We start from the raw sequence: 67,949 nt of genomic DNA on the forward strand, positions 1-67,949 counted from the left end.
ACATAACTTTGGTGTACTGCAGCTTTAAATTTCTCTAGCTCTGCTGTCTGCCAGGATGCATTGCAGAGCTCATGCAGCATGCTGAAAGGGGGGGGATCCCCACTCTCTCTCTGCACACTTTCTAAGGGAACAATCGTTTGTTTTTTGTTGTTTCCTGTGATCTAAAATAAATGTTCAGCTTGAAAATATGGAGACTACAAAGATCTGCCAGGTACATCTTGTCAGGTGCTGATCCCTGCCTCTGCATGTGCTTTGAGATTGTAGGGTCTAGGATGATGGGGCCCAGCGTGGTTGACCTCTGGGCACTTATACAGTAGAAATGTTTATTAATAATTAATGTGCTGTACACCAAGGATAGATGAGTCCAATTTCCTGGCACCAAATCCTTTTAAAAGATACAGGAAGATGAGGACTTGCCCTACCATGCAACTCTGAGACATCCTCAAGAGCAAGCTAGGCCTGCAGCAGAACTCTCAGCTGGCAGCTGACACAGCTATAAGCCCCCTGGTTCCATACCAGTGTCACAGCCAGGGGTGAGGTGAAAGCGACAAAGGAAACACACTCACCACTCCTATAGAGCATGTCTTGCTCTAGTCTATGGTGTGAGTATATCCTGGGCAGGGCTGGCAGGTTCCCTAGCCAGGAACCTGATTGTTGCCTTAAGCACCAATCTTTGAGCAGCACAAAACCATCAGGGGCAAACTCTATAATCCTTAGTCAAGCAAAGTGCCCAGTGCCTTGATTAGGAGTTTTGCTATATAAGGAAGGTGCACTTTGGCCCACAACAATTAATTACACGGCTGCAATAAACAAGGAGCTGTTTACTGGTGCTTTCGGGCCTGGTCTCCTATAATCCCTTCTGCTGGCCCCGCTCTCTGTAAATAACCATCTTGTCCTGAAACAAGCTTTAGATTTCTTTTAAATAGCAGGCTGGTCCCTCACTGTGGCTGAAAGCAAAACTGCAATAGAGTAAGGGATTTATTCCCCGCCCGCCCCTTGGATATGCCAAGATATGCCAGTGTTAATCAGGAGTAACCCACAAATGTCGACAGAGCTGGTGTGATAACATTGGTATAACAGATCAGGAATCTGGCCCAGTGAGACAAAAGACCTAGCTTTGCTCCTGAGCCATGTGCTAAGGGGAGGTGAGGATTTCATTGGCACCCATGGCAGCATGAGGCACCCAGCACAGCTGTTGTTGGGCCTCATGCCTGCCCCTTGTCACACATCTTCAGTGTCCCTGCTAGCAGCCATGAAATGATGATGGACGTTTGCATCTTAGGTGATCTCTTGTATGGTGCTTATGAGTCACAGGAGATGAAGCAGAAACAGAAGGGGTCCAAAGATGCCACAGAAATAAACAGTGTCCTGAAAGACACATCAGCCCCTTTGTATCATTCCAACTGCACACAGGGGTTTAGCTTGTTCTATCCCACCTCCTTCAAGCCCCTCCCACCCCGCCCCACCTGCAGAGAAGACATGTTGGGGTGTGACGGGAACACTGCTGCCATCTGACCATCTGGTGCAGTGGCCCCTTGGGGGCTTCTGCAGGGGGGTGCTGCAATCAGGTGTAGTGGAATCAGTCCGCATTAGCAGCTGTCCCTGCCCACTCACAGCCATGCAAGGAGTGAGTGCTGCAGGCAGCTTGCCCAGCAGCACCTCCCCTGTCTGCCAATGGGGGCCTGGAGCAGAAGTGGGGCAGTGAATTAGGCCCCTTAACTGTAAGTTACAGTCTTTTCTGAAAAAGAAAAGGAGTACTTGTGGCACCTTAGAGACTAACCAATTTATTTGAGCATAAGCTTTCGTGAGCTACAGCTCACTTCATCAAGTGAGCTGTAGCTCACGAAAGCTTATGCTCAAATAAATTGGTTAGTCTCTAAGGTGCCACAAGTACTCCTTTTCTTTTTGCGAATACAGACTAACACGACTGTTACTCTGAAACCAATCTTTTCTGAGAGGCTCAACCGCAAATGCTGATCTATGCACCCTGGAGCTTGGGAAGCTCAGGCCTTGATCCAGACCCAACATGCATGGCCTCAGGCATATTATTTCCCTGAGAGGGCCAGGTGTTCTCAGAATATCTCTCCTGCCCTGGCAAGATAAATAATGTGTCAAAGCAGCAAATGATCACCAGAGGGCAGGGCAGGAGGCAGCTGCACAGGGAAAGGGACTCACTACAGGCCAGAAACAGGAAGAGAGGTTATTTTCTCTTCTCAGAAATCGAAACTTACCAGCCAGAACCTGCTGAAGCAATTACTCAGCAGAGGAGTGTCCAGATCCCACAGATACAGTTCTGATAGAGGCAGGGCCTCATGGACTATGGCTCTCTTGTCCCAGGGGAGCCCAGGCAGCCTGCAGACACAGGTGAGCTTATTGCGATGGCCGGATCTTCTTCCTGAGGGACTGGCTCGGGTGTTTAGTGATTGAGGCATTCTGATACATGCAAAAGGAAAATGAGGAGCAGCAAGATGTGTAGAAGCCCAGGAGATGCCTGAGGATCTCCCACCTCCCCATGGCAGGTGGTGCTGTGTCCAGCGCACATGGGAGATTAGCATGATGACAGTGACCATGCAGCAGGGGAAGTGCCTGGGCAAAGGGGGAATAGGGCATCAAAGGGGGAACGGGAAGTGAGAGACAACTGGCAGTGGGGAGGGTCTCACAGCTCGGTGGAATCTCCTGCTTGCCACTGAGGGTGGCTGCCAGTTACCTAGCTCCGCCTGGGACTTTTATGGGCTGCTTCTTCAGCATGCCCTTCTGGAGAGGCAGGGTGGCCTAGTGGTTTGAGTGCTAGCCTGTGTATCAGGAGACTTGAGTTCTATTCCGGGTCTCTATTCCTGGGGTTTCTCACAGGTTCCCCATGTGACCTTGGCAAGTCACTCAGGCCCAGATCCTCAAACGTAGGGAGGTGCCTAACTCCCATTGATTCTAGGGGGAGTTCAGAGCCTATTTGAGGATCTGTGCCACAGTTTTCCATCTGTAGAATGGGCATAACTGATCCCCACCTCACCATTGTAAGTGTGAGTGCCTCAATGGTTGTGAAGAATTGTGATAACAGGAGTGCAATAAGTACCTTAGAGAGATGGAACAAGGCTGAGTAGATGCATCTACAATGGGGGAGGGAGCTTCAGCCCAGAGTCACTAAGCAGTACTCCCTCTTAGCCCTGCCAGAAGAGAGACAGCTTGGGAGGGCAGGGGGTGAGAGAGAAGTGGGGGAGAGACAGATGTAGGGGTGAGAGGGGTTTCTTGTGATGATACCCAGCTGAGAAAGTGAAAGGTGCTTTTCCTCTGTTTCCTCCATGCCATGACCCCTATGCTGAGGCTGGGATGGGGGTGGCATGGGGTCACACCCCTAATAGCATGTGACTTGCTCTGTGTCACCAGAGCAGCAATGGGAAAGCACTCTTAATGGGGTTCAGGACCTGGCCCATCAAGTTGCCTGCATACAGCATGTGTTGCCTCCCTTGCTGGGCTGCAGAACAGAGCTGTACAGCATTAGTAACCCTGGGCCTCAATCTCTCTCCTTTCCAAAGGCAATGGAGGAAGAATTCCAGTTCCTGCTCTGCCAGGGATGCCGGAAAGAACCCAGAAATCCTAAGCTCCTGTCCTGCCTTCACACCCTGTGCTCCAACTGCCTGGAAGAGAACAAGCCTGTTGGCCAGTGCCCCGTCTGCCATGCTCCCATCCCACAAGCCAGTGGGATCCCAGACCAGGACAACCTGCTCTTCGCCAATCTGCAGGCCAAGCTGAGCACCTACCAGAAGATCATCAAAGGCAGTGATCTGGTCTGTGACAACTGTGGGCAAGAGGGAGAGTTCTGGTGCTCTGACTGTGAGGAGTTCCTTTGTGTCAAGTGCTTTGAGACCCATCAGAGATATCTAAAGCGAGAGAGCCATGAGGCCAAGGCAGTGAGGGATCTCAAGGTGGGATCTGCCAGGGAGTTCCTTGGTGGTTCCAGGAAGCTCAGTAACTTGTCCTGTCCCAATCCAACCCATGCGAACCAGATGCTGAGGTAATGTTCACAACCTGATCTGTTTTCCATGCAGTTGCACCCAGAGTCTCTTTCCAGGTCCAGCTTTCTTTTTCACATGTGGGCAAACCACCAAAACAGTTCCTCAGCCCAGCCTGGGCTCCAGCTCCCAGCCCCATGCCTCGTTCAGTTCTTCCTGCTTCAGGGCCTGTTGCAGGATTCTTCTGTCCGCTCTTAGCTGAACACCATCTCTCAGGGCTCTTGCCCTGGAGGCTCCCGTTCCCCAGCAGGTTCCTACTGCCTCCCCTCCAGGGAACTCACTCTGCTACTACTCCCCCTTCCCTCCTGACAGCCTGGCTCTTCACAGCCCCAGCTGCTGCCCTGCCCTCTTAGCTGGCCAAGCTGGGAGTACCTGTTCTAGCACAGGGGCACTGGATCTGCATCATTTAAAGGGGCCCACCACCCTGTGGCAGGCGCTGTTGTGTGATAAATCATATTGGGCCAGCTGGCATCAGTGGGCCTCATCTCTTTAACTGCAGTGATTTACCCCAGCTGTGATCTGGCCCATTTTCTTTAGCAGGCAGATGCAGATTGGCAAAGAGGAAGCTGGAGGGAGGAATGAGAATGTCAGCGCAGAGCTGTTCAGTCAGTCATAGGAGGGAGAGGTGGCTGGGAATCAGGCAGGCTCTGTCCTAGTCAAGGATATTGCTGGAGGAGTGCATTGTGGGAAGAGAAGGGTTGCTCTGCCTGGGGAATGATCTGAACTCCCCAGCAGGGAGCAGTATAAGGAGGGAAGAAATGAAGGCCTATAACTGAACAGTTAATTGAAACCCAGCACAGCCAGACATCCCAAGTCACTCACTGCCAGGTGTAATGGCTCTACTCTTCGATATCGTTGGCCACTTTCCCATACTCCCCTTAGGCAAAGGAGGACTGGCTATGGGAAGGGTGTGATAAGGCCACCAGCAGAATGGGGTAAGAGTCCTCTAAATGACTGTTCTGAATTGTATTTTCATCAATAGCATCTACTGCAGAGAGTGCCAAAAACCGATCTGCTGCATCTGTGCTCTGCTGGACAGCCGGCACATGGGCAAGCACTGTGATATCAAGGTGGAAATCCAGCAGAGGCAGCAGGAGTTGGGGAGCATGAGTGAAGAGCTGAAGAAGAAGGAGGAAATCTTCCAAGATGCCTATAGTAACCTGAAGAGCAAAGCTGACCACCTGGACCAAGTGACGACTGAAACCCAGGAGCTGATCCGAAAGAGAGTCAAGCAGATGGTTCAGCTGATCGGAGAGAAGGAGCAGGAGCTGCTGGAGATGGCAGAGAGGCAGCACCACCTGGGGAACAAGGAGCTGGAGGGGAAGCTGCAGCAGACAGAAGCCGTGCTCAAAAGGATGGGGGCCAGTGAGCAGCTAGTGGAGAAGATGCATCTCTACGCGTCAGACCAGGAGGTGATGGACCTGCACCCCTTCATCAAGGGGTCACTGGAGGAGCTCAGGAAGCTGCAGCCCCTGGCTGTGGGAGTCAGTGTCCAGGCTGGAGGCTTCGCCAAGTGTAAAGCCAGACTCCAGGCTCTGTTTGAAAGAGTGACGGGGGACAGAGGTAAGACGCTTTCACAAACTTGACTTGATCCTGCTTTGAGCAGAGGGTTGAACTAGATGACCTCCTGAGGTCCCTTCCAACCCTGATATTCTATGATTCTATGACACGTCTCTGAGGTGGTGGTTGTAGACATGGTACCATCATTATCTCTGGCTGCCGCCAGCATGGAATGGAGTGGGGCTGGTGAACCTTTCACTTGTGACTGCATAATGGAGCTTTTGATTGCTCTTTTAGTGTTGCAAGTTGGGTCAGTCTGAAGAGTGAGGATGGAGAATATTGCCTCAGGGGTGGTGTGTGTACAGGTGAGACAAAATAGAAGATGAGCATCAATTCTAGAGCCTGTCTGGGAAATGCCCTGGCCTGTGTTATGCAGGTGACCAGACTAGATGGTCATCATGGTCTCTTCTGGCCTATAAATTAGTAATCACTAGGGCTGGCAATTAATCACAGTTAACTCACATGATTAACGCAGAAAAAATTAATTGTGATTTAAAAAAATTAATCTTGATTAATTGCACTGTTAAACAGTAGAATACCAATTTAAATTTATTGAATATTTTTGCATGTTTTTCTACATTTTCAAATATATTCATTTCTTTTACAATACAGAATACAGTGTACGGTGCTCACTTTATATTATTTTTATTACAAATATTTTCACTGTAAAAATGATAAAAGAAATAGTATTTTTTCAGCTCACCTCATATAAGTACTGTAATGCAATATCTTTATCGTGAAGTGTAATTTACAAATGTAGATTTTTCTTTTGTTACATAACTGCACTCAAAAGCAAAACAATGTAAAACTTTAGAGCCTACAAGTCCACTCAGTCCTAATTCTTGTTCAGCAAATCGCTAAGACAAACAAGTTTGTTTACATTTATGAGAGATACTGCTGCCTGCTTCTGATTTACAATGTCACCTGAAAATGAGAACAGGCTTTCGCATGGCACTTTTGTAGCCGGTGTTGCAAGGTATTTACGTTCCAAATATGCTAAACATTCATATGCCCCTTCATGCTTCGGTCACCATTCCAGAGGACATGCTTCCATTCTGATGATGCTTGTGAAAAAAAATGAGTTAATTAAATTTGTGACTGAACTCCTTGGGGGAAAATTATATGTCTCCTATTCCGTTTTACCCCCATTCTGCCATATATTTCATGTTGTAGCAATCTCGGATGATGACCCAGCACATGTTCATTTTAAGAACACTTTCACTGCACATTTGACAAAATGCAAAGAAGGTACCAATGTGAGATTTCTAAAAATAGCTATAGCACTCGACCCAAGGTTTAAGAATCTGAAGGGCCATCTAAAATCGGAGAGGGATGAGGTGTGGAGCATGCTTTTGGGGGGAGGGATAGCTCAGTGGTTTGAGCATTGGCCTGCTAAACCCAGGGTTGTGAGTTCAATCCCTGAGGGGCCCATTTAGGGATCTGGGGCAAAAATTGGGGATTGGTTCTGCTATGAGCAGGGGGTTGGACTAGATGACCTCCTGAGGTCCCTTCCAACTCTGATATTCTATGATTCTGTAAGTCTTAAAAGAACAACACTCAGATGTGGAACCTACAGAACCCAAAATACCAAAAAAGAAAAATCAGCCTTCTGCTGGTGGCATCTGACTTAGATGATGAAAATGAACATGCATTGTTCCACTCTGATTTGGATCATTATTGAGCAGAACCCATTATCAGCATGGACGCATGGCCTCTGGAATGGTGTTGAAGCATGAAGAGACATATGAATCTTTAGCACACCTGGCACGTAAATATGTTACAATACCAGCTACAACAGTGCCATGCGAACGCCTGTTCTCACTTTCAGGTGACATTGTAAACAAGAAGCGGGCAGCATTATCTCCTGCAAATTGTAACCTAACTTGTTTGTCTGAGTGGACTTGTAGGCTGTAAAGTTTTATTTTTGAATGCAGTTATTTTTGTACATAATTCTACACTTGTAAGTTCAACTTTCATGATAAAGAGATTGCACTACAGTACTTGTAATGGGGGAATTGCAAAATACTATTTCTTTTGTTTTTTTACAGTGCAAATATTTGTAATAAAAATAAATATAAAGTGAGCACTATACACTTTGTATTCTGTGTTGTAATTGAAATCAATATATTTGAAAATGTAGAAAACATCCAAAATACTTAAATAAATGGTATTCTATTATTGTTTAACTGCGCAATTAATCACGATTAATTTTTTTAATCATGCGGTTAATCACAATTAACTTTTTTAATCGCTTGACAACTTTAGTGATCACCCACAGTTTCCACACACCATCAACGTTATCTAACTTATCTCATGGTCATTCACTAGAGTAGGCTGACTGGTAAAAGAAAGGATTTGCCAATATTTTCTTTAACCCAAACGTCAAGCTGCGTTCACTGGCTGGTGAGGGCACATTATCTGTGAGCATCTGAAAAATAACTGAGTGTTTGACGGCCCTGAACTTCCACTCTAATGAATTGTTATCTGAAAAACAGTGCTGGAAAGAGGGAAGTTCCTTACTTGGTATACTCAGTTATCCAATCAGGGAGTGAAAAGGCTTAGGTGACAAATCATACGGCAAGAATCATGAACGGTGACTAGTCAAAGTGAAACAGTGGTGAACAATCCGTGATCTGAAATGTGTTTGTCCAGACTCTTTGGTGAGTATTGATGAGTAGCAAAGACACTGCTGGTTTTGTAATGACTTGCTAAGCAAAAATAAGGGCTAAGGCCAGAATTTCCAGGCATGAGAGCTCTCCTTTGGCTGCATTGAATGTGATACCAGTTTTCAAGACATCCGTCTGGCTGTATAAGGGCTTCTGAAAATACACACTGAGCACTGCCCATTAGGGTTGGGTCTTGGCCTCCCTCCAGGGGAGTGTGTGTAAGCCACTGGTAGGTGGGTGTGACAAAGCCTCTATCTATGTCCAGTGCACAGGAGATATGTCTGTTACAGCTGCAGTTAGTGAACTTATGCTTTTAGCTCTGGTGGTTCCTGGTTCAATCCCAGTTTGTTTGTCAAGATAACAGCAGTCACAAGTGCTCAAAAAGGGGCAGTCTGGTCAGGAAGTGGTAGCCACCTGGGGAATGGGCAGCAGCAGGGATGCTACTGGACATAGCCATCTCACCATATGATGACAGAGTGTACTGGGGGGGAGAGACCCACCCGCTTTGTTGGGCAGGAAGGGAGGCAGATAGGGATGAAACATAGGTAGGCAGACAGCACAGTGGGGGACCCTGGTGTAAAGGAACAACTGGGCTTGATTACATGCACTGTCATGTATCACGCTCCGCATGGGAGCCATGCACTGCTGTCTCAACCCCCATGAGCAGCAGCATCAACAATTAGACACTGGCCTCGGAGTCTGAAAGAAGCAGCATAGCCATGCAGCAGATGGCACTAGTTCTGAGGCAGACATGCAGCATCACTGCAACAAATGTGGCATGTGTGATGGTTCATTGTGGGCTAGCTGGTCGGGGGCACAGGGGCTCAATGTCCATGCCCAGGATGCGGCTTTGCTGTAGGGCATGCTTTGAGACACCATGATGGGCATTGGGAGATTGGGCACTGCTGGCATAGCCTGCAACTCTGTTCATCCTTCCTCTTGGGGGTCCGGGGCACAGAGCTGGGGGCAGGCATTTCAAGGAGGTCCTCAGAAGACCTCTGCTGTTACCATCTGGAAGGAGACTCCCCCAGATGGCTGGGGTTTCCAGGTAGGAATCTCCACCCCATCTACTCTCCTCCCCCGTCCACAGTGCTACCACCTGTGCAAGCAGGCGCCCATGAAACCTACAATCCGCTCTATTGAATTGGTCACTGGTCCCATGGAGCAGGCGGCCCTTCAGCTCCTGATTCACCCTCCTATGTCCCCCTCCCACAGGTACCTCTGCTCCGCAACGGGCCCCCCCGTCAGAGGACGAGAGCACTGTGACGCTCAGCCTTGAGCCTCTGCATCCTCCAGAGGCTTCCCACCAGCAGAGACACCTCCCTGCCAATGACAATGAAGGGTTGCTCTCCCATGAGGACCCCACGTGTCCCCCCAGCTCCCAGGCTGAGCCCCACCTATGTGAGGATGGAGGAGGAGATGTCTGTCCAGCTAACCAAGGTGATGGCTACTGACCACTCCACTAGCCCAGGTGCAAAGGAAGGGGGAGGAGGAGACCACCTCCAGGCAACTCACAAGTGCTGAGGTGGAAATCCCGAGTGTCTGTGGGGGGATATGGGGCCCTCTGGCCTCAGATCATGGGGATTTAGTGGCCCGGCCCAGGGCCAGTGTGAGCCAAGCAGGCAGCAGCATCCTGAAAGGACAGAAAAGCACAAACAGGCACCTGCTGTCTATGTTGCGTGGGATCACATCCATCTCCCGCTCCCTCCACACCCTCATCTCGGCCTTGATTCCCTTTCTGCAGGATACCACTAGCTGGTGGCAAGCCATGCAGCAGCCTCCTTCAGCCCCTCCCGGCTCAGGGAGCCCACCCCTCCCTGAGACCATGGGCTTATTCGTGCCATCACTGCCCTCGGACCTGCTGGACCTGTTCCTTCCTGACACCCCAGAGGGCAATGTCTCCCTGCTTCCAGCAGCACCCATTGTCCATTGCTCCAGCAGCCACTCCATCTTCCCTCCTCCCCAGGCATCTACCTCCTCCACCAAACTACCTGTGCAACCCCAGCCTGTTTGCTCCTGCAAACAGGCAGGAGAGAGGGCTGGGACAGGAGAGGGGGCCTGGACAGGAACCGGCACATCGATGGATCATGGCAGAGGCAAGTGACACAAGCGCGGATGCCAGGGCCTGACTACAGCAGTTTCCAAAAAGAAGAAGTATTAATGTTCCTCTTGCTAGTCCTCTCGATTTCCTGGTGCTTTGATAATTGCCAGAGTTGGAAGCTGCATGCTTTCTTTCCCTTTATGTCCCTGAAAAGCGTGTGTCACTGAGGAGAAAGGATGGCCTTGTGTATAAGGAAGACTAAGGTGACCTGGGCTCAGTTCTCTCCGGGCAAGCCTGGGCAGTGTACCCAATCTCTCTGTGCCTCAATTCCCCCTCAGTACACAGGGGATAACAGCACTGCCTTTGTCAGTCGTTTGGGGCAGGAGCATTCTGTAGGGGCTCCTACCACCATGTGTTTGTACAGCACCTAGCATCATGGGGCCTCTGCATAACACTAGTACTAACAATGACATCATCTCAGTGTTCTTCTGGAATCAGCTTCCATGCCAGTATCCAAGTTACGACGGAGCGGGAGCAAGACCTCTCCCTACATTACTGCAGGAATCAGAATCGTCATCTCATCAAAAAGCCGTGAGGGAAATAACTGTTCCTGACCCTAGGAGAGAGGTGGCAGCCAAGGCCTAGCACATACAGCCACCAGCCCCTGGGGCAGGAGTGACAGATGGACACAGCAAGTCAACCCCCAAACCCAGTGGGCAGCCTCGTCCTGGTGGATCCTCTAGTCAGGCTGGAAGCTGTTCAGATCAGGACTGTTTCTCATTATGTGTCTGCACAGCACACAGCAACTACCCCGACAGGTTCCTGTGGCTCTGCCTGTCTGTCGCCCTTGTATAGTCTGGAAGGCCATTGAAGTCCTGCTGGATTGAATTGTAGGTGTGTCTCTGCGTCCATCAATAGGTTTTAAAGCTGGGGGACCCTTATGGTCATCTAGTCGGACCTGCCTGTATAACACAGCCCAGAGAACCTGTTAGGGAAAAAGGGTTTCCCACCCCCGTCTAGGGTTGGGAGGGTAGCCTTCCCTGGACTTCTGTATTAGCCAAACAAACACAAAGTCAGGACTCTTAGATAAAATGAGGCACTTTCATAGAATCATAGAATCATAGAATATCAGGGTTGGAAGGGACCCCAGAAGGTCATCTAGTCCAACCCCCTGCTCAAAGCAGGACCAATTCCCAGTTAAATCATCCCAGCCAGGGCTTTGTCAAGCCTGACCTTAAAAACCTCTAAGGAAGGAGATTCTACCACCTCCCTAGGTAACGCATTCCAGTGTTTCACCACCCTCTTAGTGAAAAAGTTTTTCCTAATATCCAATCTAAACCTCCCCCACTGCAACTTGAGACCATTACTCCTCGTTCTGTCATCTGCTACCATTGAGAACAGTCTAGAGCCATCCTCTTTGGAACCCCCTTTCAGGTAGTTGAAAGCAGCTATCAAATCCCCCCTCATTCTTCTCTTCTGCAGGCTAAACAATCCCAGCTCCCTCAGCCTCTCCTCATAACTCATGTGTTCCAGTCCCCTAATCATTTTTGTTGCCCTTCGCTGGACTCTCTCCAATTTATCCACATCCTTCTTGAAGTGTGGGGCCCAAAACTGGACACAGTACTCCAGATGAGGCCTCACCAATGTCGAATAGAGGGGAACGATCACATCCCTCGATCTGCTCGCTATGCCCCTACTTATACATCCCAAAATGCCATTGGCCTTCTTGGCAACAAGGGCACACTGCTGACTCATATCCAGCTTCTCGTCCACTGTCACCCCTAGGTCCTTTTCTGCAGAACTGCTGCCTAGCCATTCGGTCCCTAGTCTGTAGCTGTGCATTGGGTTCTTCCGTCCTAAGTGCAGGACCCTGCACTTATCCTTATTGAACCTCATCAGATTCCTTTTGGCCCAATCTTCCAATTGGTCTAGGTCCTTCTGTATCCTATCCCTCCCCTCCAGCGTATCTACCACTCCTCCCAGTTTAGTATCATCTGCAAATTTGCTGAGAGTGCAATCCACACCATCCTCCAGATCATTTATGAAGATATTGAATAAAACCGGCCCCAGGACCGACCCTTGGGGCACTCCACTTGATACCGGCTGCCAACTAGACATGGAGCCATTGATCACTACCCGTTGAGCCCGACAATTTAGCCAGCTTTCTACCCACCTTATAGTGCATTCATCCAGCCCATACTTCCTTAACTTGCTGACAAGAATACTATGGGAGACCGTGTCAAAAGCTTTGCTAAAGTCAAGAAACAATACATCCACTGCTTTCCCTTCATCCACAGAACCAGTAATCTCATCATAAAAGGCGATTATGCTTTAATGCTAGCTGAAGGGCTCACCAATTCCTACACAGAGGAATATGGTGAAGCCCAGAACAAAGAACAAGGTAGAGCTTTTAGAGCTTGGTTCAACATACTTTGTGATATCTCTTCCAGTTCAAACCGGTCAACCCCTGTTGGTCTGAGTCCTGAGGTATGAACATGGAGGCCCATCTGTATAAGGAATTCTTTCCCCAAACGGGGAGTACAGGTTACACATAGTTCAAATTCTTTCTACCCATAAACATAGGGAAAGGACAGATAAGCATAGAAAAAAGACAGAAGCCTAGCTTTACATGATTATAGGGTTGTTTTCTGGTTCTTTTCTTTATCAAACCCACCCGGGATCCTGCAGCCAGCCCATAGCTTATGGTTGAGCTGGAGTGTATGTTTTAGACAGACATCCATCCAGTCTCAGTGTAAAGACTTCATGGGGTGAGAATCCACCGTCTCCCTTGGTAAGTTCTTCCAATGGTCAGTTACCCTCCCTGTTAAAATCTGCCCCTTATCTCTAGGCTGGGTTTATGCACCATCAGCTTCTGGCCACTGAACTTTTGGGTTCCCCTTCACCCTCCACTCCTCCTCCTCTCCTTCTTTGTGTTCCTCAGCAGCCTCTTATGGCCTTGAGAGAGGGGCCATACGGCTCCTTCACCTCAGGGCCCTCACTGCCTGATGGGGAATTTCCCCCTTCCCTTACACCTAGCCCCACCTATTCCTCTCTCATGAGTTCCCTAGTACATGCTCGCCTGCTGTCTCCCTTTGTGTGTGAGTGCATGAGGGTTTGTGTTCTCTCTGCCTGCCTGTCCCGGGTCCCGTGTGCAGCCCTGATCCTGCAGTGTGTTAGCTGGGCCTTGTGAGCGGTGAGTAGGCTGCTCTGCCAGTGTGCACTGGCTGCTTGGTCCAGGGAGTGGCTATGTGAGGCAAGTGGATTAAGTGGTGCCAGGTGACTCAGTCAAAGTGGCAGCACATGTTCAGGCATGTAGGACACTTGCTAGGGCTTTTGAATAATGGCAGCTGATATGCCATGGCCATTCACCCTGTGCAGCTTCAGTGTACCATGAATTTGTGTCCTGCCCTTGGCAGCTTTCTGAGAATGGGTTGTGCACATTAGTTGCTCTCTGCCTGCATTCTGTAGGGGCTCCTACCAGCAATTTTGGGAGGCAGCTTTGCCTAGTAGATAGAACACTGGACTAGATTCAAGAGACCTGAGCTCTATTTCTGGCCCTACCCCTGGCCTGCTGGGTGATCTTAAGCAAATCACATTGCCACTCCGTGCCTCAGTTTCTCCATCTTTAAAACAGGGAGAATGACACTTCTTTTGCAAAGCTCTTTGAGATGTACTACTGAAAAATGCTATATTAAAGCTAGGTTTTGTTATTAGCCAGCACTGCTGTTCCCATGCATACCGATGGTGGTTTGGCCTGTTACTTAACTCATTCTTTTTTGTTCTTTCTAGAAGCTGCCCCAGCTAGATCCATAGATAATTCCAGCAAGGTAAGACAGTTTTGTGCTTGTTCTGTCAGAATTGGGGATCAGCACATGCAGCATTCCCTGTACCTGTGGCAGGAATCCAAGCTCAGTTTTCAGGATCATTGGCTGGAATGGAGGGCTGATTGATATACATGTTCCTCTTGCCCTGTGTTGTTTTTAATACAGCAATTTTAATCTAAGGTCCTATTGTTCCCTCAATTCCATCCCTTTCATAGAATCATAGAATATCAGGGTTGGAAGGGACGTCAGGAGATCATCAAGTCCAACCCCCTGCTCAAAGCAGGACCAATCCCCAATTTTTGCCCCAGATCCCTAAATGGCCCCCTCAAGGATTGAATTCACAACCCTGGGTTTAGCAGGGCAATGCTCATACCACTGAGCTATCCCTCCTTTTCTCCTGCCTCAAGGTTCGATCACACATCCAAATTGGTGGACACGTGAGCCAATAAAAATAATAATCCCTAGCTCTTCTTTTCAGGGGGTTGGTTGGATGAACCAGGCTGACAGCGCCATCCAATGGTGACACTCCAGGATATAACACCCAACAGTAGGGGTCCTAGGCACTGCTTCGCCTCATGGTGTTATTGCCCCGTGGTGAGATACCAAGGGGCCACTTCACTTTGCGGAGATATTGCCTGTGGTGGGAATCCAAGGGTCCACTTCTCCTCGTGGCATTCTTGCCCCATGGTGAGAGTCCAAAGGGGCGCTTCGCCTCCCAGAATTATCGCCCCATGGTGAGATTCCAAGTGGCTGCTCTGGCTCACGGCGTTATCGCCCCATGGATGGGAGTGCAATGGGGAGCGTTGCCTCACGGCGTTATCGCCTGGTGGTGAGAGTCCAAGGGGCCGCTTCCCCTCGCGGCGTTACCGCCCCGAGGCTGGGAGTCCAAGGGGCCGCTTCCCCTCGCGGCGTTACCGCCCCGAGGCTGGGAGACCAAGGGGCCGCTTCCCCTCGCGGCGTTACCGCCCCGAGGCTGGGAGACCAAGGGGCCGCTTCCCCTCGCGGCGTTACCGCCCCGAGGCTGGGAGACCAAGGGGCCGCTTCCCCTCGCGGCGTTACCGCCCCGAGGCTGGGAGACCAAGGGGCCGCTTCCCCTCGCGGCGTTACCGCCCCGAGGCTGGGAGACCAAGGGGCCGCTTCCCCTCGCGGCGTTACCGCCCCGAGGCTGGGAGACCAAGGGGCCGCTTCCCCTCGCGGCGTTACCGCCCCGAGGCTGGGAGACCAAGGGGCCGCTTCCCCTCGCGGCGTTACCGCCCCGAGGCTGGGAGACCAAGGGGCCGCTTCCCCTCGCGGCGTTACCGCCCCGAGGCTGGGAGACCAAGGGGCCGCTTCCCCTCGCGGCGTTACCGCCCCGAGGCTGGGAGACCAAGGGGCCGCTTCCCCTCGCGGCGTTACCGCCCCGAGGCTGGGAGACCAAGGGGCCGCTTCGCCTCGCGGCGTTACCGCCCCGAGGCTGGGAGACCAAGGGGCCGCTTCGCCTCGTGGCGTTACCGCCCCGAGGCTGGGAGACCAAGGGGCCGCTTCGCCTCGAGGCGTTACCGCCCCGAGGCTGGGAGTCCAAGGGGCCGCTTCGCCTCGAGGCGTTACCGCCCCGAGGCTGGGAGACCAAGGGGCCGCTTCGCCTCGTGGCGTTACCGCCCCGAGGCTGGGAGACCAAGGGGCCGCTTCGCCTCGTGGCGTTACCGCCCCGAGGCTGGGAGACCAAGGGGCCGCTTCGCCTCGTGGCGTTACCGCCCCGAGGCTGGGAGACCAAGGGGCCGCTTCGCCTCGTGGCGTTACCGCCCCGAGGCTGGGAGACCAAGGGGCCGCTTCGCCTCGTGGCGTTACCGCCCCGAGGCTGGGAGACCAAGGGGCCGCTTCGCCTCGTGGCGTTACCGCCCCGAGGCTGGGAGACCAAGGGGCCGCTTCGCCTCGTGGCGTTACCGCCCCGAGGCTGGGAGACCAAGGGGCCGCTTCGCCTCGTGGCGTTACCGCCCCGAGGCTGGGAGACCAAGGGGCCGCTTCGCCTCGTGGCGTTACCGCCCCGAGGCTGGGAGACCAAGGGGCCGCTTCGCCTCGTGGCGTTACCGCCCCGTGGCTGGGAGACCAAGGGGCCGCTTCGCCTCGTGGCGTTACCGCCCCGAGGCTGGGAGACCAAGGGGCCGCTTCCCCTCGTGGCGTTACCGCCCCGAGGCTGGGAGACCAAGGGGCCGCTTCGCCTCGTGGCGTTACCGCCCCGAGGCTGGGAGACCAAGGGGCCGCTTCGCCTCGTGGCGTTACCGCCCCGAGGCTGGGAGACCAAGGGGCCGCTTCGCCTCGTGGCGTTACCGCCCCGTGGCTGGGAGACCAAGGGGCCGCTTCGCCTCGTGGCGTTACCGCCCCGTGGCTGGGAGACCAAGGGTCCAGTATATCTTACGGCTTTATCACCCTGTGGTGAGAGTGCAAGAACTCATTTTTCCTCGTGGCGTTATCACCCTGTGGTGACCGTCATAGGGGCCACTTTGCCCTTTGGTGAGAGTCTAAGGGGCCGCTTTGCCTCGTGGCATTATCGCCCTGTGGTGAGAGTTGGGAGGGTAGGGGAACCAGGGCCTACCCTACTCCTCCATGTTCTGACCCTTTTAAAACCAGGTAGCCTAGCACAGAGCTCAGGCCCAATATCTCCACACTCATACCCTGGGTCACTTCCTGCCCTCATCTTATTTCCTCCAGCATCATCTTTGGGGTCGGAGGTGGGGTATCTCTCGTGATTGCACTGGTCCATCTGGAGCAGCTCCTCCACTGGTAACAGGAAGTCATCCCCTTTAGTTCCCATGGCCGACTGACTAGGAGGCTCGGACCCGGCGGCTGGGAGTCCTGGCGGCTTCCTGGGAGGAGACTGCAGCACACAACTGCTCTCCTCCTCAGTAAGCCAAGACTGTGTTGTGCTGCTCCCTTTTGAACATTCTCTCTACTGGGAGCATGCCCAACAAGGGCGAGGGGGCATGGCCTCTTGGGCCCAAAACAGATTGTTAACCCTCGCCTTGCCAGCGTGGGGTTGATACACCCTGTCAGACTTATCTAGCACTTTTCATCAGTAGGTCTCAAAGGAGATCAGTAGCATTATCGCCAGTGGGACTGCTGATGTGAGTAAGAACTCACCAACATTAGGAAGGGCTGCAGAGCCTAGCCTTCACTGTACTTCTTGCCCTTCCCATGCCACCCCTAACCCTGCCACCTTACATGATAGGGTATCGGAAAGACATTGAACCTTGAGGCATCAAAACACAGGCCATGTAAATATTCCAGATTCTAATGTTAGCAAATGCTCGGGATGTACAGGTGTATATAAACAGTTCCCTAACTGATACTTGGCAAGGGGATTTTGTTGTGTCTTTGTCTCTTTACTCAATATAGGTAATATAAAGGAAGCACATGGGTACAGTGGCTCCAAATGAGCATGTTTACTAGACATCTCTTACATGCACAGCCTCCCTATGTATATAGACCGCTGTTTTTACAGGGTCTTGGTGGCTTCAGAAGCACAGAAGAAAGTAAGGGTCACTAACGGGCTCACAAACTATTTAAGGGGATGGGGGAATGGGAAATGTATTTGGGGTGCTGGGAGAATGAAGTGACTTGCTGAGAACAGAGACAGAGTGAGTAAGCAAATGTAAGTTCTCCTTATGTCATTTCCTGATGTGAGGGTTTAAATTGCCAACTTCAGTTTTAATTAACAAAGTTATTTGCACTGAATTACCTTGGTTTTTTTTCCCCCAAAGAGAAAAAAATAATGATACTGTCACTGACTATGACTTGGGTGCTGCTCCCTTCTCCATCCGCTGGCGGGTGGAGGCAGAAGGAGCCACCCATTTTCCATGTTTCTGGGGTCATCTCCAAGAACTGAGAACATCCACTGCTGTCTGTCCATCCATCCATCACCCATTGTTATGATATGTCAGGGCCTTTCCTATTATGTGTCCCAAATTGTGTAAAATGCATAGGTCTAGCCTCCACATTAAGGAACCTAGAGCCACACCATCTCCAAAGACTCTTTCAAACATATTCCCAAGCAGAAAACGATGAGCTGTCAAGGATCTGTTTTCATTGTTTAGGCCCCTTCGTTGTTGAAGAGGAAAGGAGTCCAAACCGAGGCCCCTGCGAAGGTGATCAAGACTGAAGCTGATGCAGGCAAATGGGAGCAATCAGCAAGGAAGCACCAACAGAATTTGCTGGAACAACCGGGGACCAGTTCCTCAACAGCAAGCAACTCTTCATGTGTGACTGACAGCTTCAGTGCAGCCAAAGTAGCTGACTTGCTGGAAAATAACATCTATGAGCCATGTGAGCCAGGTAGGCAGAGACGATCACTTTGACCATTTACATCAGTGAATCCACAAAGAGATTCCTGAAATAAATGTGGGTCCTGTGAGACCTTATCTGGAGTATTGTGAGCAATTCTGGTCTCCCAGGTTTAAGAAAGATGAATTCAGACTGGAACAAGTGCAGAGAGGGGCTACTAGGATGAACTGAGTAATGGAAAACCCACCTTATGAGAGGAGACTCAAAGAGCTTGTCTTGTTTAACCTAACCAAAAGAAGGTGGAGGAGAGATAAATACATCAATAGGGATAAATACCAGGGAGGGAGAGGAGTTATTTAAGTTAAGGGCCAATGTGGGCACAAGAACAAATGGATATAAACTGGCCAACATAAGTTTAGGCTTGAAATTAGATGAAGGTTTCTAATCATAAAAGGAATGAAGTTTTGGAACAGCTTTCCAAGGGAACAGTAGGGGCAAAAAACCTAACTGGCTTCAAGACTGAGCTTGATAAGTTTATGAAGGGGATTGTATACTGGGACTGCCTACAATGGCATGTAACTGATATGTGACTGCTAACAGAAAATATCTCCAATGGCTGGTGATGGGACACTAGATGGGGAGGGCTCTGAGTTACTACTGAGAATTCTTTCCCAGGAATCTGCCTGGTGGGTCTTGCTGACATGGTCAGGGTCTAACTGATCACCATATTTGGGGTCAGGAAGGAATTTTCCCCCAGATCAGATTGTCCGAGACCCTGTGGGTTTTTTGCCTTCCTCTGCAGCCCGGGGCACAGTCACTTGCAGGTTTAAACTTGTGTAAATAGTGGATTCTCTGTAACTTGAAGTCTTTAAATCATAATTTGGGGACTTCAGTAACTCAGCGAAAGGTTAGGGGTCTATTACAGGAGTGGGTGGGTGAGGTTCTGTGGCTTGCAATTCGCAAGAGGTCAGACTAGATGACCATTGATGGTCCCTTCTGACCTTAAAGTCTGAGTCTATGAGAGGTACATCTGGTGGACAGTTAGAAAAGTACCTCCTCTGATTTCCTACAGATTTCCTAAAGGGATCAGATTTTAGAGTAACAGCCGTGTTAGTCTGTATTAGCAAAAAGAAAAGGAGTACTTGTGGCACCTTAGAGACTAACCAATTTATTTGAGCATAAGCTTTCGTGAGCTACAGCTCACTTCATCGGATGCATACTGTGGAAACTGCAGAAGACATTATATACACAGAGACCATGAAACAATACCTCCTCCCACCCCACTCTCCTGCTGTTAATAGCTTATCTAAAGTGATCACTCTCCTTACAATGTGTATGATAATCAAGTTGGGCCATTTCCAGCACAAATCCGGGTTTTCTCACCCTCCGCCCCCCCCCCACACACACACACACACAAACTCACTCTCCTGCTGGTAATAGCCCATCCAAAGTGACCACTCTCCTTACAATGTGTATGATAATCAAGGTGGGCCATTTCCAGCATAAATCCAAGTTTAACCAGAATGTCTGTGGGGGGGGGTAGGAAAAAACAAGGGGAAATAGGCTACCTTGCATAATGACTTAGCCACTCCCAGTCTCTATTTAAGCCTAAATTAATAGTATCCAATTTGCAAATGAATTCCAATTCAGCAGTTTCTCGCTGGAGTCTGGATTTGAAGTTTTTTTGTTTTAAGATAGCGATCTTCATGTCTGTGATTGCGTGACCAGAGAGATTGAAGTGTTCTCCGACTGGTTTATGAATGTTATAATTCTTGACATATGATTTGTGTCCATTTATTCTTTTAAGTAGAGACTGTCCAGTTTGGTCACTTTATGATCTTATTCACAGAACCAAATGAGTTGTATATATTTGCTGATCCTATTCCCTTTTAACTGCACTGGATTTAATTCCATTCATGTTTCTACACTGTGTTGTATTAGCCCCAGGAAAGCCCCATAAATGCTTAACAGGATGTAATGTAATGGTGACCTGCAGACTTTTTTTTTCTTTAATAGGTCAGAGTAGGCCACAGAAATTCCCTCATCGCTACACAAACATATGCAGCCCTGGACACACACAGACACAAGCCTAGGGTTATGTGCTGAATGCCTGACATGGCACAGTGACACAGGGCATTATCATACAGCTGATTCCACATGTATCTTCATATATTCCACAGCTGATTGGTTCTGCTCTGATGCCCCAGAATGCACCAGACTCTGAGGCTGCGGCTACCAGTTGCAGATCACGGAGACCTAAACCTAACAAATGAAAAGGCAAACTTGCACTGGGCAAGTGCTTCCCTTGACCTCGGGGTACTCCATACCTAACCCGAGCTGGGTCCTACAGTGGAAGAAGGGGTAACTGGGAGAAACTGCCTGACCTGTGTTATACAGAAGGTCAGACTAGTTAATCTAATGGTTCCTTCTCTCCTTAAACTATGAATTCAAGTTGCTAGCTAGGAGCGGAAATTTCCAGGATACCTAAAGAAGTTAGGTGCACAACTTCCATTGATGCCTAATTTTCCTTAAGAAAATCTCACACAATTTTTTGTTTTAATTATTATTATTAGCCCTGTGTTTTTCCACTCTCTCCACCAGAGAATTTTGACATATACCGGGTGTGAATATTGAGGGACTGTTGCTTGGTGCAGAATTGCTCCCTTTCTTCTCTTTCTCCAGACAATGTATGCATCTCAATGCACACCAAGTGCCAGCTTCCTTTCTCAGTTACCCCCATGTAACCATCAGAAACCCCAGTTTAAATGAGAGCAAAATCAATCCCCCAGCTTGGGTGTTTGTTCAGATTCTGGTAGCCTGGCCTTCTGCACCCCTCTTTCCTTGCTATCTGTAAGGAAAACCTTGCATAGAAAGAGAGATTGAAAAGACTAGGACTCTTCACCTTAGAGAGGAGATGAATGAGAGGGGATGTGACACAGACATACATAATCATGCATGGGATGGAGAAAGTAGATGGGGGCTGCTATTCACCCATTCTCATAATACAAGAACAAGGGGACAGTCAGGGTAGTTAGAAGCAGCAAAATTAAAATCCATATAAACATTCAGTCTTTCTTTTGAATCTTGCTAAGATCTTGGTTTCAATTATCTCCTATGGCAGTGAGTTCCACAGGCTAACTGTGCACCATGTGAAAAAGGAAGGTCACCTATCACACACACCAATCCCTAGTCTCGCACATACACCCCTGCAGTCCCTGGCACACTCAGACACCTTCAGGGGTCTGACGTGCCTTTTCGTCTGTTGCAGATGATCCCTCGGTTTGTTTGGACAGCTCTGAAGGGGATGACAGCGATGAAGAGTCAACAGTGAGTGTGGCATAATGCCCAAGAGCACCTATGGCATCACAGCTCCCAGGGTAGATGCTGGGAGATTGAGAACAACCTCCAGTATGACCTGTCTCAGCTGGAACATACCAGACACTGTCTGTATATGTGGTGTAGGGCGCTCAGCATTTAGGCTGATTTTCAAATGAGATTTGATGCCCCGACCAGATTGACAGAGATATTTAAGCACCTAACGATGCAGAGAGGCACCTAATGGATTTACCAAAGCACTTAAGGGTTTGTCTTCCCTGCAGAGTTAACCTGGGCTCTTCCCTTGGTGTTGCTCCAACCCCCATCCTGTCCATACGCAAAACCCCCTTACTGAGTTTAGCAGTGCTTTACACCCAAGTTAGCTTGCCCAGCTTGGGGTGGGTGGGGGGAGTGTTAGAGCCCTGCTTTCACTGAGGTGGGTAACCCACCTGCTTTGCAGTGAGGATGCAGCTAAACCACTACAGTGCTGATAGTCCTCCACTGCCTTCCCACAATCCCCTTGTGCCCAGAAGGATAAAGGAGGTCTCCCCCAATTATCCAGGAAGAATCATAGAGCAGCTTAGCTCACTGCTGTGTTAAGAACCATCGGAGGGGTGCCACAGCTCTAAGGACACACACGGGGGAGCACAGCAGCCATGAGGACACAGTAACCTGGGCAAGGCTTTTCTGCTCACATCCAGGCTAGGCTAACCCAGGAACTCAGCCCCAGGTGCCAATCACCTGAATGAACTCTGCAGCGAAGACAGAGACTCAGTGAGTTTACAGTGCCTCAGCCCATCCTGGGGGAACTAGAGGTCGTGAGTTTCCAGAGCTCATGCTCTGGCATCTTTAGGAGCTTTTGAGAACAAGTCACCATTTTCTTCCCCAGGACTCTAGTCTGCCAGACGACATCAACAGCGTCAGTTGTGAGAGCAGCAAGGGAGACCTCCTGGCCTTTCCTGCTGGCAGCCTGAGGGAGCTCAACACGAGACAAGCATCACTGCTCTTCTTTGACCTCAAGTTCTTGAGTAAGACCCTGAGAATTTCTGTTTTAAAGGCAAATGTGAATCCCTGTCTGCAAATCATTGGGGTGAGATCACTGCGCTTAGCAACAGTCCTATCGGGGGGAGTGAGGGGCAGGCCAGATGTCATGGGGCTTCCTGGTCATGCTGGGGAAAGTACATTCTGCCATGTCCCCATTAGGGTGTAGTATGCTCCCCACTGCATGGTGAGGCAGCTCTGCCGTTGGGAGGAGCACCAAGTCCATGAGGACATGAATATTTTTATGTAAGGATGGTCAGCTGCTAGTGGCCAGTGCACCTTCCACATGGTCATTCAGGGCTCTAGATTAATGGCCACAGGACTTTCTGGAGCAGCCATTCCCTTTCAGAAGTGACACATTCAAGAGAGGAAGCACCTCAGATGCCCCATCATAGCAGCGTCAGAGAGACACCTTTCCCCTTTCCCAGGAACATGGTGCTACAGAGATAGCAGTTGATACTGTAAATGGGAAGGGTTAGTTGAAGCATCCCTGATGTGGCAAGCTATACTTGGATGTCAGACACTGATGACCTGCTTGGGGAAGACTATGAGGAGAATTGGAATGGGCCAGATCCCCAGTTGCTGTTAATCGTTGTAGCTCCATTGAAATCCATAATTACACCAGGTGAGGAGCTCACTCAATGTTCTAGTTTCGCTCGACTAATTCTGTCTTTCACTCCCAGCAGCGAATAAAATCCTTCAGCTGGCTCTGGTGGATGGAGAAAAGAACTTTACCATCTTGATTCAGCCTCTGAAATCTTTGCCTGGCTTGATCTCAAAAGGCGGCGTCTGTGAGATTGGTGTGAAGACTTTATTCCGCTACCTCTGCTCTGTCCACAAACCCATCTTAGCAGGGTATGACCTCTGGTCACCAGCCCTTCCTATCCTTTTTCAATCTCTGGATCTCATTAGCAAGAAAGAGGAGTTTAGTGCAGCTGTCTTTGGTTTCCTGGACATCTTGCCCCTGATTAAAGAGAAGATCCCCAAGGCTGGGAGTTACAAACTGAAGAACCTGGCCAACACTTACATTTGGCGGCAGCTCAGTGATAACAGCCCCCTGGAGAATGCAAAGGCCCTAAGGGATCTGTGCACGGTTCTGGAGATTGATCCAGTGGAGGACCCGAAGCCTGTGCTCACCTGCTCTAATCTGGAATGTTATGCTTCCCTTCAGCCATTGCTGAATGAGAAACTTCTCACTAAGCCTTCGGTGCGGATGCTGTCCATGCACAACATGAGCCTTTCCAAGCTCCACACCTTATACCTGAGGGACCCTGAGAAAGGGCTGCAGAAGTTCTGCAGGTTCTTCAATTCTCGGCTGCAGAGCTCTGAGAAGAAAATCCGAAAGCTAAGTAAGATCAAAGCCCATTTCCAAAGCCCACAGCCATCAGCTGGGCACCAAGCAGCAGCAGCAAATGAACTGCCACGAGCAATAAAGAGTGAGCCAGACTGCTGAAGTACATCTATAGCTCAGACAAATATATCTGTGCATGGCACCTCAGGCATGAGGCTGAGCAGCAACATTCAGCTCTGAGGTCCAGACTCCACCAGAATTCAAGAAGTTCAGATTCACCGTCTTCAGTTTGGTGCATTATCTAGAGCAGGGCCTGTTGCAAAGCTCACATCTAGATCTGAACTATGAATTTCTGGGTTGCTTGGATCAGGTGTTCTGGGGGGCAGGGGACTCTCTCTCCCCCCCCCTTTATATTTATTTCATATACAAAACTTTGTTAAGCTGAAGTGCTTAGGGCACTACCCTAGGACTTGGGAGACATGGGTTCAAGTCCCTGCTCCACCACAGACCTCCTGTGTGACCTGGGGCAAGTCATGTAGCCACTCTCTGCCTTAGTTTCCCATCTGTGCATTGGGGAAAATAGTCTCGCCCTGCCTCACTGGAGTGTTAGGAGGTGGTGGTTACGTCCTATTCAGGCCTGTCTATAGAGGCCTATACTCTAAGAATTTAGGTGTATTCTTATCACTTGGCTAGTTATAGAGGTATAAAAAAAAGAATCAAAATCACTGTCTGCTGGTGTAAGGGCCTTCTCTTACTGTGACAGCCTGAGGCCCTGTTCTTAGGCTAAGGTCTTTGGCTAAGCAGCAGAGGCAGCCATAAGCTGGGAAGCGACCGGTCACATCCTCACATTCCAACTTAGTCACATTGAAATAAGGTGCTATTGGGCTGTTAGGAACACAATCCTGTCCTGATAATGCCTATCGCCTCCAGAGAAAGGGAAGCGCTTAGAAAATGTAAAAGGAAACTTAGTTTGATAGCATCCTGTCTGGCAAGAACTCACTTTTCAATAGCTGGGATGTGAAATCCTCACTTCTGTATTGTTTTGTCATTATAGTTCCCACTTTGCTATTGTTTTTCTGCATAATCTCTGTCTGGTTCTGTGATTGTTCCTGTCTGCTGTATAAATAATTTTGCTGGGTGTAAACTAATTAAGGTGGTGGGATATAATAGGTTACATAATCGTGTTACAATATGTTAGGATTGGTTAGTTAAATTTCAGGAAAATGATTGGTTAAGGTATAGCAAAGCAGAACTCAAGTTTTACTATATAGTCTGCAGTCAATCAGGAAGTGGGGGGGCGGGAACAGGGAATGGAGTAAGGAAGCTGGAATCATGTTTGGCTAAGGGTAGGAATGGGAACAGGGACACAGATAGGTAAGGCTCTGTGGTGTCAGAGCTGGGAAGAGGGACACTAAGGAAGGAAACTGGAATCATGCTTGCTGGAAGTTCACCCCAATAAACATCGAATTGTTTGCACCTTTGGGATTTGGGTATCGTTGCTCTCTGTTCATGCGAGAAGGACCAGGGAAGTAAGTGGGTGAAGGAATAAGCCTCCTAACACTGTGCATTGGGGAAAATAGTCTCGCCCTGCCTCACTGGAGTGTTAGGAGGCGGTGGTTATGTCCTATGGAAACAAATAAGTACCATTCCTCCTAGCGGCCAATGGCTAGAGGCTGATGTAGAAGCACAAAGAGGTGAAGTTACTTGGCTGCATTTGATCTCAGGTGGTGCTTCGAGGTGCTACTGTAATACAAATAGCACATAATAATAACAACATGGGCAGAGCTATTGCTGAGCAGGGCGTTCCTTGAAATCCAGCACGAGTACAGTTTAATGCCATAATAATCCATGTGTAAGGAACTGTTTTGTTGGCTCTGTGCAGTTTAGCTGGGCTCTGCGTAGGTGGGGGGGTGTGTGAGAAAACCTGGATTTGTGCTGGAAATGGCCAACCTTGATTATCATACACATTGTAAGGAGAGTGGTCACTTTGGATGGGCTATTACCAGCAGGAGGGTGAGTCTGGGGGGCTGGGGGGGCAGAGGGTGAGAAAACCTGGATTTGTGCTGGAAATGGCCCAACTTGATTATCATACACATTGTAAGGAGAGTGATCACTTTAGATAAGCTATTACCAGCAGGAGAGTGGGGTGGGAGGAGGTATTGTTTCATGGTCTCTGTGTATATAATGTCTTCTGCAGTTTCCACAGTATGCATCCGATGAAGTGAGCTGTAGCTCACGAAAGTTTATGCTGAAATAAATTGATTAGTCTCTAAGGTGCCACAAGTACTCCTTTTCTTTTTGTTAACAGCAAGATTTACCCTGAAAGAGTGTAGCCACTGTTTTATAAAATTTGTCTTTTAAATACTGCTGTCCCTTTTTTTTTTCTCCACCAGCTGCATGTGTTTCAATGATCACAGGAGCTTCTCCTTCCCAGAGGCTAGTGAAGATTAGAAAGGAAAAAAAATGCACTCGAGATGAAATGTTCTCCGAGCTCATGCTATCCTCCTGCACTGACAGAGCACAGGCGAATGCGCGGAGGCAAATAATGTCAGAGTGCAGGAAAGCACAAAATGACCAGGAGGCTGAAGCGAATAAGTGGTGGGCTGAAGCTCAAATGTGGTGGCAGCGTGATGAGAGGAGGCAGGATTCAATGCTGAGGCTGCTGGAGGACCAAACCAGTATGCTCCAGTGTATGGTTGAGCTGCAGCAAAGGCAGCTGGAGCACAGACTGCCACTGCAGCCCCTCTGTAACCAACCGCCCTCCTCCCCAAGTTCCATAGCCTCCACACCCAGACGCCCAAGAACGCGGTGGGGGGGGGCCTCCGGCCAACCAGCCACTCCCCCTCAGAGGATTGCCCCCCAAAAAGAAGGCTGGCATTCAATAAATTTTAAAGTTGTAAAGTTTTAAAGTGCTGTATGGCATTTTGCTTCCCTCCTCCACCACCCCTCCTGGGCTACCTTGGTAGTCATCCCCTTATTTGTGTGATGAATGAATAAAGAATGCATGAATGTGAAGCAACAATGACTTTATTGCCGCTGCAAGCGGTGATCGAAGGGAGGCGGGGAGGGTGGTTAGCTTACACGGAAGTAGAGTGAACAAAGGGGCGGGGGGGGGGGGTTCATCAAGGAGAAACAAACAGAACTTTCACACCGTAGCCTGGCCAGTCATGAAACTGGTTTTCAAAGCTTCTCTGATGTGTACCGCGCCCTCCTGTGTTCATCTAACCGCCCTGGTGTCTGGCTGTGCGTAACCAGCAGCCAGGCGATTTGCCTCAACCTCTCACCCCGCCATAAACGTCTCCCCCTTACTCTCACAGATATTGTGGAGCACACAGCAAGCTGTAATAACAGTGGGAATATTGGTTTTGTTGCGGTCTAAGCGAGTCAATAAACTGCGCCAGCACGCCTTTAAACGTCCAAATGCACATTCTACCACCATTCTGCACTTGCTCAGTCTGTAGTTGAACAGCTCCTGACTACTGTCCAGGCTGCCTGTCTACGGCTTCATGAGCCATGGCATTAAGGGGTAGGCTGGGTCCCCAAGGATAACTATAGGCATTTCAACATCCCCAACATTTATTTTCTAGCCTGGGAATAAAGTCCCTTCCTGCAGCTTTTGAAACAGACCAGAGTTCCTGAAGATGCGAGCGTCATGTACCTTTCCCGGCCATCCCACGTTGATGTTGGTGAAACGTCCCTTGTGATCCACCAGCGCTTGCAGCACTATCGAAAAGTACCCCTTGCGGTTTATGTACTCGGCAGCTTGGTGCTCCGGTGCCAAGCTAGGGATATGGGTTCCGTCTATGGCCCCACCACAGTTGCAGCAAAGCCATCCACTATGACCTGCACATTTCCCCGGCTCACTACCCTTGATATCAGCAGATCTTTGATTGCGTGGGATACTTGCATCACAGCAGCCCCAACAGTAGATTTGCCCACTCCAAATTGATTCCCAACTGACCGGTACCTTTCTGGCATTGCAAGCTTCCACAGGGCTATCGCCATTCGCTTCTCAACTGTGAGGGCTGCTCTCATCCTGGAATTCATGCGCTTCAGGGCAGGGGAAAGCAAGTCACAAAGTTCCATGAAAGTGCCCTTACGCATGCGAAAGTTTCGCAACCGCTGGGAATCGTCCCAGACCTGCAACACTATGCGGTCCCACCAGTCTGTGCTTGTTTCCCGAGCCCAGAATCGGCGTTCCACAGCATGAACCTGCCCCATTAGCACCATGATGCACGCATTGGCAGGGCCCATGCTCTTAGAGAAATCTGTGTACATGTCCTGATCACTCACGTGACCGCGCTGACGTCGCCTCCTCGCCCGGTATCGCTTTGCCAGGTTCTGGTGCTGCATATACTGCTGGATAATGCGTGTGGTGTTGAATGTGCTCCTAATTGCCAAAGTGAGCTGAGCGGCCTCCATGCTTGCCTTGGTATGGCGTCCGCAGAGAAAAAAGGCGCGGATCACTGCTGCTGAAATGAAAAGACAGGAACGGCTGGTGCTGTGGATGTCTCGGGAGCCTCCTCAGCTTTTGGTCTCCTTATCCCACTGCTAGACACAGCACTGGCATGGCTGGTTACTGGTTCCCTGGTTTATTCCGGTAGCAAGGCCCTCTTCAGTGCACACCTTCAGGCTTTTCGGGTGGAGGGCGCTTCTGAATCTGACTGATTGCTCACAGCTGAAATGAGAAGAAGCTGTGTTCATAAAGCACCTGGCACAGCAATTCTTGGGTCCATGCATCGGGTGCCGAGGTGCTACTGAAATATAAATACTGTAAAAAGTAATTACTATCACAGAGAAGATTGGAGAATCCCATCAATTCTCTGTGTAACTGATTAAACTGGGCGTGAGAAGCATCACCTATCTGTTACACATAAAGCACTGTCTGTCCAGTGTCACGTAGTCTACCAGAATTCAGAGACATTTCAGGCTAGTGCTTGCTATACAATAGTCTGCCACCTGCTGGATAAGCAGGTGACTGTAGCGCTCTAGCTTTCCAGACTGCTCAAGAGGGGAGGGACACTGAAGATTTGGAGAGAGCTTGGCAACTGCTTTTCTATGTTGATGATCCATGAAGAAGGAGAGTCAGCTGTTTCAGAGCAAGCCCCATCTTTGTGTCTACATTCTGAGAAACAGGAGAGTGCCCCTATGGTGGTGGTGTAACCAGGAGACCCAGTTCAGAGAAAAGCACATCAATTGCAAGACCAAATAAAATAAAATAAAATAAAGGAAAGTAAATCAGTGCTCTAATTATGATATAGAAGGGCTTTAGGCCCTAATCAGACCAAGCACTTATCCACAAGCTTAATTTTAAGCACATAAGTAGTCCCTATGAATTGGGACTACACATATGGTTAAAGTTAAGAACATGCTTAAGTACGTTGCTAGATCAGGGCCTAAAAGCAAGTAAAAATCTACAGAAGGGAAAGAAATGTAAAGACGGACCTTTTCAGACTCCGGATAGAGGCATAACATTAAGACAGAAGCTGGAATTAAGAAATGACACAAGTAGATTAGATATCAGAAAGAATATTTCCTCCTCGAGCCATTAGAGAAAGGAATATTCATATGAAAGAATAAGAGAAGAACCATACCAAATTTAAGGAAAAAAGAGACCATCTTTTAGAATTCAATATTCTACCTTGTTTCCATGTTGTTTAATCTCACAAAGCCCTTCTTCAAATTCATCAATATTTTCAAAAAAAGTACTAGATGTCCCTAAAAATGTGAACGCATGAGGCTCTCGCTCCCCTTTCTTTTTGCTGTAACAAAAGGAGCTAACGAAAAAGAAATCAACCTTAATGCTGAGCCTGGCACCAATAGCTTGGGAAAAGCTATCACCTCGCCAAAATGCTCACCAAAAGCAAGGAAGGCCCTCAAAAGTCTTTCGGTCTCCCACTGATTTTAATGGGAGTTAGGCTCCTAAGATACCTGTGAGTAACTGCGCCTAAAAGACTTTCTTTGTCATCAATGGGCTATGGATCAGACCCTAACACCCAGCAACAGAGTAGTGATGGAAACCCCGGTTCTTCAGCTCTGAAACACAGCCATGAAATAACCTTATATCAACAATAGAAACAATCTCGTGTTCTTTATCAGATCTAATTAGCCAGTAAGGGGCCTGATTCTGCTGCCTCTGAAATCTATGGCAAAGAACAAACTTCCCATTTTCATAATGAGAGCAATTTGGGCCGATAACTCCCACTGAATTTGGAGCTGGCCCCAAAAGCGTGTGCAACAAAAATCATTCAGAATATTCCTTAATCATAAACAATGTTTACCTTCAGCTACAGCCAACACATGAGCCTTCAAGGAAATGTAGCTACATATAAAGTTTGAATACCAGCTTGTTATTCTATCTGTGGTACCAAGCTGGTCCCCCATTACTGGTGTAGTCTTTCATGTCCTCAACGGACAGGGAAGTGCTGTTACCCTCATTTTTCAGATGGGGAACTGATGCACACAGGGACTAAGGGTCTTGTCTAAGGCCATACAGAAAGTCTGCAGTAGAGGAGGGAAGTGAATGGAGCTCTCCAAGTTCTAGGCAAGGACCCTAACCACTGGACCATCCTTCTGCTCACTGAGTTGCACAGAGACAAAGCAGTATTAAACTGTAGCAACCTACATTGAAAATAGGGAGGCACACAGGTTACAGGAGGAAAGAGTATGGAGGAGACACCAGCAAGCCAGTCTGTGTGCACATGGCAAGAAGGCAAGATGCAGTGGCAGCACCTCTGTCAATAGTTCTCTTCCTAAAGAGCCAGTTTAGTTTTACAAGCCTGTGCCTTTCCCCGGCACATGAAACATGTTCTTGTTCGCCTTTTGAGCAAATCTGGTGGCTTTCAAAGCACATTTCCAGGCCAAAATTATAAGTGGTGAGTTCCAATAGGCCTTTATAATGGAATCTGGTTGGAAACGCCACTAACACTGCCCTATGACAATACTTACTGGCAGCCTCAGTCTGTCGGCAGTGTTTCCAAGCATCCCCGGCAAAGCCAGGGGGATTCATAGGTTCAATGATGAACAGAGACAATGGGTCCCTTTAACTCTACATTCCTCACACAGGACTGAAGCCCTCACAGAGGATGTCACCAAAACGCTCACATCTTCTGATCACAGGACTAAAATCCTCTGCTTGGGTGAAATTCACTCCTTTGCAGAGGGTCAGCACAACACCAGTGCAACATCTAAGTTCCAGGTAAAATAGGCCTTACATGAGACTTAAGAGCTCCTCACATTAGTGAATTTCAGTTTAAGTGGAGCACTTATGGATTCTGATGAGGGTCAACTAGGACAAATGCAGAGTCCTGCATTTAGGATGGAAGAATCCTAATGTGGATGTTACAGTTAGAAATTAGTTCTTTCAGCTATCACTAGCCTTATTCTAATCTGATTAGAGAGAGAGAGAGAGAGAGAGAGAGAGAGAGACATGCTACATTAGCAGCAGAAGATATAGCCCACAAATGTCTCATCAGAATTCCCTCCCTGAATATTTTAGAACCATGCATTCATTTTAGCTCCTTTAGTGTCTCTGAAGCAAGGGGACATGGCCTTCTTCCGAGACTGGTGGGAAGGAAACCAATCCATAGCCAATTGATGACAATGAAAGTCTTTTAGGTAGTTGAAAGCAGCTATCAAATCCCCCCTCATTCTTCTCTTCCGCAGACTAAACAATCCCAGTTCCCTCAGCCTCTCCTCATAAGTTATGTGTTCCAGTCCCCTAATCATTTTTGTTGCCCTCCGCTGGATGCTTTCCAATTTTTTCACATCCTTCTTGTAGTGTGGGGCCCAAAACTGGACACGGTCCTCCAGATGAGGCCTCACCAATGTCGAATAGAGGGGAAGATCACATCCCTCGTTCTGCTGGCAATGCCCCTACTTATACAGTCCAAAATGCCGTTAAGCTTCTTGGCAACAAGGGCTCACTGTTGACTCATATGCAGCTTCTCGTCCACTGTTAACCCGTAGGGCTTTTTCTCCAGAACTGCTGCCTAGCCATTCGGTCCCTAGTCTGTAGCGGTGCAAGGGATTCTTCCATCCTAAATTCAGGACTCATAAATTAAGGTATCATAACAAAGGTTATAACCTACTCAATATATTCCTCCTATTTGTTTGCACGTATCATTCTTGTATCTGAAGCTAGAAATATGAAGTATAACTCTGAGGTCCTATTGGAATTACGCAAAATATGGGCCATTAATGGTAGTTTAATATCTTGATGGCGCCGATTGACTAGGACAATTTGCTGTAAATGTTTTATTTACCTGCAAACCTTCCTGTGTACGTGTGGGCCAACCCAGAAAGAATGTAGACTAGGGGTTTTACAGTGACATGTAGATACTGGAATCCATCGTAATCCTTGTACTTTTCCATTGATGGGGTGGGGGTGGGGACAAACAGACACAAAAGATTCCCACCTTGTGCCAAAGTCATAAAAGGGGGAGTAGCAGGACAAAGGGGGCTGCTAGTCATGAGAAAACACCTGCTTACCACCGGAACTAACAAGGACTGTACCAGGAGAAAGGATTAGGCCCAGACTCGGAAGGAGTCTAGTCTATGAAAGAAGCTTATTGGAACATCTTTGAGGATGAGATAGTAGCTGTAATCAGTTTCTTAATGAACTAGGTTTAGACTTGTGTGTTTTGTTTTATTTTGCTTGGTGACTTACTTTGTTCTGTTCTGTTATTACTTGAAACCACTTAAATTCTACTTTTTATACTTAATAAAATTACTTTTGTTTATTAATAAACCCAGAGTAAGTGATTAATACCCGCGGGAGCAAACAGCTGTGCATATCTCTCTATCATTTATATAGAGGGTGAACAATTTATGAATTTACCCTGTATAAGCTTTATACAGAGTAAAACAGATTTCTTTGGGGTTTGGATCCCATTGGGAGCTGGGTGTCTGGGTGCTGGGGACATGTAGCCTGCTGAGCTGTTTTTAGTTAAAGTCTGCAGCTTTGGGGGTTGGCCCAGAACCTGGACCTTTGTTGCAGCAGGCTAGTGTGTCAAGGAGTCCCGAGGAGTTCTGGCGTCCCAAGCTGGCAGGGAAAATGGGCTCAGAGGTAATTTAAGCACATCAGGTGACAGTCCCAAGGGGATCTCTGTGACCGAACCAATCACAGACATCTTTGGCTTCATTGTTTTAATGGTGAAGAACAAAACACAGTAAAAAAAAAAAAAAAAAGAGTGTCAGTATATTCTGCATGCTTGGGGATGTTGGCATGAATGAGAGAAGAAGCTTTGTTTGACTGCTACAGGACATGGTATTTGCCAACCCTGATCAGGCCACTGGTCTACCCAGTCCAGTAGCCCATCACCAACAGTGACCTATGGGGTAATGTGGCCCCCAGGGAAAGTGTCCTCCTAGCGGCCAATGGCTAGAGGCTGATGTAGAAGCACAAAGAGGTGAAGTTACTTGGCTGCATTTGATCTCAGGTGGTGCTTCGAGGTGCTACTGTAATACAAATAGCACATAATAATAACAACATGGGCAGAGCTATTGCTGAGCAGGGCGTTCCTTGAAATCCAGCACGAGTACAGTTTATTGCCATAATAATCCATGTGTAAGGAACCGTTTTGTTGGCTCTGTGCAGTTTAGCTGGGCTCTGTGTAGGTGGGGGGGTGTGTGTGAGAAAACCTGGATTTGTGCTGGAAATGGCCAACCTTGATTATCATACACATTGTAAAGAGAGTGGTCACTTTGGATGGGCTATTACCAGCAGGAGAGTGGGGTGGGAGGAGGTATTGTTTCATGGTCTCTGTGTATATAATGTCTTCTGCAGTTTCCACAGTATGCATCCGATGAAGTGAGCTGTAGCTCACGAAAGTTTATGCTGAAATAAATTGATTAGTCTCTAAGGTGCCACAAGTACTCCTTTTCTTTTTGTTAACAGCAAGATTTACCCTGAAAGAGTGTAGCCACTGTTTTATAAAATTTGTCTTTTAAATACTGCTGTCCCTTTTTTTTTCTCCACCAGCTGCATGTGTTTCAATGATCACAGGAGCTTCTCCTTCCCAGAGGCTAGTGAAGATTAGAAAGGAAAAAAAATGCACTCGAGATGAAATGTTCTCCGAGCTCATGCTATCCTCCTGCACTGACAGAGCACAGGCGAATGCGCGGAGGCAAATAATGTCAGAGTGCAGGAAAGCACAAAATGACCAGGAGGCTGAAGCGAATAAGTGGTGGGCTGAAGCTCAAATGTGGTGGCAGCGTGATGAGAGGAGGCAGGATTCAATGCTGAGGCTGCTGGAGGACCAAACCAGTATGCTCCAGTGTATGGTTGAGCTGCAGCAAAGGCAGCTGGAGCACAGACTGCCACTGCAGCCCCTCTGTAACCAACCGCCCTCCTCCCCAAGTTCCATAGCCTCCACACCCAGACGCCCAAGAACGCGGTGGGGGGGGGCCTCCGGCCAACCAGCCACTCCCCCTCAGAGGATTGCCCCCCAAAAAGAAGGCTGGCATTCAATAAATTTTAAAGTTGTAAACTTTTAAAGTGCTGTATGGCATTTTGCTTCCCTCCTCCACCACCCCTCCTGGGCTACCTTGGTAGTCATCCCCTTATTTGTGTGATGAATGAATAAAGAATGCATGAATGTGAAGCAACAATGACTTTATTGCCTCTGCAAGCGGTGATCGAAGGGAGGCGGGGAGGGTGGTTAGCTTACACGGAAGTAGAGTGAACAAAGGGGCGGGGGGGGGGTTCATCAAGGAGAAACAAACAGAACTTTCACACCGTAGCCTGGCCAGTCATGAAACTGGTTTTCAAAGCTTCTCTGATGTGTACCGCGCCCTCCTGTGTTCATCTAACCGCCCTGGTGTCTGGCTGTGCGTAACCAGCAGCCAGGCGATTTGCCTCAACCTCTCACCCCGCCATAAACGTCTCCCCCTTACTCTCACAGATATTGTGGAGCACACAGCAAGCTGTAATAACAGTGGGAATATTGGTTTTGTTGCGGTCTAAGCGAGTCAATAAACTGCGCCAGCACGCCTTTAAACGTCCAAATGCACATTCTACCACCATTCTGCACTTGCTCAGTCTGTAGTTGAACAGCTCCTGACTACTGTCCAGGCTGCCTGTCTACGGCTTCATGAGCCATGGCATTAAGGGGTAGGCTGGGTCCCCAAGGATAACTATAGGCATTTCAACATCCCCAACATTTATTTTCTAGCCTGGGAATAAAGTCCCTTCCTGCAGCTTTTGAAACAGACCAGAGTTCCTGAAGATGCGAGCGTCATGTACCTTTCCCGGCCATCCCACGTTGATGTTGGTGAAACGTCCCTTGTGATCCACCAGCGCTTGCAGCACTATCGAAAAGTACCCCTTGCGGTTTATGTACTCGGCAGCTTGGTGCTCCGGTGCCAAGCTAGGGATATGGGTTCCGTCTATGGCCCCACCACAGTTGCAGCAAAGCCATCCACTATGACCTGCACATTTCCCCGGCTCACTACCCTTGATATCAGCAGATCTTTGATTGCGTGGGATACTTGCATCACAGCAGCCCCAACAGTAGATTTGCCCACTCCAAATTGATTCCCAACTGACCGGTACCTTTCTGGCATTGCAAGCTTCCACAGGGCTATCGCCATTCGCTTCTCAACTGTGAGGGCTGCTCTCATCCTGGAATTCATGCGCTTCAGGGCAGGGGAAAGCAAGTCACAAAGTTCCATGAAAGTGCCCTTACGCATGCGAAAGTTTCGCAACCGCTGGGAATCGTCCCAGACCTGCAACACTATGCGGTCCCACCAGTCTGTGCTTGTTTCCCGAGCCCAGAATCGGCGTTCCACAGCATGAACCTGCCCCATTAGCACCATGATGCACGCATTGGCAGGGCCCATGCTCTTAGAGAAATCTGTGTACATGTCCTGATCACTCACGTGACCGCGCTGACGTCGCCTCCTCGCCCGGTATCGCTTTGCCAGGTTCTGGTGCTGCATATACTGCTGGATAATGCGTGTGGTGTTGAATGTGCTCCTAATTGCCAAAGTGAGCTGAGCGGCCTCCATGCTTGCCTTGGTATGGCGTCCGCAGAGAAAAAAGGCGCGGATCACTGCTGCTGAAATGAAAAGACAGGAACGGCTGGTGCTGTGGATGTCTCGGGAGCCTCCTCAGCTTTTGGTCTCCTTATCCCACTGCTAGACACAGCACTGGCATGGCTGGTTACTGGTTCCCTGGTTTATTCCGGTAGCAAGGCCCTCTTCAGTGCACACCTTCAGGCTTTTCGGGTGGAGGGCGCTTCTGAATCTGACTGATTGCTCACAGCTGAAATGAGAAGAAGCTGTGTTCATAAAGCACCTGGCACAGCAATTCTTGGGTCCATGCATCGGGTGCCGAGGTGCTACTGAAATATAAATACTGTAAAAAGTAATTACTATCACAGAGAAGATTGGAGAATCCCATCAATTCTCTGTGTAACTGATTAAACTGGGCGTGAGAAGCATCACCTATCTGTTACACATAAAGCACTGTCTGTCCAGTGTCACGTAGTCTACCAGAATTCAGAGACATTTCAGGCTAGTGCTTGCTATACAATAGTCTGCCACCTGCTGGATAAGCAGGTGACTGTAGCGCTCTAGCTTTCCAGACTGCTCAAGAGGGGAGGGACACTGAAGATTTGGAGAGAGCTTGGCAACTGCTTTTCTATGTTGATGATCCATGAAGAAGGAGAGTCAGCTGTTTCAGAGCAAGCCCCATCTTTGTGTCTACATTCTGAGAAACAGGAGAGTGCCCCTATGGTGGTGGTGTAACCAGGAGACCCAGTTCAGAGAAAAGCACATCAATTGCAAGACCAAATAAAATAAAATAAAATAAAGGAAAGTAAATCAGTGCTCTAATTATGATATAGAAGGGCTTTAGGCCCTAATCAGACCAAGCACTTATCCACAAGCTTAATTTTAAGCACATAAGTAGTCCCTATGAATTGGGACTACACATATGGTTAAAGTTAAGAACATGCTTAAGTACGTTGCTAGATCAGGGCCTAAAAGCAAGTAAAAATCTACAGAAGGGAAAGAAATGTAAAGACGGACCTTTTCAGACTCCGGATAGAGGCATAACATTAAGACAGAAGCTGGAATTAAGAAATGACACAAGTAGATTAGATATCAGAAAGAATATTTCCTCCTCGAGCCATTAGAGAAAGGAATATTCATATGAAAGAATAAGAGAAGAACCATACCAAATTTAAGGAAAAAAGAGACCATCTTTTAGAATTCAATATTCTACCTTGTTTCCATGTTGTTTAATCTCACAAAGCCCTTCTTCAAATTCATCAATATTTTCAAAAAAAGTACTAGATGTCCCTAAAAATGTGAACGCATGAGGCTCTCGCTCCCCTTTCTTTTTGCTGTAACAAAAGGAGCTAACGAAAAAGAAATCAACCTTAATGCTGAGCCTGGCACCAATAGCTTGGGAAAAGCTATCACCTCGCCAAAATGCTCACCAAAAGCAAGGAAGGCCCTCAAAAGTCTTTCGGTCTCCCACTGATTTTAATGGGAGTTAGGCTCCTAAGATACCTGTGAGTAACTGCGCCTAAAAGACTTTCTTTGTCATCAATGGGCTATGGATCAGACCCTAACACCCAGCAACAGAGTAGTGATGGAAACCCCGGTTCTTCAGCTCTGAAACACAGCCATGAAATAACCTTATATCAACAATAGAAACAATCTCGTGTTCTTTATCAGATCTAATTAGCCAGTAAGGGGCCTGATTCTGCTGCCTCTGAAATCTATGGCAAAGAACAAACTTCCCATTTTCATAATGAGAGCAATTTTTGTTGCACAAAAGCGTGTGCAACAAAAATCATTCAGAATATTCCTTAATCATAAACAATGTTTACCTTCAGCTACAGCCAACACATGAGCCTTCAAGGAAATGTAGCTACATATAAAGTTTGAATACCAGCTTGTTATTCTATCTGTGGTACCAAGCTGGTCCCCCATTACTGGTGTAGTCTTTCATGTCCTCAACGGACAGGGAAGTGCTGTTACCCTCATTTTTCAGATGGGGAACTGATGCACACAGGGACTAAGGGTCTTGTCTAAGGCCATACAGAAAGTCTGCAGTAGAGGAGGGAAGTGAATGGAGCTCTCCAAGTTCTAGGCAAGGACCCTAACCACTGGACCATCCTTCTGCTCACTGAGTTGCACAGAGACAAAGCAGTATTAAACTGTAGCAACCTACATTGAAAATAGGGAGGCACACAGGTTACAGGAGGAAAGAGTATGGAGGAGACACCAGCAAGCCAGTCTGTGTGCACATGGCAAGAAGGCAAGATGCAGTGGCAGCACCTCTGTCAATAGTTCTCTTCCTAAAGAGCCAGTTTAGTTTTACAAGCCTGTGCCTTTCCCCGGCACATGAAACATGTTCTTGTTCGCCTTTTGAGCAAATCTGGTGGCTTTCAAAGCACATTTCCAGGCCAAAATTATAAGTGGTGAGTTCCAATAGGCCTTTATAATGGAATCTGGTTGGAAACGCCACTAACACTGCCCTATGACAATACTTACTGGCAGCCTCAGTCTGTCGGCAGTGTTTCCAAGCATCCCCGGCAAAGCCAGGGGGATTCATAGGTTCAATGATGAACAGAGACAATGGGTCCCTTTAACTCTACATTCCTCACACAGGACTGAAGCCCTCACAGAGGATGTCACCAAAACGCTCACATCTTCTGATCACAGGACTAAAATCCTCTGCTTGGGTGAAATTCACTCCTTTGCAGAGGGTCAGCACAACACCAGTGCAACATCTAAGTTCCAGGTAAAATAGGCCTTACATGAGACTTAAGAGCTCCTCACATTAGTGAATTTCAGTTTAAGTGGAGCACTTATGGATTCTGATGAGGGTCAACTAGGACAAATGCAGAGTCCTGCATTTAGGATGGAAGAATCCTAATGTGGATGTTACAGTTAGAAATTAGTTCTTTCAGCTATCACTAGCCTTATTCTAATCTGATTAGAGAGAGAGAGAGAGAGAGAGAGAGAGAGAGACATGCTACATTAGCAGCAGAAGATATAGCCCACAAATGTCTCATCAGAATTCCCTCCCTGAATATTTTAGAACCATGCATTCATTTTAGCTCCTTTAGTGTCTCTGAAGCAAGGGGACATGGCCTTCTTCCGAGACTGGTGGGAAGGAAACCAATCCATAGCCAATTGATGACAATGAAAGTCTTTTAGGTAGTTGAAAGCAGCTATCAAATCCCCCCTCATTCTTCTCTTCCGCAGACTAAACAATCCCAGTTCCCTCAGCCTCTCCTCATAAGTTATGTGTTCCAGTCCCCTAATCATTTTTGTTGCCCTCCGCTGGATGCTTTCCAATTTTTTCACATCCTTCTTGTAGTGTGGGGCCCAAAACTGGACACGGTCCTCCAGATGAGGCCTCACCAATGTCGAATAGAGGGGAAGATCACATCCCTCGTTCTGCTGGCAATGCCCCTACTTATACAGTCCAAAATGCCGTTAAGCTTCTTGGCAACAAGGGCTCACTGTTGACTCATATGCAGCTTCTCGTCCACTGTTAACCCGTAGGGCTTTTTCTCCAGAACTGCTGCCTAGCCATTCGGTCCCTAGTCTGTAGCGGTGCAAGGGATTCTTCCATCCTAAATTCAGGACTCATAAATTAAGGTATCATAACAAAGGTTATAACCTACTCAATATATTCCTCCTATTTGTTTGCACGTATCATTCTTGTATCTGAAGCTAGAAATATGAAGTATAACTCTGAGGTCCTATTGGAATTACGCAAAATATGGGCCATTAATGGTAGTTTAATATCTTGATGGCGCCGATTGACTAGGACAATTTGCTGTAAATGTTTTATTTACCTGCAAACCTTCCTGTGTACGTGTGGGCCAACCCAGAAAGAATGTAGACTAGGGGTTTTACAGTGACATGTAGATACTGGAATCCATCGTAATCCTTGTACTTTTCCATTGATGGGGTGGGGGTGGGGACAAACAGACACAAAAGATTCCCACCTTGTGCCAAAGTCATAAAAGGGGGAGTAGCAGGACAAAGGGGGCTGCTAGTCATGAGAAAACACCTGCTTACCACCGGAACTAACAAGGACTGTACCAGGAGAAAGGATTAGGCCCAGACTCGGAAGGAGTCTAGTCTATGAAAGAAGCTTATTGGAACATCTTTGAGGATGAGATAGTAGCTGTAATCAGTTTCTTAATGAACTAGGTTTAGACTTGTGTGTTTTGTTTTATTTTGCTTGGTGACTTACTTTGTTCTGTTCTGTTATTACTTGAAACCACTTAAATTCTACTTTTTATACTTAATAAAATTACTTTTGTTTATTAATAAACCCAGAGTAAGTGATTAATACCCGCGGGAGCAAACAGCTGTGCATATCTCTCTATCATTTATATAGAGGGTGAACAATTTATGAATTTACCCTGTATAAGCTTTATACAGAGTAAAACAGATTTCTTTGGGGTTTGGATCCCATTGGGAGCTGGGTGTCTGGGTGCTGGGGACATGTAGCCTGCTGAGCTGTTTTTAGTTAAAGTCTGCAGCTTTGGGGGTTGGCCCAGAACCTGGACCTTTGTTGCAGCAGGCTAGTGTGTCAAGGAGTCCCGAGGAGTTCTGGCGTCCCAAGCTGGCAGGGAAAATGGGCTCAGAGGTAATTTAAGCACATCAGGTGACAGTCCCAAGGGGATCTCTGTGACCGAACCAATCACAGACATCTTTGGCTTCATTGTTTTAATGGTGAAGAACAAAACACAGTAAAAAAAAAAAAAAAAAGAGTGTCAGTATATTCTGCATGCTTGGGGATGTTGGCATGAATGAGAGAAGAAGCTTTGTTTGACTGCTACAGGACATGGTATTTGCCAACCCTGATCAGGCCACTGGTCTACCCAGTCCAGTAGCCCATCACCAACAGTGACCTATGGGGTAATGTGGCCCCCAGGGAAAGTGTCCTCCTAGCGGCCAATGGCTAGAGGCTGATGTAGAAGCACAAAGAGGTGAAGTTACTTGGCTGCATTTGATCTCAGGTGGTGCTTCGAGGTGCTACTGTAATACAAATAGCACATAATAATAACAACATGGGCAGAGCTATTGCTGAGCAGGGCGTTCCTTGAAATCCAGCACGAGTACAGTTTATTGCCATAATAATCCATGTGTAAGGAACCGTTTTGTTGGCTCTGTGCAGTTTAGCTGGGCTCTGTGTAGGTGGGGGGGTGTGTGTGAGAAAACCTGGATTTGTGCTGGAAATGGCCAACCTTGATTATCATACACATTGTAAAGAGAGTGGTCACTTTGGATGGGCTATTACCAGCAGGAGAGTGGGGTGGGAGGAGGTATTGTTTCATGGTCTCTGTGTATATAATGTCTTCTGCAGTTTCCACAGTATGCATCCGATGAAGTGAGCTGTAGCTCACGAAAGTTTATGCTGAAATAAATTGATTAGTCTCTAAGGTGCCACAAGTACTCCTTTTCTTTTTGTTAACAGCAAGATTTACCCTGAAAGAGTGTAGCCACTGTTTTATAAAATTTGTCTTTTAAATACTGCTGTCCCTTTTTTTTTCTCCACCAGCTGCATGTGTTTCAATGATCACAGGAGCTTCTCCTTCCCAGAGGCTAGTGAAGATTAGAAAGGAAAAAAAATGCACTCGAGATGAAATGTTCTCCGAGCTCATGCTATCCTCCTGCACTGACAGAGCACAGGCGAATGCGCGGAGGCAAATAATGTCAGAGTGCAGGAAAGCACAAAATGACCAGGAGGCTGAAGCGAATAAGTGGTGGGCTGAAGCTCAAATGTGGTGGCAGCGTGATGAGAGGAGGCAGGATTCAATGCTGAGGCTGCTGGAGGACCAAACCAGTATGCTCCAGTGTATGGTTGAGCTGCAGCAAAGGCAGCTGGAGCACAGACTGCCACTGCAGCCCCTCTGTAACCAACCGCCCTCCTCCCCAAGTTCCATAGCCTCCACACCCAGACGCCCAAGAACGCGGTGGGGGGGGGCCTCCGGCCAACCAGCCACTCCCCCTCAGAGGATTGCCCCCCAAAAAGAAGGCTGGCATTCAATAAATTTTAAAGTTGTAAACTTTTAAAGTGCTGTATGGCATTTTGCTTCCCTCCTCCACCACCCCTCCTGGGCTACCTTGGTAGTCATCCCCTTATTTGTGTGATGAATGAATAAAGAATGCATGAATGTGAAGCAACAATGACTTTATTGCCTCTGCAAGCGGTGATCGAAGGGAGGCGGGGAGGGTGGTTAGCTTACACGGAAGTAGAGTGAACAAAGGGGCGGGGGGGGGGGGTTCATCAAGGAGAAACAAACAGAACTTTCACACCGTAGCCTGGCCAGTCATGAAACTGGTTTTCAAAGCTTCTCTGATGTGTACCGCGCCCTCCTGTGTTCATCTAACCGCCCTGGTGTCTGGCTGTGCGTAACCAGCAGCCAGGCGATTTGCCTCAACCTCTCACCCCGCCATAAACGTCTCCCCCTTACTCTCACAGATATTGTGGAGCACACAGCAAGCTGTAATAACAGTGGGAATATTGGTTTTGTTGCGGTCTAAGCGAGTCAATAAACTGCGCCAGCACGCCTTTAAACGTCCAAATGCACATTCTACCACCATTCTGCACTTGCTCAGTCTGTAGTTGAACAGCTCCTGACTACTGTCCAGGCTGCCTGTCTACGGCTTCATGAGCCATGGCATTAAGGGGTAGGCTGGGTCCCCAAGGATAACTATAGGCATTTCAACATCCCCAACATTTATTTTCTAGCCTGGGAATAAAGTCCCTTCCTGCAGCTTTTGAAACAGACCAGAGTTCCTGAAGATGCGAGCGTCATGTACCTTTCCCGGCCATCCCACGTTGATGTTGGTGAAACGTCCCTTGTGATCCACCAGCGCTTGCAGCACTATCGAAAAGTACCCCTTGCGGTTTATGTACTCGGCAGCTTGGTGCTCCGGTGCCAAGCTAGGGATATGGGTTCCGTCTATGGCCCCACCACAGTTGCAGCAAAGCCATCCACTATGACCTGCACATTTCCCCGGCTCACTACCCTTGATATCAGCAGATCTTTGATTGCGTGGGATACTTGCATCACAGCAGCCCCAACAGTAGATTTGCCCACTCCAAATTGATTCCCAACTGACCGGTACCTTTCTGGCATTGCAAGCTTCCACAGGGCTATCGCCATTCGCTTCTCAACTGTGAGGGCTGCTCTCATCCTGGAATTCATGCGCTTCAGGGCAGGGGAAAGCAAGTCACAAAGTTCCATGAAAGTGCCCTTACGCATGCGAAAGTTTCGCAACCGCTGGGAATCGTCCCAGACCTGCAACACTATGCGGTCCCACCAGTCTGTGCTTGTTTCCCGAGCCCAGAATCGGCGTTCCACAGCATGAACCTGCCCCATTAGCACCATGATGCACGCATTGGCAGGGCCCATGCTCTTAGAGAAATCTGTGTACATGTCCTGATCACTCACGTGACCGCGCTGACGTCGCCTCCTCGCCCGGTATCGCTTTGCCAGGTTCTGGTGCTGCATATACTGCTGGATAATGCGTGTGGTGTTGAATGTGCTCCTAATTGCCAAAGTGAGCTGAGCGGCCTCCATGCTTGCCTTGGTATGGCGTCCGCAGAGAAAAAAGGCGCGGATCACTGCTGCTGAAATGAAAAGACAGGAACGGCTGGTGCTGTGGATGTCTCGGGAGCCTCCTCAGCTTTTGGTCTCCTTATCCCACTGCTAGACACAGCACTGGCATGGCTGGTTACTGGTTCCCTGGTTTATTCCGGTAGCAAGGCCCTCTTCAGTGCACACCTTCAGGCTTTTCGGGTGGAGGGCGCTTCTGAATCTGACTGATTGCTCACAGCTGAAATGAGAAGAAGCTGTGTTCATAAAGCACCTGGCACAGCAATTCTTGGGTCCATGCATCGGGTGCCGAGGTGCTACTGAAATATAAATACTGTAAAAAGTAATTACTATCACAGAGAAGATTGGAGAATCCCATCAATTCTCTGTGTAACTGATTAAACTGGGCGTGAGAAGCATCACCTATCTGTTACACATAAAGCACTGTCTGTCCAATGTCACGTAGTCTACCAGAATTCAGAGACATTTCAGGCTAGTGCTTGCTATACAATAGTCTGCCACCTGCTGGATAAGCAGGTGACTGTAGCGCTCTAGCTTTCCAGACTGCTCAAGAGGGGAGGGACACTGAAGATTTGGAGAGAGCTTGGCAACTGCTTTTCTATGTTGATGATCCATGAAGAAGGAGAGTCAGCTGTTTCAGAGCAAGCCCCATCTTTGTGTCTACATTCTGAGAAACAGGAGAGTGCCCCTATGGTGGTGGTGTAACCAGGAGACCCAGTTCAGAGAAAAGCACATCAATTGCAAGACCAAATAAAATAAAATAAAATAAAGGAAAGTAAATCAGTGCTCTAATTATGATATAGAAGGGCTTTAGGCCCTAATCAGACCAAGCACTTATCCACAAGCTTAATTTTAAGCACATAAGTAGTCCCTATGAATTGGGACTACACATATGGTTAAAGTTAAGAACATGCTTAAGTACGTTGCTAGATCAGGGCCTAAAAGCAAGTAAAAATCTACAGAAGGGAAAGAAATGTAAAGACGGACCTTTTCAGACTCCGGATAGAGGCATAACATTAAGACAGAAGCTGGAATTAAGAAATGACACAAGTAGATTAGATATCAGAAAGAATATTTCCTCCTCGAGCCATTAGAGAAAGGAATATTCATATGAAAGAATAAGAGAAGAACCATACCAAATTTAAGGAAAAAAGAGACCATCTTTTAGAATTCAATATTCTACCTTGTTTCCATGTTGTTTAATCTCACAAAGCCCTTCTTCAAATTCATCAATATTTTCAAAAAAAGTACTAGATGTCCCTAAAAATGTGAACGCATGAGGCTCTCGCTCCCCTTTCTTTTTGCTGTAACAAAAGGAGCTAACGAAAAAGAAATCAACCTTAATGCTGAGCCTGGCACCAATAGCTTGGGAAAAGCTATCACCTCGCCAAAATGCTCACCAAAAGCAAGGAAGGCCCTCAAAAGTCTTTCGGTCTCCCACTGATTTTAATGGGAGTTAGGCTCCTAAGATACCTGTGAGTAACTGCGCCTAAAAGACTTTCTTTGTCATCAATGGGCTATGGATCAGACCCTAACACCCAGCAACAGAGTAGTGATGGAAACCCCGGTTCTTCAGCTCTGAAACACAGCCATGAAATAACCTTATATCAACAATAGAAACAATCTCGTGTTCTTTATCAGATCTAATTAGCCAGTAAGGGGCCTGATTCTGCTGCCTCTGAAATCTATGGCAAAGAACAAACTTCCCATTTTCATAATGAGAGCAATTTTTGTTGCACAAAAGCGTGTGCAACAAAAATCATTCAGAATATTCCTTAATCATAAACAATGTTTACCTTCAGCTACAGCCAACACATGAGCCTTCAAGGAAATGTAGCTACATATAAAGTTTGAATACCAGCTTGTTATTCTATCTGTGGTACCAAGCTGGTCCCCCATTACTGGTGTAGTCTTTCATGTCCTCAACGGACAGGGAAGTGCTGTTACCCTCATTTTTCAGATGGGGAACTGATGCACACAGGGACTAAGGGTCTTGTCTAAGGCCATACAGAAAGTCTGCAGTAGAGGAGGGAAGTGAATGGAGCTCTCCAAGTTCTAGGCAAGGACCCTAACCACTGGACCATCCTTCTGCTCACTGAGTTGCACAGAGACAAAGCAGTATTAAACTGTAGCAACCTACATTGAAAATAGGGAGGCACACAGGTTACAGGAGGAAAGAGTATGGAGGAGACACCAGCAAGCCAGTCTGTGTGCACATGGCAAGAAGGCAAGATGCAGTGGCAGCACCTCTGTCAATAGTTCTCTTCCTAAAGAGCCAGTTTAGTTTTACAAGCCTGTGCCTTTCCCCGGCACATGAAACATGTTCTTGTTCGCCTTTTGAGCAAATCTGGTGGCTTTCAAAGCACATTTCCAGGCCAAAATTATAAGTGGTGAGTTCCAATAGGCCTTTATAATGGAATCTGGTTGGAAACGCCACTAACACTGCCCTATGACAATACTTACTGGCAGCCTCAGTCTGTCGGCAGTGTTTCCAAGCATCCCCGGCAAAGCCAGGGGGATTCATAGGTTCAATGATGAACAGAGACAATGGGTCCCTTTAACTCTACATTCCTCACACAGGACTGAAGCCCTCACAGAGGATGTCACCAAAACGCTCACATCTTCTGATCACAGGACTAAAATCCTCTGCTTGGGTGAAATTCACTCCTTTGCAGAGGGTCAGCACAACACCAGTGCAACATCTAAGTTCCAGGTAAAATAGGCCTTACATGAGACTTAAGAGCTCCTCACATTAGTGAATTTCAGTTTAAGTGGAGCACTTATGGATTCTGATGAGGGTCAACTAGGACAAATGCAGAGTCCTGCATTTAGGATGGAAGAATCCTAATGTGGATGTTACAGTTAGAAATTAGTTCTTTCAGCTATCACTAGCCTTATTCTAATCTGATTAGAGAGAGAGAGAGAGAGAGAGAGAGAGAGAGAGAGACATGCTACATTAGCAGCAGAAGATATAGCCCACAAATGTCTCATCAGAATTCCCTCCCTGAATATTTTAGAACCATGCATTCATTTTAGCTCCTTTAGTGTCTCTGAAGCAAGGGGACATGGCCTTCTTCCGAGACTGGTGGGAAGGAAACCAATCCATAGCCAATTGATGACAATGAAAGTCTTTTAGGTAGTTGAAAGCAGCTATCAAATCCCCCCTCATTCTTCTCTTCCGCAGACTAAACAATCCCAGTTCCCTCAGCCTCTCCTCATAAGTTATGTGTTCCAGTCCCCTAATCATTTTTGTTGCCCTCCGCTGGATGCTTTCCAATTTTTTCACATCCTTCTTGTAGTGTGGGGCCCAAAACTGGACACGGTCCTCCAGATGAGGCCTCACCAATGTCGAATAGAGGGGAAGATCACATCCCTCGTTCTGCTGGCAATGCCCCTACTTATACAGTCCAAAATGCCGTTAAGCTTCTTGGCAACAAGGGCTCACTGTTGACTCATATGCAGCTTCTCGTCCACTGTTAACCCGTAGGGCTTTTTCTCCAGAACTGCTGCCTAGCCATTCGGTCCCTAGTCTGTAGCGGTGCAAGGGATTCTTCCATCCTAAATTCAGGACTCATAAATTAAGGTATCATAACAAAGGTTATAACCTACTCAATATATTCCTCCTATTTGTTTGCACGTATCATTCTTGTATCTGAAGCTAGAAATATGAAGTATAACTCTGAGGTCCTATTGGAATTACGCAAAATATGGGCCATTAATGGTAGTTTAATATCTTGATGGCGCCGATTGACTAGGACAATTTGCTGTAAATGTTTTATTTACCTGCAAACCTTCCTGTGTACGTGTGGGCCAACCCAGAAAGAATGTAGACTAGGGGTTTTACAGTGACATGTAGATACTGGAATCCATCGTAATCCTTGTACTTTTCCATTGATGGGGTGGGGGTGGGGACAAACAGACACAAAAGATTCCCACCTTGTGCCAAAGTCATAAAAGGGGGAGTAGCAGGACAAAGGGGGCTGCTAGTCATGAGAAAACACCTGCTTACCACCGGAACTAACAAGGACTGTACCAGGAGAAAGGATTAGGCCCAGACTCGGAAGGAGTCTAGTCTATGAAAGAAGCTTATTGGAACATCTTTGAGGATGAGATAGTAGCTGTAATCAGTTTCTTAATGAACTAGGTTTAGACTTGTGTGTTTTGTTTTATTTTGCTTGGTGACTTACTTTGTTCTGTTCTGTTATTACTTGAAACCACTTAAATTCTACTTTTTATACTTAATAAAATTACTTTTGTTTATTAATAAACCCAGAGTAAGTGATTAATACCCGCGGGAGCAAACAGCTGTGCATATCTCTCTATCATTTATATAGAGGGTGAACAATTTATGAATTTACCCTGTATAAGCTTTATACAGAGTAAAACAGATTTCTTTGGGGTTTGGATCCCATTGGGAGCTGGGTGTCTGGGTGCTGGGGACATGTAGCCTGCTGAGCTGTTTTTAGTTAAAGTCTGCAGCTTTGGGGGTTGGCCCAGAACCTGGACCTTTGTTGCAGCAGGCTAGTGTGTCAAGGAGTCCCGAGGAGTTCTGGCGTCCCAAGCTGGCAGGGAAAATGGGCTCAGAGGTAATTTAAGCACATCAGGTGACAGTCCCAAGGGGATCTCTGTGACCGAACCAATCACAGACATCTTTGGCTTCATTGTTTTAATGGTGAAGAACAAAACACAGTAAAAAAAAAAAAAAAAGAGTGTCAGTATATTCTGCATGCTTGGGGATGTTGGCATGAATGAGAGAAGAAGCTTTGTTTGACTGCTACAGGACATGGTATTTGCCAAACCTGATCAGGCCACTGGTCTACCCAGTCCAGTAGCCCATCACCAACAGTGACCTATGGGGTAATGTGGCCCCCAGGGAAAGTGTCCTCCTAGCGGCCAATGGCTAGAGGCTGATGTAGAAGCACAAAGAGGTGAAGTTACTTGGCTGCATTTGATCTCAGGTGGTGCTTCGAGGAGCTACTGTAATACAAATAGCACATAATAATAACAACATGGGCAGAGCTATTGCTGAGCAGGGCGTTCCTTGAAATCCAGCACGAGTACAGTTTATTGCCATAATAATCCATGTGTAAGGAACCGTTTTGTTGGCTCTGTGCAGTTTAGCTGGGCTCTGTGTAGGTGGGGGGGTGTGTGTGAGAAAACCTGGATTTGTGCTGGAAATGGCCAACCTTGATTATCATACACATTGTAAAGAGAGTGGTCACTTTGGATGGGCTATTACCAGCAGGAGAGTGGGGTGGGAGGAGGTATTGTTTCATGGTCTCTGTGTATATAATGTCTTCTGCAGTTTCCACAGTATGCATCCGATGAAGTGAGCTGTAGCTCACGAAAGTTTATGCTGAAATAAATTGATTAGTCTCTAAGGTGCCACAAGTACTCCTTTTCTTTTTGTTAACAGCAAGATTTACCCTGAAAGAGTGTAGCCACTGTTTTATAAAATTTGTCTTTTAAATACTGCTGTCCCTTTTTTTTTCTCCACCAGCTGCATGTGTTTCAATGATCACAGGAGCTTCTCCTTCCCAGAGGCTAGTGAAGATTAGAAAGGAAAAAAAATGCACTCGAGATGAAATGTTCTCCGAGCTCATGCTATCCTCCTGCACTGACAGAGCACAGGCGAATGCGCGGAGGCAAATAATGTCAGAGTGCAGGAAAGCACAAAATGACCAGGAGGCTGAAGCGAATAAGTGGTGGGCTGAAGCTCAAATGTGGTGGCAGCGTGATGAGAGGAGGCAGGATTCAATGCTGAGGCTGCTGGAGGACCAAACCAGTATGCTCCAGTGTATGGTTGAGCTGCAGCAAAGGCAGCTGGAGCACAGACTGCCACTGCAGCCCCTCTGTAACCAACCGCCCTCCTCCCCAAGTTCCATAGCCTCCACACCCAGACGCCCAAGAACGCGGTGGGGGGGGGCCTCCGGCCAACCAGCCACTCCCCCTCAGAGGATTGCCCCCCAAAAAGAAGGCTGGCATTCAATAAATTTTAAAGTTGTAAAGTTTTAAAGTGCTGTATGGCATTTTGCTTCCCTCCTCCACCACCCCTCCTGGGCTACCTTGGTAGTCATCCCCTTATTTGTGTGATGAATGAATAAAGAATGCATGAATGTGAAGCAACAATGACTTTATTGCCTCTGCAAGCGGTGATCGAAGGGAGGCGGGGAGGGTGGTTAGCTTACACGGAAGTAGAGTGAACAAAGGGGCGGGGGGGGGGGTTCATCAAGGAGAAACAAACAGAACTTTCACACCGTAGCCTGGCCAGTCATGAAACTGGTTTTCAAAGCTTCTCTGATGTGTACCGCGCCCTCCTGTGTTCATCTAACCGCCCTGGTGTCTGGCTGTGCGTAACCAGCAGCCAGGCGATTTGCCTCAACCTCTCACCCCGCCATAAACGTCTCCCCCTTACTCTCACAGATATTGTGGAGCACACAGCAAGCTGTAATAACAGTGGGAATATTGGTTTTGTTGCGGTCTAAGCGAGTCAATAAACTGCGCCAGCACGCCTTTAAACGTCCAAATGCACATTCTACCACCATTCTGCACTTGCTCAGTCTGTAGTTGAACAGCTCCTGACTACTGTCCAGGCTGCCTGTCTACGGCTTCATGAGCCATGGCATTAAGGGGTAGGCTGGGTCCCCAAGGATAACTATAGGCATTTCAACATCCCCAACATTTATTTTCTAGCCTGGGAATAAAGTCCCTTCCTGCAGCTTTTGAAACAGACCAGAGTTCCTGAAGATGCGAGCGTCATGTACCTTTCCCGGCCATCCCACGTTGATGTTGGTGAAACGTCCCTTGTGATCCACCAGCGCTTGCAGCACTATCGAAAAGTACCCCTTGCGGTTTATGTACTCGGCAGCTTGGTGCTCCGGTGCCAAGCTAGGGATATGGGTTCCGTCTATGGCCCCACCACAGTTGCAGCAAAGCCATCCACTATGACCTGCACATTTCCCCGGCTCACTACCCTTGATATCAGCAGATCTTTGATTGCGTGGGATACTTGCATCACAGCAGCCCCAACAGTAGATTTGCCCACTCCAAATTGATTCCCAACTGACCGGTACCTTTCTGGCATTGCAAGCTTCCACAGGGCTATCGCCATTCGCTTCTCAACTGTGAGGGCTGCTCTCATCCTGGAATTCATGCGCTTCAGGGCAGGGGAAAGCAAGTCACAAAGTTCCATGAAAGTGCCCTTACGCATGCGAAAGTTTCGCAACCGCTGGGAATCGTCCCAGACCTGCAACACTATGCGGTCCCACCAGTCTGTGCTTGTTTCCCGAGCCCAGAATCGGCGTTCCACAGCATGAACCTGCCCCATTAGCACCATGATGCACGCATTGGCAGGGCCCATGCTCTTAGAGAAATCTGTGTACATGTCCTGATCACTCACGTGACCGCGCTGACGTCGCCTCCTCGCCCGGTATCGCTTTGCCAGGTTCTGGTGCTGCATATACTGCTGGATAATGCGTGTGGTGTTGAATGTGCTCCTAATTGCCAAAGTGAGCTGAGCGGCCTCCATGCTTGCCTTGGTATGGCGTCCGCAGAGAAAAAAGGCGCGGATCACTGCTGCTGAAATGAAAAGACAGGAACGGCTGGTGCTGTGGATGTCTCGGGAGCCTCCTCAGCTTTTGGTCTCCTTATCCCACTGCTAGACACAGCACTGGCATGGCTGGTTACTGGTTCCCTGGTTTATTCCGGTAGCAAGGCCCTCTTCAGTGCACACCTTCAGGCTTTTCGGGTGGAGGGCGCTTCTGAATCTGACTGATTGCTCACAGCTGAAATGAGAAGAAGCTGTGTTCATAAAGCACCTGGCACAGCAATTCTTGGGTCCATGCATCGGGTGCCGAGGTGCTACTGAAATATAAATACTGTAAAAAGTAATTACTATCACAGAGAAGATTGGAGAATCCCATCAATTCTCTGTGTAACTGATTAAACTGGGCGTGAGAAGCATCACCTATCTGTTACACATAAAGCACTGTCTGTCCAATGTCACGTAGTCTACCAGAATTCAGAGACATTTCAGGCTAGTGCTTGCTATACAATAGTCTGCCACCTGCTGGATAAGCAGGTGACTGTAGCGCTCTAGCTTTCCAGACTGCTCAAGAGGGGAGGGACACTGAAGATTTGGAGAGAGCTTGGCAACTGCTTTTCTATGTTGATGATCCATGAAGAAGGAGAGTCAGCTGTTTCAGAGCAAGCCCCATCTTTGTGTCTACATTCTGAGAAACAGGAGAGTGCCCCTATGGTGGTGGTGTAACCAGGAGACCCAGTTCAGAGAAAAGCACATCAATTGCAAGACCAAATAAAATAAAATAAAATAAAGGAAAGTAAATCAGTGCTCTAATTATGATATAGAAGGGCTTTAGGCCCTAATCAGACCAAGCACTTATCCACAAGCTTAATTTTAAGCACATAAGTAGTCCCTATGAATTGGGACTACACATATGGTTAAAGTTAAGAACATGCTTAAGTACGTTGCTAGATCAGGGCCTAAAAGCAAGTAAAAATCTACAGAAGGGAAAGAAATGTAAAGACGGACCTTTTCAGACTCCGGATAGAGGCATAACATTAAGACAGAAGCTGGAATTAAGAAATGACACAAGTAGATTAGATATCAGAAAGAATATTTCCTCCTCGAGCCATTAGAGAAAGGAATATTCATATGAAAGAATAAGAGAAGAACCATACCAAATTTAAGGAAAAAAGAGACCATCTTTTAGAATTCAATATTCTACCTTGTTTCCATGTTGTTTAATCTCACAAAGCCCTTCTTCAAATTCATCAATATTTTCAAAAAAAGTACTAGATGTCCCTAAAAATGTGAACGCATGAGGCTCTCGCTCCCCTTTCTTTTTGCTGTAACAAAAGGAGCTAACGAAAAAGAAATCAACCTTAATGCTGAGCCTGGCACCAATAGCTTGGGAAAAGCTATCACCTCGCCAAAATGCTCACCAAAAGCAAGGAAGGCCCTCAAAAGTCTTTCGGTCTCCCACTGATTTTAATGGGAGTTAGGCTCCTAAGATACCTGTGAGTAACTGCGCCTAAAAGACTTTCTTTGTCATCAATGGGCTATGGATCAGACCCTAACACCCAGCAACAGAGTAGTGATGGAAACCCCGGTTCTTCAGCTCTGAAACACAGCCATGAAATAACCTTATATCAACAATAGAAACAATCTCGTGTTCTTTATCAGATCTAATTAGCCAGTAAGGGGCCTGATTCTGCTGCCTCTGAAATCTATGGCAAAGAACAAACTTCCCATTTTCATAATGAGAGCAATTTTTGTTGCACAAAAGCGTGTGCAACAAAAATCATTCAGAATATTCCTTAATCATAAACAATGTTTACCTTCAGCTACAGCCAACACATGAGCCTTCAAGGAAATGTAGCTACATATAAAGTTTGAATACCAGCTTGTTATTCTATCTGTGGTACCAAGCTGGTCCCCCATTACTGGTGTAGTCTTTCATGTCCTCAACGGACAGGGAAGTGCTGTTACCCTCATTTTTCAGATGGGGAACTGATGCACACAGGGACTAAGGGTCTTGTCTAAGGCCATACAGAAAGTCTGCAGTAGAGGAGGGAAGTGAATGGAGCTCTCCAAGTTCTAGGCAAGGACCCTAACCACTGGACCATCCTTCTGCTCACTGAGTTGCACAGAGACAAAGCAGTATTAAACTGTAGCAACCTACATTGAAAATAGGGAGGCACACAGGTTACAGGAGGAAAGAGTATGGAGGAGACACCAGCAAGCCAGTCTGTGTGCACATGGCAAGAAGGCAAGATGCAGTGGCAGCACCTCTGTCAATAGTTCTCTTCCTAAAGAGCCAGTTTAGTTTTACAAGCCTGTGCCTTTCCCCGGCACATGAAACATGTTCTTGTTCGCCTTTTGAGCAAATCTGGTGGCTTTCAAAGCACATTTCCAGGCCAAAATTATAAGTGGTGAGTTCCAATAGGCCTTTATAATGGAATCTGGTTGGAAACGCCACTAACACTGCCCTATGACAATACTTACTGGCAGCCTCAGTCTGTCGGCAGTGTTTCCAAGCATCCCCGGCAAAGCCAGGGGGATTCATAGGTTCAATGATGAACAGAGACAATGGGTCCCTTTAACTCTACATTCCTCACACAGGACTGAAGCCCTCACAGAGGATGTCACCAAAACGCTCACATCTTCTGATCACAGGACTAAAATCCTCTGCTTGGGTGAAATTCACTCCTTTGCAGAGGGTCAGCACAACACCAGTGCAACATCTAAGTTCCAGGTAAAATAGGCCTTACATGAGACTTAAGAGCTCCTCACATTAGTGAATTTCAGTTTAAGTGGAGCACTTATGGATTCTGATGAGGGTCAACTAGGACAAATGCAGAGTCCTGCATTTAGGATGGAAGAATCCTAATGTGGATGTTACAGTTAGAAATTAGTTCTTTCAGCTATCACTAGCCTTATTCTAATCTGATTAGAGAGAGAGAGAGAGAGAGAGAGAGAGAGAGACATGCTACATTAGCAGCAGAAGATATAGCCCACAAATGTCTCATCAGAATTCCCTCCCTGAATATTTTAGAACCATGCATTCATTTTAGCTCCTTTAGTGTCTCTGAAGCAAGGGGACATGGCCTTCTTCCGAGACTGGTGGGAAGGAAACCAATCCATAGCCAATTGATGACAATGAAAGTCTTTTAGGTAGTTGAAAGCAGCTATCAAATCCCCCCTCATTCTTCTCTTCCGCAGACTAAACAATCCCAGTTCCCTCAGCCTCTCCTCATAAGTTATGTGTTCCAGTCCCCTAATCATTTTTGTTGCCCTCCGCTGGATGCTTTCCAATTTTTTCACATCCTTCTTGTAGTGTGGGGCCCAAAACTGGACACGGTCCTCCAGATGAGGCCTCACCAATGTCGAATAGAGGGGAAGATCACATCCCTCGTTCTGCTGGCAATGCCCCTACTTATACAGTCCAAAATGCCGTTAAGCTTCTTGGCAACAAGGGCTCACTGTTGACTCATATGCAGCTTCTCGTCCACTGTTAACCCGTAGGGCTTTTTCTCCAGAACTGCTGCCTAGCCATTCGGTCCCTAGTCTGTAGCGGTGCAAGGGATTCTTCCATCCTAAATTCAGGACTCATAAATTAAGGTATCATAACAAAGGTTATAACCTACTCAATATATTCCTCCTATTTGTTTGCACGTATCATTCTTGTATCTGAAGCTAGAAATATGAAGTATAACTCTGAGGTCCTATTGGAATTACGCAAAATATGGGCCATTAATGGTAGTTTAATATCTTGATGGCGCCGATTGACTAGGACAATTTGCTGTAAATGTTTTATTTACCTGCAAACCTTCCTGTGTACGTGTGGGCCAACCCAGAAAGAATGTAGACTAGGGGTTTTACAGTGACATGTAGATACTGGAATCCATCGTAATCCTTGTACTTTTCCATTGATGGGGTGGGGGTGGGGACAAACAGACACAAAAGATTCCCACCTTGTGCCAAAGTCATAAAAGGGGGAGTAGCAGGACAAAGGGGGCTGCTAGTCATGAGAAAACACCTGCTTACCACCGGAACTAACAAGGACTGTACCAGGAGAAAGGATTAGGCCCAGACTCGGAAGGAGTCTAGTCTATGAAAGAAGCTTATTGGAACATCTTTGAGGATGAGATAGTAGCTGTAATCAGTTTCTTAATGAACTAGGTTTAGACTTGTGTGTTTTGTTTTATTTTGCTTGGTGACTTACTTTGTTCTGTTCTGTTATTACTTGAAACCACTTAAATTCTACTTTTTATACTTAATAAAATTACTTTTGTTTATTAATAAACCCAGAGTAAGTGATTAATACCCGCGGGAGCAAACAGCTGTGCATATCTCTCTATCATTTATATAGAGGGTGAACAATTTATGAATTTACCCTGTATAAGCTTTATACAGAGTAAAACAGATTTCTTTGGGGTTTGGATCCCATTGGGAGCTGGGTGTCTGGGTGCTGGGGACATGTAGCCTGCTGAGCTGTTTTTAGTTAAAGTCTGCAGCTTTGGGGGTTGGCCCAGAACCTGGACCTTTGTTGCAGCAGGCTAGTGTGTCAAGGAGTCCCGAGGAGTTCTGGCGTCCCAAGCTGGCAGGGAAAATGGGCTCAGAGGTAATTTAAGCACATCAGGTGACAGTCCCAAGGGGATCTCTGTGACCGAACCAATCACAGACATCTTTGGCTTCATTGTTTTAATGGTGAAGAACAAAACACAGTAAAAAAAAAAAAAAAAAGAGTGTCAGTATATTCTGCATGCTTGGGGATGTTGGCATGAATGAGAGAAGAAGCTTTGTTTGACTGCTACAGGACATGGTATTTGCCAACCCTGATCAGGCCACTGGTCTACCCAGTCCAGTAGCCCATCACCAACAGTGACCTATGGGGTAATGTGGCCCCCAGGGAAAGTGTCCTCCTAGCGGCCAATGGCTAGAGGCTGATGTAGAAGCACAAAGAGGTGAAGTTACTTGGCTGCATTTGATCTCAGGTGGTGCTTCGAGGTGCTACTGTAATACAAATAGCACATAATAATAACAACATGGGCAGAGCTATTGCTGAGCAGGGCGTTCCTTGAAATCCAGCACGAGTACAGTTTATTGCCATAATAATCCATGTGTAAGGAACCGTTTTGTTGGCTCTGTGCAGTTTAGCTGGGCTCTGTGTAGGTGGGGGGGTGTGTGTGAGAAAACCTGGATTTGTGCTGGAAATGGCCAACCTTGATTATCATACACATTGTAAAGAGAGTGGTCACTTTGGATGGGCTATTACCAGCAGGAGAGTGGGGTGGGAGGAGGTATTGTTTCATGGTCTCTGTGTATATAATGTCTTCTGCAGTTTCCACAGTATGCATCCGATGAAGTGAGCTGTAGCTCACGAAAGTTTATGCTGAAATAAATTGATTAGTCTCTAAGGTGCCACAAGTACTCCTTTTCTTTTTGTTAACAGCAAGATTTACCCTGAAAGAGTGTAGCCACTGTTTTATAAAATTTGTCTTTTAAATACTGCTGTCCCTTTTTTTTTCTCCACCAGCTGCATGTGTTTCAATGATCACAGGAGCTTCTCCTTCCCAGAGGCTAGTGAAGATTAGAAAGGAAAAAAAATGCACTCGAGATGAAATGTTCTCCGAGCTCATGCTATCCTCCTGCACTGACAGAGCACAGGCGAATGCGCGGAGGCAAATAATGTCAGAGTGCAGGAAAGCACAAAATGACCAGGAGGCTGAAGCGAATAAGTGGTGGGCTGAAGCTCAAATGTGGTGGCAGCGTGATGAGAGGAGGCAGGATTCAATGCTGAGGCTGCTGGAGGACCAAACCAGTATGCTCCAGTGTATGGTTGAGCTGCAGCAAAGGCAGCTGGAGCACAGACTGCCACTGCAGCCCCTCTGTAACCAACCGCCCTCCTCCCCAAGTTCCATAGCCTCCACACCCAGACGCCCAAGAACGCGGTGGGGGGGGGGCCTCCGGCCAACCAGCCACTCCCCCTCAGAGGATTGCCCCCCAAAAAGAAGGCTGGCATTCAATAAATTTTAAAGTTGTAAACTTTTAAAGTGCTGTATGGCATTTTGCTTCCCTCCTCCACCACCCCTCCTGGGCTACCTTGGTAGTCATCCCCTTATTTGTGTGATGAATGAATAAAGAATGCATGAATGTGAAGCAACAATGACTTTATTGCCTCTGCAAGCGGTGATCGAAGGGAGGCGGGGAGGGTGGTTAGCTTACACGGAAGTAGAGTGAACAAAGGGGCGGGGGGGGGGGGGTTCATCAAGGAGAAACAAACAGAACTTTCACACCGTAGCCTGGCCAGTCATGAAACTGGTTTTCAAAGCTTCTCTGATGTGTACCGCGCCCTCCTGTGTTCATCTAACCGCCCTGGTGTCTGGCTGTGCGTAACCAGCAGCCAGGCGATTTGCCTCAACCTCTCACCCCGCCATAAACGTCTCCCCCTTACTCTCACAGATATTGTGGAGCACACAGCAAGCTGTAATAACAGTGGGAATATTGGTTTTGTTGCGGTCTAAGCGAGTCAATAAACTGCGCCAGCACGCCTTTAAACGTCCAAATGCACATTCTACCACCATTCTGCACTTGCTCAGTCTGTAGTTGAACAGCTCCTGACTACTGTCCAGGCTGCCTGTCTACGGCTTCATGAGCCATGGCATTAAGGGGTAGGCTGGGTCCCCAAGGATAACTATAGGCATTTCAACATCCCCAACATTTATTTTCTAGCCTGGGAATAAAGTCCCTTCCTGCAGCTTTTGAAACAGACCAGAGTTCCTGAAGATGCGAGCGTCATGTACCTTTCCCGGCCATCCCACGTTGATGTTGGTGAAACGTCCCTTGTGATCCACCAGCGCTTGCAGCACTATCGAAAAGTACCCCTTGCGGTTTATGTACTCGGCAGCTTGGTGCTCCGGTGCCAAGCTAGGGATATGGGTTCCGTCTATGGCCCCACCACAGTTGCAGCAAAGCCATCCACTATGACCTGCACATTTCCCCGGCTCACTACCCTTGATATCAGCAGATCTTTGATTGCGTGGGATACTTGCATCACAGCAGCCCCAACAGTAGATTTGCCCACTCCAAATTGATTCCCAACTGACCGGTACCTTTCTGGCATTGCAAGCTTCCACAGGGCTATCGCCATTCGCTTCTCAACTGTGAGGGCTGCTCTCATCCTGGAATTCATGCGCTTCAGGGCAGGGGAAAGCAAGTCACAAAGTTCCATGAAAGTGCCCTTACGCATGCGAAAGTTTCGCAACCGCTGGGAATCGTCCCAGACCTGCAACACTATGCGGTCCCACCAGTCTGTGCTTGTTTCCCGAGCCCAGAATCGGCGTTCCACAGCATGAACCTGCCCCATTAGCACCATGATGCACGCATTGGCAGGGCCCATGCTCTTAGAGAAATCTGTGTACATGTCCTGATCACTCACGTGACCGCGCTGACGTCGCCTCCTCGCCCGGTATCGCTTTGCCAGGTTCTGGTGCTGCATATACTGCTGGATAATGCGTGTGGTGTTGAATGTGCTCCTAATTGCCAAAGTGAGCTGAGCGGCCTCCATGCTTGCCTTGGTATGGCGTCCGCAGAGAAAAAAGGCGCGGATCACTGCTGCTGAAATGAAAAGACAGGAACGGCTGGTGCTGTGGATGTCTCGGGAGCCTCCTCAGCTTTTGGTCTCCTTATCCCACTGCTAGACACAGCACTGGCATGGCTGGTTACTGGTTCCCTGGTTTATTCCGGTAGCAAGGCCCTCTTCAGTGCACACCTTCAGGCTTTTCGGGTGGAGGGCGCTTCTGAATCTGACTGATTGCTCACAGCTGAAATGAGAAGAAGCTGTGTTCATAAAGCACCTGGCACAGCAATTCTTGGGTCCATGCATCGGGTGCCGAGGTGCTACTGAAATATAAATACTGTAAAAAGTAATTACTATCACAGAGAAGATTGGAGAATCCCATCAATTCTCTGTGTAACTGATTAAACTGGGCGTGAGAAGCATCACCTATCTGTTACACATAAAGCACTGTCTGTCCAATGTCACGTAGTCTACCAGAATTCAGAGACATTTCAGGCTAGTGCTTGCTATACAATAGTCTGCCACCTGCTGGATAAGCAGGTGACTGTAGCGCTCTAGCTTTCCAGACTGCTCAAGAGGGGAGGGACACTGAAGATTTGGAGAGAGCTTGGCAACTGCTTTTCTATGTTGATGATCCATGAAGAAGGAGAGTCAGCTGTTTCAGAGCAAGCCCCATCTTTGTGTCTACATTCTGAGAAACAGGAGAGTGCCCCTATGGTGGTGGTGTAACCAGGAGACCCAGTTCAGAGAAAAGCACATCAATTGCAAGACCAAATAAAATAAAATAAAATAAAGGAAAGTAAATCAGTGCTCTAATTATGATATAGAAGGGCTTTAGGCCCTAATCAGACCAAGCACTTATCCACAAGCTTAATTTTAAGCACATAAGTAGTCCCTATGAATTGGGACTACACATATGGTTAAAGTTAAGAACATGCTTAAGTACGTTGCTAGATCAGGGCCTAAAAGCAAGTAAAAATCTACAGAAGGGAAAGAAATGTAAAGACGGACCTTTTCAGACTCCGGATAGAGGCATAACATTAAGACAGAAGCTGGAATTAAGAAATGACACAAGTAGATTAGATATCAGAAAGAATATTTCCTCCTCGAGCCATTAGAGAAAGGAATATTCATATGAAAGAATAAGAGAAGAACCATACCAAATTTAAGGAAAAAAGAGACCATCTTTTAGAATTCAATATTCTACCTTGTTTCCATGTTGTTTAATCTCACAAAGCCCTTCTTCAAATTCATCAATATTTTCAAAAAAAGTACTAGATGTCCCTAAAAATGTGAACGCATGAGGCTCTCGCTCCCCTTTCTTTTTGCTGTAACAAAAGGAGCTAACGAAAAAGAAATCAACCTTAATGCTGAGCCTGGCACCAATAGCTTGGGAAAAGCTATCACCTCGCCAAAATGCTCACCAAAAGCAAGGAAGGCCCTCAAAAGTCTTTCGGTCTCCCACTGATTTTAATGGGAGTTAGGCTCCTAAGATACCTGTGAGTAACTGCGCCTAAAAGACTTTCTTTGTCATCAATGGGCTATGGATCAGACCCTAACACCCAGCAACAGAGTAGTGATGGAAACCCCGGTTCTTCAGCTCTGAAACACAGCCATGAAATAACCTTATATCAACAATAGAAACAATCTCGTGTTCTTTATCAGATCTAATTAGCCAGTAAGGGGCCTGATTCTGCTGCCTCTGAAATCTATGGCAAAGAACAAACTTCCCATTTTCATAATGAGAGCAATTTTTGTTGCACAAAAGCGTGTGCAACAAAAATCATTCAGAATATTCCTTAATCATAAACAATGTTTACCTTCAGCTACAGCCAACACATGAGCCTTCAAGGAAATGTAGCTACATATAAAGTTTGAATACCAGCTTGTTATTCTATCTGTGGTACCAAGCTGGTCCCCCATTACTGGTGTAGTCTTTCATGTCCTCAACGGACAGGGAAGTGCTGTTACCCTCATTTTTCAGATGGGGAACTGATGCACACAGGGACTAAGGGTCTTGTCTAAGGCCATACAGAAAGTCTGCAGTAGAGGGGGGAAGTGAATGGAGCTCTCCAAGTTCTAGGCAAGGACCCTAACCACTGGACCATCCTTCTGCTCACTGAGTTGCACAGAGACAAAGCAGTATTAAACTGTAGCAACCTACATTGAAAATAGGGAGGCACACAGGTTACAGGAGGAAAGAGTATGGAGGAGACACCAGCAAGCCAGTCTGTGTGCACATGGCAAGAAGGCAAGATGCAGTGGCAGCACCTCTGTCAATAGTTCTCTTCCTAAAGAGCCAGTTTAGTTTTACAAGCCTGTGCCTTTCCCCGGCACATGAAACATGTTCTTGTTCGCCTTTTGAGCAAATCTGGTGGCTTTCAAAGCACATTTCCAGGCCAAAATTATAAGTGGTGAGTTCCAATAGGCCTTTATAATGGAATCTGGTTGGAAACGCCACTAACACTGCCCTATGACAATACTTACTGGCAGCCTCAGTCTGTCGGCAGTGTTTCCAAGCATCCCCGGCAAAGCCAGGGGGATTCATAGGTTCAATGATGAACAGAGACAATGGGTCCCTTTAACTCTACATTCCTCACACAGGACTGAAGCCCTCACAGAGGATGTCACCAAAACGCTCACATCTTCTGATCACAGGACTAAAATCCTCTGCTTGGGTGAAATTCACTCCTTTGCAGAGGGTCAGCACAACACCAGTGCAACATCTAAGTTCCAGGTAAAATAGGCCTTACATGAGACTTAAGAGCTCCTCACATTAGTGAATTTCAGTTTAAGTGGAGCACTTATGGATTCTGATGAGGGTCAACTAGGACAAATGCAGAGTCCTGCATTTAGGATGGAAGAATCCTAATGTGGATGTTACAGTTAGAAATTAGTTCTTTCAGCTATCACTAGCCTTATTCTAATCTGATTAGAGAGAGAGAGAGAGAGAGAGAGAGAGAGAGAGAGACATGCTACATTAGCAGCAGAAGATATAGCCCACAAATGTCTCATCAGAATTCCCTCCCTGAATATTTTAGAACCATGCATTCATTTTAGCTCCTTTAGTGTCTCTGAAGCAAGGGGACATGGCCTTCTTCCGAGACTGGTGGGAAGGAAACCAATCCATAGCCAATTGATGACAATGAAAGTCTTTTAGGTAGTTGAAAGCAGCTATCAAATCCCCCCTCATTCTTCTCTTCCGCAGACTAAACAATCCCAGTTCCCTCAGCCTCTCCTCATAAATTATGTGTTCCAGTCCCCTAATCATTTTTGTTGCCCTCCGCTGGATGCTTTCCAATTTTTTCACATCCTTCTTGTAGTGTGGGGCCCAAAACTGGACACGGTCCTCCAGATGAGGCCTCACCAATGTCGAATAGAGGGGAAGATCACATCCCTCGTTCTGCTGGCAATGCCCCTACTTATACAGTCCAAAATGCCGTTAAGCTTCTTGGCAACAAGGGCTCACTGTTGACTCATATGCAGCTTCTCGTCCACTGTTAACCCGTAGGGCTTTTTCTCCAGAACTGCTGCCTAGCCATTCGGTCCCTAGTCTGTAGCGGTGCAAGGGATTCTTCCATCCTAAATTCAGGACTCATAAATTAAGGTATCATAACAAAGGTTATAACCTACTCAATATATTCCTCCTATTTGTTTGCACGTATCATTCTTGTATCTGAAGCTAGAAATATGAAGTATAACTCTGAGGTCCTATTGGAATTACGCAAAATATGGGCCATTAATGGTAGTTTAATATCTTGATGGCGCCGATTGACTAGGACAATTTGCTGTAAATGTTTTATTTACCTGCAAACCTTCCTGTGTACGTGTGGGCCAACCCAGAAAGAATGTAGACTAGGGGTTTTACAGTGACATGTAGATACTGGAATCCATCGTAATCCTTGTACTTTTCCATTGATGGGGTGGGGGTGGGGACAAACAGACACAAAAGATTCCCACCTTGTGCCAAAGTCATAAAAGGGGGAGTAGCAGGACAAAGGGGGCTGCTAGTCATGAGAAAACACCTGCTTACCACCGGAACTAACAAGGACTGTACCAGGAGAAAGGATTAGGCCCAGACTCGGAAGGAGTCTAGTCTATGAAAGAAGCTTATTGGAACATCTTTGAGGATGAGATAGTAGCTGTAATCAGTTTCTTAATGAACTAGGTTTAGACTTGTGTGTTTTGTTTTATTTTGCTTGGTGACTTACTTTGTTCTGTTCTGTTATTACTTGAAACCACTTAAATTCTACTTTTTATACTTAATAAAATTACTTTTGTTTATTAATAAACCCAGAGTAAGTGATTAATACCCGCGGGAGCAAACAGCTGTGCATATCTCTCTATCATTTATATAGAGGGTGAACAATTTATGAATTTACCCTGTATAAGCTTTATACAGAGTAAAACAGATTTCTTTGGGGTTTGGATCCCATTGGGAGCTGGGTGTCTGGGTGCTGGGGACATGTAGCCTGCTGAGCTGTTTTTAGTTAAAGTCTGCAGCTTTGGGGGTTGGCCCAGAACCTGGACCTTTGTTGCAGCAGGCTAGTGTGTCAAGGAGTCCCGAGGAGTTCTGGCGTCCCAAGCTGGCAGGGAAAATGGGCTCAGAGGTAATTTAAGCACATCAGGTGACAGTCCCAAGGGGATCTCTGTGACCGAACCAATCACAGACATCTTTGGCTTCATTGTTTTAATGGTGAAGAACAAAACACAGTAAAAAAAAAAAAAAAAAGAGTGTCAGTATATTCTGCATGCTTGGGGATGTTGGCATGAATGAGAGAAGAAGCTTTGTTTGACTGCTACAGGACATGGTATTTGCCAACCCTGATCAGGCCACTGGTCTACCCAGTCCAGTAGCCCATCACCAACAGTGACCTATGGGGTAATGTGGCCCCCAGGGAAAGTGTCCTCCTAGCGGCCAATGGCTAGAGGCTGATGTAGAAGCACAAAGAGGTGAAGTTACTTGGCTGCATTTGATCTCAGGTGGTGCTTCGAGGTGCTACTGTAATACAAATAGCACATAATAATAACAACATGGGCAGAGCTATTGCTGAGCAGGGCGTTCCTTGAAATCCAGCACGAGTACAGTTTATTGCCATAATAATCCATGTGTAAGGAACCGTTTTGTTGGCTCTGTGCAGTTTAGCTGGGCTCTGTGTAGGTGGGGGGGTGTGTGTGAGAAAACCTGGATTTGTGCTGGAAATGGCCAACCTTGATTATCATACACATTGTAAAGAGAGTGGTCACTTTGGATGGGCTATTACCAGCAGGAGAGTGGGGTGGGAGGAGGTATTGTTTCATGGTCTCTGTGTATATAATGTCTTCTGCAGTTTCCACAGTATGCATCCGATGAAGTGAGCTGTAGCTCACGAAAGTTTATGCTGAAATAAATTGATTAGTCTCTAAGGTGCCACAAGTACTCCTTTTCTTTTTGTTAACAGCAAGATTTACCCTGAAAGAGTGTAGCCACTGTTTTATAAAATTTGTCTTTTAAATACTGCTGTCCCTTTTTTTTTCTCCACCAGCTGCATGTGTTTCAATGATCACAGGAGCTTCTCCTTCCCAGAGGCTAGTGAAGATTAGAAAGGAAAAAAAATGCACTCGAGATGAAATGTTCTCCGAGCTCATGCTATCCTCCTGCACTGACAGAGCACAGGCGAATGCGCGGAGGCAAATAATGTCAGAGTGCAGGAAAGCACAAAATGACCAGGAGGCTGAAGCGAATAAGTGGTGGGCTGAAGCTCAAATGTGGTGGCAGCGTGATGAGAGGAGGCAGGATTCAATGCTGAGGCTGCTGGAGGACCAAACCAGTATGCTCCAGTGTATGGTTGAGCTGCAGCAAAGGCAGCTGGAGCACAGACTGCCACTGCAGCCCCTCTGTAACCAACCGCCCTCCTCCCCAAGTTCCATAGCCTCCACACCCAGACGCCCAAGAACGCGGTGGGGGGGGGGCCTCCGGCCAACCAGCCACTCCCCCTCAGAGGATTGCCCCCCAAAAAGAAGGCTGGCATTCAATAAATTTTAAAGTTGTAAACTTTTAAAGTGCTGTATGGCATTTTGCTTCCCTCCTCCACCACCCCTCCTGGGCTACCTTGGTAGTCATCCCCTTATTTGTGTGATGAATGAATAAAGAATGCATGAATGTGAAGCAACAATGACTTTATTGCCTCTGCAAGCGGTGATCGAAGGGAGGCGGGGAGGGTGGTTAGCTTACACGGAAGTAGAGTGAACAAAGGGGCGGGGGGGGGGGGTTCATCAAGGAGAAACAAACAGAACTTTCACACCGTAGCCTGGCCAGTCATGAAACTGGTTTTCAAAGCTTCTCTGATGTGTACCGCGCCCTCCTGTGTTCATCTAACCGCCCTGGTGTCTGGCTGTGCGTAACCAGCAGCCAGGCGATTTGCCTCAACCTCTCACCCCGCCATAAACGTCTCCCCCTTACTCTCACAGATATTGTGGAGCACACAGCAAGCTGTAATAACAGTGGGAATATTGGTTTTGTTGCGGTCTAAGCGAGTCAATAAACTGCGCCAGCACGCCTTTAAACGTCCAAATGCACATTCTACCACCATTCTGCACTTGCTCAGTCTGTAGTTGAACAGCTCCTGACTACTGTCCAGGCTGCCTGTCTACGGCTTCATGAGCCATGGCATTAAGGGGTAGGCTGGGTCCCCAAGGATAACTATAGGCATTTCAACATCCCCAACATTTATTTTCTAGCCTGGGAATAAAGTCCCTTCCTGCAGCTTTTGAAACAGACCAGAGTTCCTGAAGATGCGAGCGTCATGTACCTTTCCCGGCCATCCCACGTTGATGTTGGTGAAACGTCCCTTGTGATCCACCAGCGCTTGCAGCACTATCGAAAAGTACCCCTTGCGGTTTATGTACTCGGCAGCTTGGTGCTCCGGTGCCAAGCTAGGGATATGGGTTCCGTCTATGGCCCCACCACAGTTGCAGCAAAGCCATCCACTATGACCTGCACATTTCCCCGGCTCACTACCCTTGATATCAGCAGATCTTTGATTGCGTGGGATACTTGCATCACAGCAGCCCCAACAGTAGATTTGCCCACTCCAAATTGATTCCCAACTGACCGGTACCTTTCTGGCATTGCAAGCTTCCACAGGGCTATCGCCATTCGCTTCTCAACTGTGAGGGCTGCTCTCATCCTGGAATTCATGCGCTTCAGGGCAGGGGAAAGCAAGTCACAAAGTTCCATGAAAGTGCCCTTACGCATGCGAAAGTTTCGCAACCGCTGGGAATCGTCCCAGACCTGCAACACTATGCGGTCCCACCAGTCTGTGCTTGTTTCCCGAGCCCAGAATCGGCGTTCCACAGCATGAACCTGCCCCATTAGCACCATGATGCACGCATTGGCAGGGCCCATGCTCTTAGAGAAATCTGTGTACATGTCCTGATCACTCACGTGACCGCGCTGACGTCGCCTCCTCGCCCGGTATCGCTTTGCCAGGTTCTGGTGCTGCATATACTGCTGGATAATGCGTGTGGTGTTGAATGTGCTCCTAATTGCCAAAGTGAGCTGAGCGGCCTCCATGCTTGCCTTGGTATGGCGTCCGCAGAGAAAAAAGGCGCGGATCACTGCTGCTGAAATGAAAAGACAGGAACGGCTGGTGCTGTGGATGTCTCGGGAGCCTCCTCAGCTTTTGGTCTCCTTATCCCACTGCTAGACACAGCACTGGCATGGCTGGTTACTGGTTCCCTGGTTTATTCCGGTAGCAAGGCCCTCTTCAGTGCACACCTTCAGGCTTTTCGGGTGGAGGGCGCTTCTGAATCTGACTGATTGCTCACAGCTGAAATGAGAAGAAGCTGTGTTCATAAAGCACCTGGCACAGCAATTCTTGGGTCCATGCATCGGGTGCCGAGGTGCTACTGAAATATAAATACTGTAAAAAGTAATTACTATCACAGAGAAGATTGGAGAATCCCATCAATTCTCTGTGTAACTGATTAAACTGGGCGTGAGAAGCATCACCTATCTGTTACACATAAAGCACTGTCTGTCCAATGTCACGTAGTCTACCAGAATTCAGAGACATTTCAGGCTAGTGCTTGCTATACAATAGTCTGCCACCTGCTGGATAAGCAGGTGACTGTAGCGCTCTAGCTTTCCAGACTGCTCAAGAGGGGAGGGACACTGAAGATTTGGAGAGAGCTTGGCAACTGCTTTTCTATGTTGATGATCCATGAAGAAGGAGAGTCAGCTGTTTCAGAGCAAGCCCCATCTTTGTGTCTACATTCTGAGAAACAGGAGAGTGCCCCTATGGTGGTGGTGTAACCAGGAGACCCAGTTCAGAGAAAAGCACATCAATTGCAAGACCAAATAAAATAAAATAAAATAAAGGAAAGTAAATCAGTGCTCTAATTATGATATAGAAGGGCTTTAGGCCCTAATCAGACCAAGCACTTATCCACAAGCTTAATTTTAAGCACATAAGTAGTCCCTATGAATTGGGACTACACATATGGTTAAAGTTAAGAACATGCTTAAGTACGTTGCTAGATCAGGGCCTAAAAGCAAGTAAAAATCTACAGAAGGGAAAGAAATGTAAAGACGGACCTTTTCAGACTCCGGATAGAGGCATAACATTAAGACAGAAGCTGGAATTAAGAAATGACACAAGTAGATTAGATATCAGAAAGAATATTTCCTCCTCGAGCCATTAGAGAAAGGAATATTCATATGAAAGAATAAGAGAAGAACCATACCAAATTTAAGGAAAAAAGAGACCATCTTTTAGAATTCAATATTCTACCTTGTTTCCATGTTGTTTAATCTCACAAAGCCCTTCTTCAAATTCATCAATATTTTCAAAAAAAGTACTAGATGTCCCTAAAAATGTGAACGCATGAGGCTCTCGCTCCCCTTTCTTTTTGCTGTAACAAAAGGAGCTAACGAAAAAGAAATCAACCTTAATGCTGAGCCTGGCACCAATAGCTTGGGAAAAGCTATCACCTCGCCAAAATGCTCACCAAAAGCAAGGAAGGCCCTCAAAAGTCTTTCGGTCTCCCACTGATTTTAATGGGAGTTAGGCTCCTAAGATACCTGTGAGTAACTGCGCCTAAAAGACTTTCTTTGTCATCAATGGGCTATGGATCAGACCCTAACACCCAGCAACAGAGTAGTGATGGAAACCCCGGTTCTTCAGCTCTGAAACACAGCCATGAAATAACCTTATATCAACAATAGAAACAATCTCGTGTTCTTTATCAGATCT

General features: G+C 47.3%; 1 protein-coding gene across 1 annotated transcript; it reads left to right on the top strand.

Moving 5' to 3' along the window:
• The first annotated feature begins 2,165 nt into the window (after positions 1 to 2,165).
• LOC140918504 (protein PML-like) lies at positions 2,166 to 26,021 on the top strand. Its single transcript, XM_073363079.1, is given in 10 exon segments — positions 2,166 to 2,364; positions 3,531 to 4,009; positions 4,990 to 5,570; positions 9,449 to 9,682; positions 9,685 to 10,329; positions 14,064 to 14,101; positions 18,169 to 18,406; positions 21,624 to 21,682; positions 22,560 to 22,698; positions 23,395 to 26,021. Coding segments are annotated over 10 exon segments (3,228 nt in total). The 5' UTR covers positions 2,166 to 2,319; the 3' UTR covers positions 24,165 to 26,021.
• Positions 26,022 to 67,949: the final 41,928 nt, after the last annotated feature.

Source organism: Lepidochelys kempii, chromosome 10, assembly GCF_965140265.1.
Source record: "Lepidochelys kempii isolate rLepKem1 chromosome 10, rLepKem1.hap2, whole genome shotgun sequence".
Lineage (NCBI taxonomy): Eukaryota > Metazoa > Chordata > Testudines > Cheloniidae > Lepidochelys > Lepidochelys kempii.